The 69620-nt window shown below is 36.5% G+C and overlaps 13 protein-coding genes across 21 annotated transcripts in view; 8 read left to right on the top strand and 5 right to left on the bottom strand.

The window, feature by feature from the left end:
• mam (neurogenic protein mastermind) overlaps positions 1-12966 on the top strand; it is a 21134-nt gene extending 8168 nt beyond the window's left edge. The window contains exons 4-7 of the mRNA XM_065313610.1: positions 2360-3757; positions 9892-11080; positions 11139-11344; positions 11404-12966. Of these exons, the coding sequence (XP_065169682.1) occupies positions 2360-3757; positions 9892-11080; positions 11139-11344; positions 11404-11661 (3051 nt within the window). The 3' untranslated portion in view covers positions 11662-12966. The remainder of the gene's footprint in view (positions 1-2359; positions 3758-9891; positions 11081-11138; positions 11345-11403) is intronic.
• A 7999-nt stretch (positions 12967-20965) lies between these two features.
• Positions 20966-37576, top strand: jus (julius seizure). 2 transcript variants are annotated; one of them, XM_065313988.1, is made up of 6 exons: positions 20966-21136; positions 30408-30551; positions 31436-31576; positions 31740-31854; positions 34685-34863; positions 35128-37576. In XM_065313988.1, the coding sequence occupies exons 1-6, from the start codon at positions 21031-21033 to the stop codon at positions 35286-35288; spliced, it is 846 nt and encodes a 281-aa protein (XP_065170060.1). In that variant the 5' UTR covers positions 20966-21030; the 3' UTR covers positions 35289-37576. The 2 variants fall into 2 exon arrangements, with proteins under 2 accessions (XP_065170060.1, XP_065170059.1); XM_065313987.1 differs by having other exon boundaries at positions 35110-37576.
• A 12-nt stretch (positions 37577-37588) lies between these two features.
• On the bottom strand, positions 37589-38731 carry LOC135800868 (glutamine synthetase 1, mitochondrial-like). Its single transcript, XM_065314204.1, has one exon. The coding sequence runs from the start codon at positions 38729-38731 to the stop codon at positions 37589-37591; it is 1143 nt and encodes a 380-aa protein (XP_065170276.1).
• Positions 38732-39284: 553 nt separating this feature from the next.
• eIF3m (eukaryotic translation initiation factor 3 subunit m) lies at positions 39285-40833 on the top strand. The gene is given in 5 exon segments (XM_065314824.1): positions 39285-39443; positions 39545-39819; positions 39884-40458; positions 40461-40511; positions 40563-40833. Coding segments are annotated over 5 exon segments (1155 nt in total). The 5' UTR covers positions 39285-39398; the 3' UTR covers positions 40772-40833.
• A 241-nt stretch (positions 40834-41074) lies between these two features.
• Positions 41075-48751, top strand: Hex-A (Hexokinase A). 6 transcript variants are annotated; one of them, XM_065314822.1, is made up of 6 exons: positions 41075-41232; positions 46474-46636; positions 46699-47054; positions 47418-47517; positions 47617-48242; positions 48305-48751. In XM_065314822.1, the coding sequence occupies exons 1-6, from the start codon at positions 41215-41217 to the stop codon at positions 48383-48385; spliced, it is 1344 nt and encodes a 447-aa protein (XP_065170894.1). In that variant the 5' UTR covers positions 41075-41214; the 3' UTR covers positions 48386-48751. The 6 variants fall into 6 exon arrangements, with proteins under 6 accessions (XP_065170894.1, XP_065170891.1, XP_065170890.1 ...); XM_065314819.1 differs by lacking the exon at positions 41075-41232 and adding an exon at positions 41781-41942; XM_065314818.1 differs by lacking the exons at positions 41075-41232; positions 47418-47517 and adding exons at positions 41969-42176; positions 47147-47246.
• Positions 48721-50436, bottom strand: LOC135801363 (probable methyltransferase-like protein 25). The gene is given in 2 exon segments (XM_065314823.1): positions 48721-49667; positions 49670-50436. Coding segments are annotated over 2 exon segments (1386 nt in total). The 5' UTR covers positions 50286-50436; the 3' UTR covers positions 48721-48897.
• LOC135800867 (protein LTO1 homolog) lies at positions 50291-50757 on the bottom strand. The gene is made up of 2 exons (XM_065314203.1): positions 50742-50757; positions 50291-50682 (listed from the first exon to the last, which is right to left on the bottom strand). Exons 1-2 carry the CDS (start codon positions 50755-50757, stop codon positions 50291-50293), a joined length of 408 nt encoding a protein of 135 aa, XP_065170275.1.
• Positions 50758-51116: 359 nt separating this feature from the next.
• On the top strand, positions 51117-51854 carry LOC135800866 (GILT-like protein 1). Its single transcript, XM_065314202.1, has 3 exons — positions 51117-51188; positions 51259-51543; positions 51606-51854. Exons 1-3 carry the CDS (start codon positions 51117-51119, stop codon positions 51852-51854), a joined length of 606 nt encoding a protein of 201 aa, XP_065170274.1.
• LOC135800864 (uncharacterized) lies at positions 51277-59061 on the bottom strand. Its single transcript, XM_065314199.1, has 8 exons — positions 58887-59061; positions 57201-58656; positions 54738-57138; positions 54452-54673; positions 54222-54389; positions 53690-53869; positions 52758-53620; positions 51277-52700 (listed from the first exon to the last, which is right to left on the bottom strand). Exons 1-7 carry the CDS (start codon positions 59059-59061, stop codon positions 53600-53602), a joined length of 4623 nt encoding a protein of 1540 aa, XP_065170271.1. The 3' UTR covers positions 51277-52700; positions 52758-53599.
• A 145-nt stretch (positions 59062-59206) lies between these two features.
• Positions 59207-60947, top strand: LOC135800685 (cytoplasmic dynein 2 intermediate chain 2-like). The gene is given in 5 exon segments (XM_065313990.1): positions 59207-59367; positions 59432-59516; positions 59577-59789; positions 59853-60249; positions 60252-60947. Coding segments are annotated over 5 exon segments (1443 nt in total). The 5' UTR covers positions 59207-59290; the 3' UTR covers positions 60923-60947.
• A 6-nt stretch (positions 60948-60953) lies between these two features.
• ppan (Brix domain-containing protein peter pan) lies at positions 60954-62837 on the top strand. Its single transcript, XM_065313989.1, has 2 exons — positions 60954-61758; positions 61816-62837. Exons 1-2 carry the CDS (start codon positions 61067-61069, stop codon positions 62687-62689), a joined length of 1566 nt encoding a protein of 521 aa, XP_065170061.1. The 5' UTR covers positions 60954-61066; the 3' UTR covers positions 62690-62837.
• Positions 62838-63125: 288 nt separating this feature from the next.
• Ugalt (UDP-galactose transporter) lies at positions 63126-64785 on the top strand. Its single transcript, XM_065314893.1, is given in 5 exon segments — positions 63126-63363; positions 63504-63629; positions 63688-63902; positions 63982-64228; positions 64231-64785. Coding segments are annotated over 5 exon segments (984 nt in total). The 5' UTR covers positions 63126-63359; the 3' UTR covers positions 64623-64785.
• Xe7 (A-kinase anchor protein 17A) lies at positions 64708-68031 on the bottom strand. 3 transcript variants are annotated; one of them, XM_065314890.1, is made up of 5 exons: positions 66871-66975; positions 65829-66739; positions 65507-65777; positions 65122-65449; positions 64708-65062 (listed from the first exon to the last, which is right to left on the bottom strand). In XM_065314890.1, exons 2-5 carry the CDS (start codon positions 66605-66607, stop codon positions 64788-64790), a joined length of 1653 nt encoding a protein of 550 aa, XP_065170962.1. In that variant the 5' UTR covers positions 66608-66739; positions 66871-66975; the 3' UTR covers positions 64708-64787. The 3 variants fall into 3 exon arrangements, with proteins under 3 accessions (XP_065170962.1, XP_065170960.1, XP_065170959.1); XM_065314888.1 differs by having other exon boundaries at positions 66903-66975; XM_065314887.1 differs by having other exon boundaries at positions 65829-68031.
• Between the last annotated feature and the right edge of the window lie 1589 nt (positions 68032-69620).

The raw sequence follows: 69620 nt of genomic DNA, 5'->3' as shown, positions 1-69620 counted from the left end.
AAGGTACATACGTTTTAGTATTGTCACATGTGCCTATGATAAGTATATAGACACGAACGACAGTACCATTACTACTAGTAGTCGTACTAGTATTGTCATGTGAGCCTATGGTAATCATATGGTCATGTGCGACAATACTAATTATATGCAAACGCGATTTTTGTTCAATTTTGCGAAAACACTCAACAAAATTGGCCATAAAATACCGTTACTCTTCCAGAAACGATAAAATTGGTTAAAAATAAAATTTCAACGCTTTTCTCTTCTATTTTAACAACAATTTGCTTAAATCTTATCTAATATTTATGATTTTTATGATTTACGCTTAAATTCATTATTGTTTGCTGTCGTTTTGTTTCTAAAAGGAATATTTTATATTTTAAGTTTAGTTTAGACTGCAGAGAGGTATTGTGAAGGTTTCACTCGAATTGGAAAGTGTGCGAAGTCGTAGTCGTCGTCGGCGGCGACGCGCGATTGCTCTATTCGTTTGCGTTTTTTGCGCCGTGCGGATACTCCCATAGTTCTGATTTGGTTTCGCATTCTTATTCGCTTTGCTTTGGGTCTGTTGTAAATTGTTGCATGCGATTTGCATTTGCATTTCGCCCGCCGTGGTAAAAGCTGAAAAGTAAAGTAACGTCGCAAACGCGACTAACGATGCGAGTTTCGCCGTTATACTTTCGCACTGTTCTAGCATACTTTTCCTGGTGAGTGTTTCACGCATGCGCAATACACAAAAGTTCAAAATAGGTCATTTTGTATTACAAAATTAATTTAATTTTGCATTTTTAGAAGTATTTGTCATGAAAATTTCGAATTTTTTGCGGTTTTTGCAGTTTTTTTTTTAAATAGGTTTTATGCTCCGCCTACAAATGGAAATTTGGTAGGCGTGTCTTAAAATCACAATATGGAGGTTCTATGTGAATTATTTGGTTTATCACTGTTCATTTTTACGTTTTTTTGGCTAAATTTCATGAAATAATTTGTTTTCTTACATTTTTTGTCATTTTTTCTTCAAAAATTAGTTTTTTGCTCCGCCTACAATTGAGGACCTGATAGGCGTGGCCGAAAATACAATTTCTTTTATGTCCTCTAAATTGTTTGTTAAAAAATATTTATTTTTCAATTTTTTTTCAATTTTTCCTAAAATTTTTACGATTTATGTAATTTTTTCTTAAAATTTTTCTATTTTCACTCCGCCCACCTGTTAGGCGTGGTCTAAAAACAGATTTCTTTAAATTTCATGTATATTATTTGTTTCTTGCTGTTTTCTGCTCCTATACACCGCACTGTGGTGTTGTTACACACTTGTTGTGTGGTGCGATGCGATTTGCGCGATAGTCTGCGTCTCCTCTTCGGCCCGCAGGCCCTCGGGAGGATTCTTCTTTCCCTCAAGCACCAGCTTTTCGCTGAACACAACACCGCCTTCTGCATCTTCCTCTTGTACTTCTCTTCTTCATCTACGCGCGCGCGCTTACGGCGCTCAGTCTGCGGACTGCGCGGACAGTTCCATTCCAGTTTCCACGCGCGTTCACCCGCATTCCTACCTAACCGGTAGCCGGTAGCGCTGCGCGCCAACCTGCACGCGAACGAGCGAAGAAAAGAATCGCATCGCATAGAAATATTTTTGTATGTCTCTAGACCCTTGATGTACGAGTACCTGCGGGTGCTACACAATGCCAATCATGAAAAAATCATTTTTAGGGATTTTTGAGGCTTATTTTAGTGTTTTGTGTGTTTTAAGCTCCGCCCATTAAAGGGCGGAGCTTGTTTTAGGTTAGGTTTCTTTAATTATTTCAAGATATATTTTCTATTTTGTTTCAAAACGTCATAATTCATAGTAAAAATTTGAAATTTTAGAGTTTTTACTTTAATTTTAGCATTTTTTACATTTTAAGCTCCTCCCATTAAGAGGCGGGGCTTGTTTTCGTTTTTTCTTTTGTTTTTATGTGCGCAAGATTTATTTTCCTTAATTATATCAAGCTACAATCCGATTTTGTTTCAGCAGGTCGTAATGCTTAATGTTTTCTAATTAAAAAAGTTTAATTCAATCCCCAGTTGGGGTGAAGCTTTTCTCTGTTTTTTTTTTCTTTTACTACAGAGTATTTACGTGTGCGCGCCAAGAAAATTTGCGACTCGTAGGCGTGCCGGAGTGTGATTAATACAATTTACGATCTCATTTACTACGATTTTTTGCTTTTAGTACAATTTCATTCCCCTACAGGATTTTCCCCTGTAATTTTCCTCATCTTCAACATTTTTTGCTCCGCCTATAACGTGGGCGTGGCATAAATTACATAAAATATTTATAAATACATTGTGGGCGCGTCTATATTTTGTTTTTCGAATTTTTCTGTTGCAGCAACAAAAATTCCTCAAACGCTCCGCCGAAGAACATGACCCCGGCGGTGGCGGCGGTCCCGGGGGCGGCGTCCCGAACGGCGACGCCAGCTTCGAACCGCCCGTCAAACTGCAATGCACCACCCAACAGCACGGCACACAGGAGCAGGACGGTCTCACGAAATTCTCCGTGCAGATCGTCCAGCGTGTCGAGTTCACAACGTCGGCGGCGAACTCCCAGCCCCAGCAGATTTCCACGAATGTCACCGTCAAGGCGCACACGAACGCGTCGGTTAAAAGCGACGTCGCCTCGCCGAAACCCTCACAGCAGAATCAAAACGCACAGAATGCGAATCAATCGAAGGCCGGCAATGGGGGCGGCGGTGTTAATACATCCAACGATAGCGGGATGCCCGACTGCGTGAAACAGGAACCACTGAATGATTTCGCTGATTTAGACGAGTGCGCAGCCGCAGTGGAGAAAGACGCTGCCAATGGCGGAATGGGTTTCGGTAATATTACAGATTTGATCGGGGATGAGAATAACGATGAGTTATTCACATCGCCGGCGTTCAAGGCGATCATCAAGGACATTGCAGCGAACTTCAACGAGTTCAATTTTGACTTTGACGACAAGAGCGACGATCTCAAAGTGCAAGACTCCAAAGACTTACTGTCGAGTATTAGTAGTAGTGATTTAAAATCCACACCCATAGGTGGCGCTAGCGGTAATGCAGGTGGGGGTAACTTTCAATCGGCGAATCAAAACTGTTCGCCGCCTGTGTTTGAAAACAAACGCATGCCGCCATACATGAGCGGAGATTTCGTCAAGACGGAATTATCACCTGCTGCGCAGACGCTGAAACAAATGGCTGAACAACACCAGCATCAGAAACAAATGGGTCTGTCGTTTAACCCGCCCAGTCGAGCACCTCCGGGCGTAGCTAACGCACGATCACCTTATTCTGATTTTCCTATGAATGAGTATGGAAGTCCCAATCCCAATCAAAACCAGAATCAATCCTCGGGGGCAGGTGCTGGTGGTGGGGGTAATTTTCATAAAAACAGTCCTGGGTTCCAACAGAGCGTGCAAGGTGTAGAAATGATCAAGCAGGAGATGATCTATCAAGGGAACGAGTTTGATATGAAGCGGAAGGCGGCGGCGGCGGGGATTTACAAGCAGCAGTACAGCCCATATGGGTCTCCATCGCCGGGGAGTCATGGTAGTCCTGGGTATTTACCACGCAATAATCAGCCGGGAGGTGGGACGGGGGCGGGACCTAATGGTGGGGGTTTCGCCGGAGCCACGCCTCCAAGACCTCCGAGTGGGCCTGGCGGGAATAATGGTACCACTACGCTGCAGATCAACCAGGCGCAGTCCATGCATATTAGTCAACAGAGTCACGGACATAATATTCAGGTTAGTGGATGATTTTTTTGATATTTTTTGTTTTTAAGCTCCGCCTTTAATATAGGTTATGTGGGTTTTGTGGGCGGAGTTTATTTTATTTATGATATTGGAGAGATTTGTTTCGGGTTTGGGAGTTTAGTGATGGCCGGTCGCTGGTGTGTTGGGCGCTTGTTGATTAAATATTGATCCGCTCGTCATTCGCAGTCGAGGGGGCGGTTTGGTGGTGGAGGCGCGCACGCCGGGGCGTCTCGGGTCAACACACCGCGCGCGCCGCGACGCTCTCTCCGCGCCGATTTCACACTAGTTACACACTTAATGTGTTTTCTTGGAATTAATTTCGCCGATATTCGTAAGTAGTGCGCATGCGCGCGCATTTCGGACATATTGTTTGCCGTTGTTTTATTATTAGCGTTTGATGTGCGTCATGCACGTTTCGTCTGCCTGCTTGCTTGCTCTGCGTCAATCGAATATTACGATCGGGTAATTTAAATTGTAGATGTTGACCGGCGGTATTCTAGCGCGCGGTGCGGCAGGTCTAGGTGGGTACACGGTGTGTGTGTACGATACGATACGATGTGTACTACAAACGCAGCGAATGCAAATGTCGACGGGCAACGTTTGTTGTGACATTGAACGTCGACAACGGTGGAAATAATTAGATTTTTGCTATTTTTAGGAGGTAAATTGATTATTTTAATGATAGGAGGTATTTTTATATAGATGGCGTTGGTTTACGTCATGTTAAAGGATAATTAATGCTTTGTTTTGTTTTTATTTTAACTTTTAGTTATTTTTTCTGCAAAATTGATTAATTTAACTTTCAGAGCTATTTATACATAGATGGCGTTATTTTACGCTATCTTATTTCGTTTTAATTTCCATTTTTAGCTATTTTACGCTGCAAAATTAATTAGTTCAACTTCTAGAGCTGTTTATACATAGATGGCGCCACTTTACATCTGATATATTTGAAGTTCATGCTTTTGTTTGGTTTTTATTTCAATTTTTAGCTATTTTTAGCCGCAATATTGATTATTTTAACTTCTAGACCTTTTTATTCATAGATGGCGCTAGTTTACATCATTTCTAATGACAGTTAATGCTTTATTTCGTTTTTATTTCAATTTTAGCTATTTTTAGCCGCAATATTGATCATTTTAACTTCCAGAACTATTATTTCATAGATGGCGCTAGTTTTCACCTTAAACAATGGTGGATAATACGTTTTTAGTTTTGATTTCTATTATATAGCCTGTTTTTTGTTTGTGACACTTCCACTCGTCGCGTTTCTTCGTCAGCAGCGTTTGTTTACGTTCCGGCGCGACTTCTGACCTCTCTTGCGACTGCGCGTGCGTTATTAACATTTTAAAAGTACGCGTACGTGCAACAACAACACCGCACCAACAACATGCATGTGACTTAAGTCACTTGAGTGCGCAAGTAAGTGGAGTTGACTTTTATGAAAAGGAGAAAAGTATAAAAGTAGCAGCGAGTGTCAAAGTGTCAAAATTTAAATGTTTCTTAACGCAATCGGAAATAATGTGCGCCCGCAGCCAGCAATTTGCATAATCAGTATTCACGTCGTGTGTGCTCGGTATGTTTATCTCCAATGATATGATGATGTTTTTTTTTGTTAGTTATTGTTGATTGTGATATGGCCGCTTATCGCGCGCACAAGCGATAAACGCTGAAATGCGCAATGTCAATAAAGCAAATCTAGGTAGACGTTTGTCCGCACATCGTATATTTGTGAGCAGTGGTATTAGCGATGAAATTTCACCGCCAGATGGCGGCAGGTATAATGTAGGTTCCTAGGCTATTATTTTGTAGATGACGCTGGTTGAAGCGCATTCATTAAGCGAGCGCCGCGGCTTCATTAACTAAGTAAATCATAATTATGGTTATGCCGCATGGGCTTGGCAGGTAGGGTGGCCGCCATTACTATTAAAATCGCAATCACAATGAAAATTAAAATCATAAGAACGGTAATTGCGAAATTACCTATTAGAATTGCATGAGCCAACCACGTGCAGAAGCCGAAATTGCACATATTGCTATTCCATGTTCCAGTGGTGAGGTGGAGGTGCGAGGGTGGTCAGCGTTTGAATAATAATTTTCTAGTCTAGTAGAAAGGTAGGTTTTGTTTTTCATTGGGTTTTTTTTTCTTTCTGAGGTTTATTTTTGGTTGTTTGCGGCAAACATTGGTTTGAAGGGCGCGCAATGGCGGAGGACGTCTGAGAGTCACGTAGTCACGCAGAATGCGCGCTCACCCTTCGTGGCACAGGCACACAGACACCCTCTTCCGCTGAGAGGGCTCGCGCAGTCACCCTTCGGCGCCAAACATCTAGAAACGCGTTGCATTTATCTCAGAAAATGAAAAAAATAGATTTTTAGATGTAAATTTCATGATTTTTAATTTTTGTAAAATATTTAGGGGTAGATTTTCAAATTTTTCGTCAGGATGATTCGTAATTTTAATTTCTAGAGAAGAAAAAATATTAATATTCACTTTAGCGCCATCTAGATATGAATTTTTAGACTATAATTATGATTTTAAGCCCATATCATCATTCATCCCTTATTTCTCACCCTTAAAATTATATTTTGGGGACAAAAAGTAGCTTATATTATTTTCCTTTGTCAAAACTATCTCTATACCAAATTGTATCAAAATCGGATGAAAGGTTTTCGCGTGAAAGCGTAACAAACAATAGCATTTTCCTATTTATTATATTAATAAGCATATTACACGTGGTGATCATTGCAATAATACTAATTGCACGTATACTACGATTGTTATGAATATGATTTTCGAGTGCTGGAATGTGTAGAATAGTAGCAGTAATGGGGATGTAGGTAGATGTTTGGGGGGTGGGTGGTGTGATGTCGGCGGCGACATCGCCATCGCGGGGCACACCTCTCTCTTACCCCTCTGGTGCGATGCGATGCGGCACGGCGGCGGCGCGGTGTGAATCGATACAGGCGAGCGCGTGGCGGGCGCCGGGCGAAAGGGCGCGAAGGCCTTGCCGGACGTTCCTGCCGCCGCCACCACCACCAACCGGCACCGGCACCACCCCTCCCGTGCGCTGCCCGCCGGCCGGCGTCCTCCCGAGGGACGCGTGGATGCTGATATATATCCCCGTATCCATTTTCCACCCTCGGCAACAAGCGCAAAGCGTCACGCGAATATTTTCACGCTGGAAACATCATCATAACGGGGTTTTATTTGAAAAATATACAGGGTGCTGCGGGAATTTTATTTTTTTATGGTTTTTATTTGTTTTATACGTGTTTTTATGTTTTAAAACTTATAAAAAAGTAACATTTAGATTTATTTTCAACGATATTTTTGTTTTGAACTTGTTGATCATAGATGGCAGCACTTGTATGTGTAGAAAATTAGCTGTCAGTGAAGATTATTACTTATTCTATGATATATTTCGCGTGAAATTTAAAATTTGCTTTTGTTTCGTGGGCAGATTTGATTATTTTTGATATATTTTCATAAATAAATCATTTTTGCGGCGCGCGAGAGTCGTAAAATCGTAAAATTTACGATGATTGATGCGGCAATACACAATAGGTACTTGTTTGTACTTGCCTATCTGCCTCACCGGGCGCGCGCAGAATGAAAATGGAAGAAAAGTCGCGCGCGCGCGCAAACCACAGTCGAAGAATGAGGAAGTGCGCCGAGGTAATAAGCTAGGCAGGCGTACATGAACCGTACTATTACGTCTAGTACCACTATTCGCGAGAGAACACCCAGTTGTTTCCAGTGCAGGTTAATAAAAACTGTACTTTGGCGTTTTTTTGGTTATTTTTGAGAAAATTCAACATTTATGAGCATTTGTTCATAGATGGCGCCACATAAAATCTCTTAGTTGTTAAAAGAAAACTGTAATTTTCCGTTTTCAGCCATTTTGTGGTTATTTTCGGGAAATTTTTAAATTAATTGGGGATTTATTGATAGGTGGCGCCACCTAAAACCTCAAAATACATTTAAAAAATGTAATTTTTAGTTTTTCAGGGGTTTTTCTGATTATTTTTACGAAATTTTCAGTTTGGAGTGATTTATTCATAGAGGGCGCCACTTAAAAGTCACAAATTTTGATCGGATATAAAATTTTATCTAATGAAGATATTAAAATCGCATAAAAGCGTGTTTTTACTCTCTTCAGAGATTTAACACGTTGATTATTTGTTTATTTGATGATCAGAATACGTAATTAAGTAATTAACGCGAATGATAGCTTTCTTTTAAAGCTTCGAACACGACATCTTGAACTTTTGATCGTAAAACTTCAACTTGAGGCAAAAATTTCAACGAATTTTACTCATAATAAACTCGCCGGACATAAAACATAACTTTTGTACATAAAAGTTGTGTTGTAACTCCAGCGTGAACTTGACTCAACTTAAGTTTATCGAAATTTTCAAATTGGCGACTGTTTTAAATCAGTGTGATTTCGGATTACGTTTAATCTGCGAGTTGATTAACCTGTTCGCTGCTTTTTTGCGCGTTGAAATTTTTGAATTTAAAGTAGATAATGTTTCCATTCGCACGTTTTTCCGCGCTCGCGTGTAATTATAAAATAAAATTTGTTGTGTAGTGTTGGTTGAAGTCATTGCTTTCTCGAGTTTTTCCTCGGCTTTCCTGTCTGCGCATGCGCGCGCGTCATGTTCAGGTATCTTCTTCGTGTGTCTGCTGCTTCTTGTGTTCTCTTGTCGCGCTGCGGTCGCGTCGCAAGTTCTGGTTTAATAATGCAAGAGCAATGATCTCGCTCGCGTACGTGACCGTCGCGCTGCGCATGCGCGTCCCACGGAATCATCCCTAGCGCAAAAATTAATTTCCAAACAACATGGCTGGGCATTTCCGGTGCCCTCGGACAAATTCAACTAATATTTCACATCTTTCGATGGTGTAGTATTGAAGAATGTTTTGGAATTTCCGGTTGAGGCGTCCGCGATCGATCGTGATTTTCGTAGTATACACACGCATTATTCATCGCCGGTCATAATCATAACATACATCACGCCACATGTGTGCGCAATATTGGTGATAGCGCGATGTATGAAAAAATAAATACTTTGGAATGTTTAGCAAAATGTCGTCTCTGATTGTGTGTAAAGTTTTAAGCAGAGCACACAAGTTTATGAGTAACACACATATCTAGCCGTCGTCGTCGTGCGCCGTCGCAGTTAAAGTTGAAGCAAAACGTAATGCAGTAACAGCTCGATGACGATCGCCTTCGGGCGCGTTGCCGGCGTCTTTCTCGCTTTGGTGTTTCCTTTCTTCTCGCCGGACGAATTCCTACTTTGCATTGCTGCGCGCTGCGTTACGTTTGCTTTACTTTTCTACTCGCAGCCTCACTACTCGTGCGCGCCGCGGCCCAACTTCTAACTTGATTCTTTTCTTTCTTTCATGCGCGTGTGTGTGTGTGTGTTTGTTTCACTCCCACTAGACACACACGGACTTAAGTATTGTAGTGTGTTTATGATTAATTCCACGAGCAACACGGCGAACGACGAAGAGGTAAAGACTGTGTTGCGACTTTAACTTCACATTCACACACGTTGTGAGCGTGGAGACACAGAGAGAAACTACTGTTGAATTACATGACAATCGGATTGTTTCAACACGTTCTCATTTCATTTCTTTTTTTCGGAGGAATTTTAAGAGAAAAATATGAAATTTTTAGATTTTTGTTGTTATTTTGTTTTAATTTAAGCATAAATACATTTTAAGCGCTTAAATCTGTAAAAAATGAAGAAATAATTGTGTTGATGTAAGCGTTCGGCAAATTACGAAGAAATTAACACATTTCAGATATTAATCTGTTGTTTGTCGATGAAATTACTACTCAGCGAGCGAGCGCGCACACCGCGCGTGCGTGCGTGCCTTATTTGCGGCTGTGTGTGTGTGTGTTGGCGAGTACTTACTGTAAACTGTAAAATTCGAAATGAACTCATCGGACAGGAAGTCGTCGAACGTCGTACGTCGTCGCGCGCAGCCGGCGCGCGTGTGTTTAGCTTAGCCTTGCTTCAACTTTTAGCTTTACACGCATTCTATAGTATATATTTCTCTAATATACAATGTGTCATTATTCTAATCTAATCTTATTTTTATTTTGTTTCTTCATTAGGTTTCTGCCGGACAACATTTACACTTGTCCGGTGATCTCAAAGGCAATGTTTCAATTGCTACGCAACAAGGGGTGCACTTTCAACAACAACAGCAACAACAACAAGCCACGCCCCATCCGAACGCTCCGAATGCACAAACGCAACCCAATAACCACACCTCGCATAATTCACATCAGAATGATTCTTCAGGTGTTCCACAACAGGGACCTACTTCCGGTGGTCCTAACGCGAATAATCCTAATATGATGAACGTGAATGAGTCGATGCACGCACAGAATGGTCCCGGAAGTGGACCTAACCAAGGTCCTGGCTCGGGACCTAACCAAGGTATGCATGGCGGTAATGGTGGTATGTCAATGAATAATATGAATATGAATAATATGTCCGGGATGAATAACATGAACAATATGAATATGAACGCGATGAACCCGAATATGGGCAATATGGGTAACAATGTGATGATGAACGCCGGGCATGGTCCTGGTGGACCAGGAGGACCTGGGCAGATGAATGATTCGTACTCGATGACGCAGAGTCAGACTATTAACTTTACACAACAAACTCTGCGTCAAAGAGGGAGTGGTATCCCGCCTGGGATGGGTATGCCTACACAGATGGGTGCTGGTGGACCTGGTGGACCCATGGCACCCAATGGTATGCGGCATATGACTCCTATGGAGCAGCAGAAATTGATGCAACAACAGCAGATTATAAGAGCGCAGCAACAGGCTGCGATGCAACAACAGCAGCAGCAACAACAACATATGGTACGGCCCCCGCCACCTGAGTACAAAGCAAGCGCGGGGTTGATGCAGGGCATGGGTGGACCTAGGTATGGACCGGGACCTGGGCCTGTACCAGGTGCAGGGCCAGGTAATATGCCTCCGGGTGGAATGAGGAGAATGCCACATCAGTCTATGCCTCCTTCCGGGCCGATGATGCGTCCGCATAGTATGTATATGATGCAACAACAGCAACAACAACAAATGGCAGCTCGAGGGATGTACCCGCCGCGACAACAGGGACCTATGGGAGGGAATCCTGGTGCGGGTAATGGTGGTATGGATGGTGGGCCAGGTGGGCCGCAACATGGGAGTGCTGAATGGCGGCATATGATGATGCAGCAGGGCAATAACTTTGGCAATCAGATGCGGCCTAATTTTGCGCAACATCAAGGTGCTAATAAACGTAAGCAATGATTAATTATTATTGATATAAACAAAAATAACATTTTTATATTCCATAGCTGGTTTTAATATGAACGCAGCGAATCCCATGCAGATGCAAATGGCGCAGCCGCAGATGCGTGGTATGAACCAACCCATGATGGGCCAACAGGGTCCCGGAGGTGGGGCACCATCGCAAGGGGGTGGGCCAATGGCCCAGATGACCTCGATGAATCAACAGATGATGATGCAGCAACAGCAAAATGTTGTACAGGGCAATAATCAAGTATGTTGTATACTTTTAACTTAAATTATCTTTAAAACTATAATTTTGTGTCTTTTTAGATGTCTATGACAAATATCCACATGCAACAAACGCAGTCGTTGTCGATCAACAGTCAAAGCCACCACCAACAACAGCAACAACAGAATCAACAGCAGCAACAGCCGCAGCAGAACAACCAGCTGTCATCGACGGCAAACAATCAAAACAACGACTTTCTGGACCTTTTAGCCTTCCAACCGGATAGCACACTATCCGATCAAGAGTTGCTGAAGTTTGCCAATGAGGCTGGTTTTAATTTCAATGACATTAACATTTAATTGTTATATATGAAAGTGAGCGAGACTAAAGTGTGACAGTGAAGTAACTGAAACCAGTGCACTCCAAAATGAAAACAAAGCGTAATTCCATAATTAAAGTAATTATATCTAAGTATATTTGAGCGCGGTAAAGAGTTATATTTGTATTTTTTGTACATATCGTTTGTAATTTTTGATTTTCCATCGACAACAGATTCGAATCCGAGTTGTTTTGTTTCACTCTATACAAACACACATAATTTTATTTATACAACATATAAATATTTAAATCTATTGATAAGTACTGTACTATGATGAAGATGTTGAGGATGATGAGGAGGAATGATGGATGAAGGAAGAGTATGAAACATGGATATATTATTTTGTGTACGTAATCACTGCCAGTACGTAAATATTGCAACAACACCGCAATCGCCATTTTGTTTACCGTTTTATTATGCGGCATGGACAAAATGGCGATTGCGATTGTGATTAATTATAATATTCATTCGATTCATATCAGAAGACACATATTTGTCGCAATAATTCCGAAATTGGTTGCAGCATTTGAAAATATCGATTGTTACAATACAAAAATACACTAGGGACCTATTCATGATGTAAGTTAGGAATCGAACAAAACGGATCAGAAATCTCAATAATTTTTACATTTAGCGCAAATATACAACACCACACCCACACACATTAATCTAATCTAAGGAAGTAATCAAATTGTGAACAAACGTTAGGCAAGACCCGTAACTCCAAGCGAAAATAATTGAGAAACAAAACACATGTACATACTTAGTATAATAATCATATTATACCAATAATATTATATAGATCTGAGATAATCTAAGCAAATATTTAAAAGCGTAGCGGACGAACGTCAAACAAATAACGAAACAATTGCATCAATCAAATTATACTTTAATTTAATTGTTTCTAGTTTAATTGATATAATTGGCCAGTAATTTCACATTCCATTGAGCACACACATGTTGAACGTTCGTTATTATTTTCTTGTGTATTTTTTGTTTCGTTTTCAATCAGTATTTTGACAATTTCCACGACTTCGATTTCCATTTCCATACGAGAACAAAACAAAGTAATAATGTCTTGATGAACAAATATCTGTATTTGTATTCTTTGCGTGTACTTAGGCAATTGAAATTGTTATTATTAATATTTTAATACCGTACAAGAGTTTATATGAACACGATGATGCGCAGCGGGAGACGATAAATGAATATGATGATATAAAATATATTCCATGTTTTGTAGATTTATGCAACCAGGTGAAATATATAAAGTATAATAGTGAGATTTCTGCGTATTAATCAAATAAATTGAAATTTCAGGTATAAGTTAGGAAGTTTTAGTTTATCACTGTTTGTGTACAAACACCTCTTTTTATCGCGTTGCAGCGCGTCCGATGCGGGCGCAGCAGTGCATGTTCCATTTCTTACTTAGTAGATCGTGCGCTGCCGCGTGGTGTGCACGCGTTTCTTTGCGCGGCGGTTTTCGTGGCGACTCATCACGTTTCTTGAGATTTTAAATCGGTAGTTGAATTCGAATCGGTCAATAAGGATAGCATTTTGACTTAACAGACGAGTGCAACGTGTAGTTAATGAATTATCGCGCGTGGATCCCAAAATTGCGTGGTTTTACAATGTGCGCACATGTTTGCCGTCGGCCGACGGATATCTCACATCGGCTAAGAAGTCGCAGTGGCTTTATTTGTGCAGTGTTATTAATTTGTGAAATATTTCAACCACGAAAGTGCACGTCAGGGTGTAACATTAATATTTGACGAATTAAACAGTTAGTGACAATGTATCATGGACGAAAAGAATTCATCAGACGTTAAAGAAAAGCGGGGAAACAATGAAATGAGTAAATACTTTGAAACTACTTAAATATCAACAAATAATATTAAAATTCAACATGTACTTTTGTAATTGAATGAGTTGCAATAAATTATACTTTTATTATTATATTTACTAGCATTTTTGTCTTTGTTTCCACCTTGTTGTTTACAGAGTTAGTTTTAATGATCACATTTGATTGCACGTGTTCGAAATGCGCGTAACAAGTATATAAGTGTTGTTATTTTTAAAAAGGTGAGAAAAACAACAACATTTATACCTGAAACGAATATGATTCGATAAAGGAGCCGTGTGGCTCAGGTGGCATGTGCATATGCTAGCATGCTAGAGGTTCATGGATCGAATCTCAATTGTAGAAGGCAATTTTATTAAATAATAAGAAATATACGAAATGTGGGTTGCATACCACAAAAATTCAAGATTCAAATGTTAGAAATAACTTGAAAAGCAGGGTACGACGAAGCAACCAACAGTAAGAATAAATAGAAGATGGTGGAGGAGCAAATAGAGAGCAGCAGCAGCAGGAGAGAGAGTATAGGAGAAGTAAGAAGAGAAGAAGAAGAGAGAGTATAGGAAGAAAAGAGAATAGGGGTGACAGAATTTTTAAATTTTTTGGCACGTGTCGTTATAAGACAGTCTACGGTCGATCTCCCAGAGCGCCTCCGGCGCTCTGGTCGATCGCCCACTGCTTCAGTCCGTCCATTGCTCCCGGCCCATCCTACAGCTACGATGTCTCTGCGCTTCATCCCCGAAATTATCAGGCATATCAACAATTTTTATGGTGGGGGATCATCCCCAGAGAGAGGGAACTCCTTATAAGGACATCCTTTTGAGGACTTGTAAAAATATTTCTAATTTTTAAGTCGCCTCAAGAGAGGGGACACTTAAAAATATTCTTACGGGTTCTGACCTCTAGCTGAAATGAAAGATGGAGTACACAAATCATACAGGATACCTTAACAATTTTTATAGTGGGGATCATCCCCCGAGTGGGAGATCTTCTTATAAGGACTTGTAGAGATATTTCTAAATGTCGCCGCTCTCAGAGCCGACCACAACATTGAGAAATACTTTACAAGTTGTGACCTGTACCTGAAATGATAGAAGGATGGGGTGCTCAAGTCATAAGACACAGCCATTGCCTTTAACATTTCTTTATTAACAAACTAAATACAATATAAGTTCATAACTTGAATGTTCAATAGTTACAAGATATATGACGTCATTTTAAAACATGTTTATGACCTGCATAGCCGCGCTATGGTAACGGCTGCGAAATTACAAAAGATAACACTGGAAAATAGCAAATTGCGCCTTGTTTTCGCGTGACATCAGTGGAAAATTATATACAGGGTGTTATCAAAAGAAAATTTTAAATTAAAAAAGAAAATCACCCCAAAACAATAAAGATTTCTCATTTTTCACTGAGCATAAAGGAAAATTTACATACAGGGTGTTGCCTAAAGAAAATCTTCACTTGAAAAAAAAGCGCCCCAAAACAATATAATTATGCTCATTTTCGCCGAGCATTAAGAAAAATTTATATACAGGGTGATACAAAATCAAAATCAAAAGTAAATGTTTCATTACCTGTTTTCTACTGTTTATCTAGGGGAAGTGATAAGTACGTGAATAGAAACATAATAAATAATACAATTACTAATAGTTATAAATTTATTAAACACATTTTAAAGAAATACTAAATTAAGATCTCTTAAACACACAAATTAGCACAGACAGAATTATGAATACAAAAAGTCCCGAATGAGAGCGAATGCGCAGCCGACGGATCGCGACAATATTCCAAAACTTGTATTACAAAGGTTATTATATGCAACCATGTGACGACTATGCTATGTATTGTGTTAACTAATTTTTCTGATCGTTTTTCCTTATAAGGTTGGTAATTGTAATAGAATATAGTTTTTATGTTACATACTTTTTTACGTTTTCGCAGATGAAATATTTCATACGATGCACAAATGATGTTTATTCAAATTAATAATTAAATGGATACACGAAACAAGCCTGAGTATTTCTTAGCCGACGGAAGATATACGACGGCCGACGGAAAACACGTGGTGCGTACGTTATAAAACCACGAAATTCTTGGTTCCACGCGCGATAACTCATTAACTATAGGCCGCACTTGTCTGTTAATTTTAAATTTTATCTTTGGTGACCGATTATAATTCAAGTAACGACTTAAAATCACAAGAAACGCGATAAGTCGCCATGAAGACCGCCGCGCAAGTAAACGAGTGCACACTACGCCGCAGCGCACGATCGACTAAGTAAGAAATGGCACAAACACTGCTGAGCGCATCGGATGCGCTGCAACGCAATAAAAACAAGTTGTTTGTGCACAAACACCGATAAGAGCCAAGAGTGCGAACTATGAGTATAAACAATTCATGTTGTGGATACAGTTCAATACAATGGAAAGATTTTATATTCTGAACGTACCCTCTTATTCACATAAACAATGTATCCTACAATCCGGAATTGAATGCAGTCTATATGAAAAGGCAGTTTAAAGATAATCAACAAGGCAACAAGGCAAATCTCTTATATTAGCTCCTATAACAACTATTATTGAACTTTTACTTCACGTAATTAATATATTTCATTATTCTGTTCTATATAGAATTTTTGGAAGTTTTATAATCTTCAATCACGAGACGAGGGTGACGGTAAAAGTGACTCCCATTCGGGGCATCGTACGAGGGTAGCGGTAGAAGTGACTCGTGTTCAGGGCACCGTACGAGGCTAGCGGTAGCAGTGACTCGATAAAGGGTACCTTACGAGGCTAGCGATAAAAGTGACTAAACTACAATTCCTAGCGCAACGAGTACTAGTGCGTATACACACAACTTTCCATATAACTCGCGTTACGGAATTTTCTCGTAACATATTTAAATACAGGGAGATGCAGAATTAAATTCTGCATCTGAGAAAATTATTTCAAACTAACTGTAACACCGCGTTCGCGTGTTATAACAATAAAACTTCAATTCCTAGCGCAACGAGTACTACGGCGCAAACACAACTTTCATTATAACTAGCGTTACGGAATTTTCTCGTAATATATTTAAATACAGGAAAATGCAGAATTAAATTCTGCATCTGGGAAAATGATTTCAATCTAATTTTGACACCGCGTTCGCGTGTTATAACAATAAAACTACAATACCTAACGCAACGAGTACTAGCGCAACGAGTACTAGTGCGTATACACACAACTTTCAATATAACTCGCGTTACGGAATTTTCTAGTAATATATTTAAATACAGCGAGATGCAAAATTAAATTCTGCATCTAGGAAAATTATTTCAAACTAATTGTGACACCGCGTTCGCGTGTTATAACAATGAAACTACAATACCTAACGCATGGGTGACTCTAATTCAGTGCATCAAATTTTAAAAGAGCAAATAATACATAATTTAAATATCATTACCTTATGTTCACGGCCCATTGAAGAAATTGTTCCTTGCAGATAACAGAAACAGAAACATCTGAAATAATATAAAAATGTTTATTTCAAAAATAAATATAAACAAATAATACATATTTCAATTTTGTAGTAGCCTATTAACCTTGTTTTAAATTTTAATTACAAAAAATAGTTGTTGTGGGCTTAATTTTAGAATTAATGATCCCGTGGGTATTGTGTGGTAGCCTACAACCACTATTTTGGGGGATAATTCTCGTAAATAACGACGGATTGGGAATTCTAGACGCGTTTGAGACTGAAACGCATATTTCACTGTTAAAACCGTTAATACTGCTATTACGACCACATCAAACAAAAACAGAATAGGTTTTTACTACCCCAAAAATACGTCCACCACCAGCAGCACCACCCTTGAAACATGTTTCTATTTGTCCTCATATTCTGACCTCATATACATTTTTTTCTATATTTTTTCACTGTTTCCCACTGTGTATCTTGGAGAGGTGATAGGTGAGGTGAGTAGAAACATAATAAATAATGTAATTACAAATAATTATTAATTTATTAAACAACTTTTAAATAAAAACTAAATTAAGATCTTTTAAACCCAGAAGCTAGTCAACGCGTGAAGCCGATTACAAACAGAATTAAGATACAAAAGCAAAAAGCAGGCACGAAAAACAAGACCTAATGGGAGCAAATATGCAGCCGACTGAACGCGACAGTATGGCAATACTTGTTTTAATACGGTAATTTTACACGACCATGTGACGACTATTACTACTTATTTTTAGAGTGTTTACTAATTTGATTGATCATCTTTTCTTATCGCGATTCCACATTTGACTCTTTAATTCGTCAAATGTTAACAGAACAGAGTATTTATATACAAACTTTCTTACGCTTTCACAAGTGAAATATTCCACACGGAGCACAAATAATGTTTATTCAAATTAGTAATTAAATTAATGCACACAACAAAACCACTAGGAATTCTTAGCCGACGGAAGATATCTCACGGTCGACTGCAAACACGTGCGTACATTGTAAAATCACACAATTCTTAGTTCAACGCGCAATAATTCATCAACTATACTCTGCACTGGTCCGTTAATTCTAATTCATTTGCTGACTTAAAATCTTAAAAAACGCGATAAGTCGCGACGAAAACCGCCAAAATTAAACGCGTGAACAACACACTACCGCGCACGATAGACTAAGTAAGAAATGGCACAAACTCTACTGCAACGCTATAAAAACAAGTTGTTTGTACACAAACACCGATAAGAGTCAAAAGTGAGAACTATGAATAATGCATGTTGCGGATAGAGTCAAATGTAATGAAAATATTTGATATTACCTACTTTGTTGTTCGTTTGAACAATGTATCCTAAAATCTCGAATTGAATGCATTCTATAAGAAAAGTCAGTCCAGAGATGATCGCAATCGAAAATTCTTTTAGCTACTATTTTTGAAATTTTACTTCACGTAGTTATTATATTTTAAAATCATGTTCTATAAAGAATTTTCAGAAGTTTTATAATCATCAATTACGTTACAAGAGTGACGGGAAAAGTGACTCGTGTTCAGGACACCGTATGAAAGTAGTGGTAGAAGTGACTCGAAACAAGCTGTAAAAATGACTCCCATTCAGGGCACCGTACGAGGGCAGCAATGGATGCGACTCGCGTTCAAGGCACCGATATAAATATATTACCTCATATCTGCCCATTTTTTTCTTATGAATTAAAATTTCATCTCTCCGATCTCCGTTTTAACTATTTATCTCCTATAGTTTACGAGATATTCGCATTTGAAAAAAATGGGCAAAAATTGAAAAATGTCACATTTTAGCACTTTTACTAGCAATTTTCGACCTTTTACTGTAGGAAATAGAATTATTTTATATTTGTATCTGAAAGAGACTCTTCCAATCTATCATAATCAACAATTTGTTGGTTGCTATCGCTTTTAGTTTAAGAGATATTAATTATCAAAAATCGTCGAAAAAAAGTATCAAGCACCCCCCCTTGGCAATTTTTTCTTAAGAATGAAAATTTCATCTCTCAGATTTCCGCTTTAAGTAGCCTATCTTATAGAGAATAATCCGTAGATTAAGACGCTGCGATCAGATCTTAATTATCTCTTTTAGTTTACGAGATATTCGCATTTGAAAAAAATGGGCAAAAATTGAAAAATGTCACTTTTTAGCACTTTTACTAGCGATTTTCGACCTTTTACTGTAGGAAATATAATTATTTTATATTTGTATCTGAAAGAGAATCTTCCAATCTATCATAATCAACAATTTGTTGGTTGCTATCGCTTTTAGTTTAAGAGATATTGATTATCAAAAATCGTCGAAAAAAAGTATCAAGCAACCCCTTGGCAATTCTTTCTTAAGAATGAAAATTTCATCTCTCAGATTTCCGCTTTAAGTAGCCTATCTTATAGAGAATAATCCGTAGATTAAGACGCTGCGATCAGATCTTAATTATCTCTTTTAGTTTACGAGATATTCGCATTTGAAAAAAATGGGCAAAAATTGAAAAATGTCACTTTTTAGCACTTTTACTAGCAATTTTCGACCTTTTCTTGTAGGAAATATAATTATTTTATATTTGTATCTGAAAGAGAATCTTCCAATCTATCATAATCAACAATTTGTTGGTTGCTATCGCTTTTAGTTTAAGAGATATTAATTATCAAAAATCGTCGAAAAAAAGTATCAAGCACCCCCCCTTGGCAATTTTTTCTTAAGAATGAAAATTTCATCTCTCAGATTTCCGCTTTAAGTAGCCTATCTTATAGAGAATAATCCGTAGATTAAGACGCTGCGATCAGATCTTAATTATCTCTTTTAGTTTACGAGATATTCGCATTTGAAAAAAATGGGCAAAAATTGAAAAATGTCACTTTTTAGCACTTTTACTAGCGATTTTCGACCTTTTATTGTAGGAAATATAATTATTTTATATTTTTATCTGAAAGAGAATCTTCCAATCTATCATAATCAACAATTTGTTGGTTGCTATCGCTTTTAGTTTAAGAGATATTAATTATCAAAAATCGTCGAAAAAAAGTATCAAGCACCCACCCTTGGCAATTTTTTCTTAAGAATGAAAATTTCATCTCTCAGATTTCCGCTTTAAGTAGCCTATCTTATAGAGAATAATCCGTAGATTAAGACGCTGCGATCAGATCTTAATTATCTCTTTTAGTTTACGAGATATTCGCGCTTTTAGTCGCGTTTTTAGACCTTTTACCACATTAAATTAAATAACTAACTAACATGGTTATATTCTGACCTCATACACGTATTTTTTTCTAGTTTTTTTCATCTCCAACATTTGTTTTGTGTTATTTTTTGTTGGTAATTGTAGTGCGTGTTTTGATTTGATGATTAGAATTAGTGAATACGTCGATGGCGCGAATGACGAAAATGCCGACGAGTGTGTTTGTCATCGTATTTCACAAAAGGTTATTGGGTCAAGTTTAAACGCACACGGCGTGTGTCTGTTTCCTAATGTATCACAAGCGCGAGGGTGGTTTCTCACCCGCTCAAACTAAAGGTGCAACCAGGGACAAGAGAAAAAGGAATTATTGCGTGATCGTCGTCAGGGGAGACATTTGTCTAAAAATATGTTTTTTGAACACAAACTATAAAAACTACATTTTGCGCGTTATTAGATATGAATTCATTGTGAAAATAAGCAAAAAATGAATGCGATTCAATTGAGTAATCATACTCGTACGTGATGATTCATTTTTGCAACAATCACAACAGACGAGAACAAAGCTGAGAATATTGGCTGATTTGCGTAAGTGTAGTGGTGTGGTGGCGGCGACGTTCGGTGCCTGGCCGCCTCGCCGACGCGACTCGGGCGTAGTGCGTGCATGCGGCGAAAGCTGTCGATGGTGGGGGTGGCACGGTGCGGCGGCGGCGGCCGGCGCTGCCGCCGCGCAGTGTGCCCGCAGTGCCGGCGATGACGCGGTGCAATATGGAGATATGTGACGAGTGAGAATATCCGGTGCGACCACCATGGGAACATGGGGCTGGATGGGGTCGCTGGTTGGCTTGCTGCCGCCGCTGCTGCTGCTCCTCCTCGTCGCGCCGCAATTCGCGCACGCACAGGACAAACAATCAGGTCAGTACAATAGAAATAATTTGTTATTATTTTTAAACGCGTCATTTATTATTTATGAATGTTTATGGATTTGTGGGGCAAACAATAAGTGCGCTCAGCGGTAAGCGGGGGTGGTTTATGGATTCACTTTGTTTCGTCAAGTTGCAACTTTACTGCTTTGTTCACAAATCCACTCTAAACGTTTCGAATTTTACAGCGAATATACATTACGCTTCGCGTTTATTTTAACAACAATGATATTATTTTATTCTGTGTACAATAGACAATGTATTCTGTATTGTACACGCAAAGAAAACCTCGAAAAACACGAATTCATTGTAAATTTATACAGCGCCGACGAGAATGAACATTTGCCAAAATACTACAGTCTTGTCTTGCGAGTAAGAAAGACATAAACATATAAGAAATGCACGAGAAAGAAAAATACGAGTAGAAAAGCTAAGCTCCAAGCTGACTTTCGCCTACGAAATACAAAATACTTGCGTTTTTTTTTGTTTGCATTTTCAACATTTACAAACGACACAAGAGTTACACGAATCACAAGACGCAACGACAAGTCCTTTTTCTCAAGAGACGTGAAATGTCTTTATTGTAAAATTCATAACGGTTGGTTAAGTCACGTCAATCTTAGTTTATATAAACGTAAACTTTGATATTTATTGCACAACATATATTTTGATTAATTTGCTATGACTTTTACGATAAAAACCAGGAATAAATAAATATTTAATTTAGTTGGTAATGTTGATAATGTTCTTGATACTTTACTCAAGTATATTTTATGCAGCATTCTTCGATAGTTATTTTGGCTTTCGACGATGTTATCGCAAACGATTTCCTAGTCGATTTCAGTCCATTTGCTTTCCACGCTCGTTTTCTTTGCTCCGAAATGAATAGGTAATGCTGGCCAATATTTAAGCCGATTTATCCATTGCTACAACGCTTTACAATCGTTCTACACGCATCTCAAAAGATTTCCCAAAGATATTTCTTGTATTAACTTTTTTTTATTGAAACCTTTACTAAGAAATTGTTTCCCGTGGTTTTTCGTGGAAGTTGTTAGGAAACTCAGGAACTCACCGCACATCTAATGGTGCGGAAACATTTTTCGGTTTGCAGGTTTTCGCAAAGCTTTCCCGGAAAAACGTTAATGTTCATCGTAATAAAATGTGAGCGTAAAATGTAAAAAATTTCATTTGATATATTCCCGGATTGGCGCTGGCGGATTCCGTTTATTTCCACCACATTCACGCTTCCGGGGATTTGACGACCCTTGAGACTTTTCGACGAAATCCGCGCGAACTAAGAAAATTCTTTAAATTTTATTTTATTATCCCATCAAATCAATCATTTCGGATGATTCGATTGCAAGTTGAATGCCGTCGAGGATCAACAACAATTGTTGTTGGAAGTGAATAAAATTGTGTCAGTAAGTAAAACGTCGCTTGGAGGAATTAATCGATAGGTTAGTGGTGAGCGGGGCGCAAAGAGTGGTTGTCGGGTGCGTTTTATTGAATTTTTCATGAAGCTTTGACTAAGCTTTCGGCCGCGCGTCAGGTCGAGCGTCAGCAAACAACAAACAACAAGTTTCAAAGTAATTTAACAATATTTTTTCGGTTAATATTTACAAACCTTTTAGTTTTTAAAACTTGCGACATCAAGTGCAATATTAAAAATGTAAACATTATAATTTTTAAATATTTTTAAAAGTAAATTCTGTCGTTTTGCAGTGCGTTTCGGTATCGTCACTTTTGAAAATCGATTAATCGAACGAATTCGTCCTTCCGTCACCTTCTCTCAACAATGTATTCCAACTTCGACGCTTTACATTTTCATTTTCATTTGTTCTTTGTTCATTTATGCACGGCGTGCACAATTTTAAACTGAATTATTTACCCGTGATAAAAACCTGTAACTTTTAAGTTCTCAGAAAGTTGGCGTGAAAGTAGCACACAAAAACGGAGAAAAAGTGCTTTTACATCAAAGCTTTGAGCTTGTCTTAAATTTTCTCAACTTAACTTTTCCTTGGATATTAAAATCTGCATACTTATATTTTTTATATTATGTGAAATAAAATAATATGTGTTATGATAAAAATTGCAAAAAATGAAAGGAAAAAGAAACGCATTGATAAAATGAAAAATATATTTCGGCGAGAGTAGAGTTGAGTTACAGGCGAAGGCGGAGGCGAGACGCGATTGTCCTGCCAACAGGACTCGTTTTCTGATATTCAATGACAGCTGAACATTCCCAGACCGAAAAAAGCTCGAATTTATTCGCGCAAAAAAGAAGTAATAAAATGACAGATTGTCGCACTCAATAATAACTTTGCTTCAAATATTACTTTTTTTAAAATTTAATTCCTCAGTAATAAAAACACTCTGTATATTATTTGCGGATGTAACCCACACAAAAACTTTGTAGATTTAAGGAAAAGTTAATAAGATATTTAGATTCAAGTCGTCTTCGCATTTCTGAACGAAAACCTACAAAATTTACTTTTCTAATAGTCACCACACACGGTTAAGTATTACTTCTACGCCTGCACCTAGGCAACCCACAACACACAATGCAGGAAATTTTATAGTTGAAGTTATTAGTGCGATTGTATTTATTATTATCGCTTGCGGAATTGGAATATTAACGAATAGGAACGCGTAGTTGCGTAGCGTACGTGGGGGTTAACTTTACTAGGGGGTGGTTAGGCATGCCGCTCCACTTTCGACGGTTTTATTGCGTTTCCACGTTTTCCGCGTTTATTACGCCCGAACTCGGCTGGTGGCTGTTGCTTATTGCGTTCCGTGCGCGTTGCGATCGATTTTTAGATTTCACCGAGTGTGGACAACACAATTTATTAAATATTAACCCTTTTAAAAATAAATCTACACAATCATGCATTAAAATCCATACATAATATTAATAAGTTTATAATACCGATGAATTTGTGTATACATTTAGTTTTAATCAAAGTTTTCTGTCAGTTTTGTTGTGAATGAACTTCTATGAGACTTGCTTGAAGAGTGGCGCTCGTCATGAATGCGAAAAATCGATTTTCTGCCTTTGTGCTACCTGCCCGTGTGCCAATTGAAAGCGCACTAATATACAAGGTGTCATAAACACCCTTCATCTTCATTTTATTTCATTTTATGCGCGCGTAGATAAAAAAGCAAATGAATTTTGAAATTGCCTAATACAATTTGCGCATTGCCACACTTCATAGCTACTTGAATATAGATGACGCTACTTGAAAACGCTGATAAACAGCGTTTCATTATTTGTTTGCATAAATGTAATTTCCGCGTTGTCGTTTATGCATTGTTTCAAGTTTTATGAAGCTTGAATCGCGGAGTGTTTCACATTGTTGGCTTTAAATTTGTGAGCATTTTTGTGCGCTTTGCAGTGGCACATTCGTAATTAGTTTACGGCGTGTTTAATGAGATTTCCGTGCGAGCGGCCACAAATTCCAACCAATTCGAAACAACGACGCAGTATCTGTACCTGAGCATGACTGATTGGAAAATGCGATCGGCTTTCCGTGCACAGTTAAATCCCCAGCGTAAAACCAGCAAACGTTTATGATGAGTTAAACCTCTGTGCACAGCAATCGAATAAAATGCGCGCATAAAAAATATTTCTTGCGTTTAATAATAATCAGGTCATAAAGTCAAAGCCTGGATTTTCAGCGGCTCAGATGCGTTAATTTCCGTTTTCCTGCTTCTTGCTCCTCGACTGCTCCCTTTTTATCCTTTACCGTCGCTTTGCTAACCTGCTCCGCGGCGCCGCGCTTATAATTTCCGTCGTATTCATCGACTCGCGACACGACGTCGACTTTTTTTCTTCTTATATATGTGTGTGTTATTTGTGCGATTCGAGTTCAACGCCAGTTTGAGGTAGAGTTTAATGTGGCGCTTTTACGACGGCGCCGAGGTACAATTCTTCATTTATTTTTAATACCTCTGGGGAAATATGTGAATTTCAAAAAAGTACGGGGCAGAAGAAAAAGAAATTCGAGAAACGCGGAATAAATAAGTGTAATCTACTGATTTAAATTTTTTCAGGTTTTAATTTTGATTTATTTACATTTAAAAAACTAATTTTATTTTAGAAAGATTAAAAAGTTTTCGTCCCTTCTAATGCAAAATTCAAGTTACAACACGGGTAATATCTTTAGATAATCGCCTGTCAACTGAAACTACTCGAAACAATGTAATAATATATCTCAAACGGTTAATCGCCCATCGGATATCGTACAAATCTACCCGTACTAAACCACGTCTAGTGGTCCTGCTGCATAAACCAAGGATCACAACGCACAATATATCCAATACACGAGTGTAAATATCAACAAACAGCTCGGACAAGACCGGATATCCGGGGATTTTAGGGTCGCCATGTTCCTACTCAAATTCATCGTGTTAGGCCCTCAGAATCGTCATGAAAACGTCATATAATCGTCATTCCATCGATTGTCGATTGATGCGTCAGTAATCTCTGACGTCCGACACGAATCTAATATTATCGTCTGCGCATCGCACGAAGCGATTTAGTTTAATTATACGCTTCGACCATGTTCGAGGGCGGCAATTGTGTGAAAACCGATGGATTATTGTCGTAATATATCTTTCTGACAGCGTAACAAGCGCAATATTTGACTATAAATAACTGGGCAATACAATTAGTTACTTTCAAGTGTTTAAATGTCAAATGTTAAACAATAAACACTCCTAAAACATTTTTAGGAGTTTTGATACCCTGTCAGGAACAAACTTTCAACGAGTTGATAAATCCAACTTTTTTTAATCCCTTCGTGTGGTTTTAACACTTTTTACACAACAATTCCATTGGAAATTTATGTTTTTAAGCGAGAATCTACATGAATTTGTAACAATTTGTATTTTATTAAATACGTAATAGATATTTAGTTGAGATTGTCGCTTGTTGTCGTCTGGATTTCGAAACCGGCTGAAAGTTTACGCAAAGTTTTAATTGAATCGGACGGCTCTATGAAAGTTAATTCATGTACCACGTGAATGGCCATGCTTCGTGCCATACGCAAGGCTAACAAATGAGGAAGGTTCGCTACGAGTAAATTTGTTTATTAACCAGTTTAATGCGCGAGTGTCGACGGTCTTTTGGTAAATAAACTTTTGATTAGCGCGCCGAGAACAAATTACAAAAGCAACTTATTACAACTTATAACAATATCAAGTTTAGGAGAAAATACCAGTAACTAGACATTAAATGAATATTAATGAATAAATTTATCAAGATAACAAAAATGTTAAAAAGGTTAAAAAATAGCAATTTCCGTAAGGAAAATCGTCGTTTTGTATCGTTCATCACGTTTCAACCCTCGTCGCGTATAAGGATTCCCGTCGTGGCGTCTTAAAGGGGACTTAAAACAACGCCATTCTTTAGTTTCCTTATCTAGAGATCTTATTTATTTTTGCACCACTTGAGAGAAAGAAAAAGAAACTAAATTTATCGTATTCCAGCGTTTTATTGTGTTTCGGACGCGTTTCTTGTTAGTTTAGTCCTTAGTTACGTTTACGTTTCTAATTTTCGACTCGTTTCCATTTGCAGGACGTGTTTTTGTGCGGGCAAACAAAGGATGCAATACGTTATTTATTTAAGTGCTTCGGAATAGAACCAAAGAAAAGACGTACTAATTGGTGATGCTATCAGAAATAAACAAATGTGGACTTAGGACATAATAAAGAAATTCAGGACAAAAAAGAGATAATGAGAGAGTGGAAAAAGTAAAAAGCAAACAGGAAAAGTCGTCCAAAGGTTCAAAAGTAACATTAGAATGTCATTTATCATATTTTAAACAAAAAAGCAAAAAATATCACCAAAAAAACAAAATTTTTAGCTCCATTAATTTTTATTATCTTTTTTGAATCACTTCCTGTTTTAAATCGATCTCTCCACACTTTTTAACCGTTTTGCAGACAGGAAGCAAGCAAGGGAGGAAAACACATCATAAATAATCAGATTTAATCGCAATCGGTAAGCTTCGACTGGCGATAAGCGATGATAAATGACACGGAACGTGACTGGGATTAATTTTCGTCCTTCGCGCTATATTCTTCATATTGTCTACAAGTACCTCAACCAAAACCTTTTTCCGATAATGATTACTATTCAACGCGCATATCAAACAATTTTTTATTGTTCGACTTGGGAAACTACTAAGGATAATGAAAGAAAAACTCAAATAAAGTATAGAATTAAAAGGACATTACTAGAAATTACTAAAATAATCAATTAATTGATTATTTCCCCGCGTAAAAAAACAAAGAAAATTACAAATTGAATGATCTATAAACACACTGTATAATTTCACGAGTATTAATACTAATCCTTAATATCCGTGTCTCTAAGTGTAAGTAGGTAGGATCCTGTGGAGTCCTAATGCAGGTCGTTCATCACTTGTTTTCGGCATGCAAGGATACTTGGATAATTAATGCGTACACATCCTGGAAACCAGGATGATCCACAAGTTTACGAAAAGCGAAACCCGTTTTAATATTCATGTGTACAAAGTTATCAATAATAGAAGCAGAAAGTGGACATTTGAAAAACAGGACCTTAAGAGTCCTTCAACCCTAAAAAAACATTTAAATAATTTTTTATAACAAATTTACAAGTTTTTGTTAATCCCAAAGACCGGAAAACATGAGGGATGAGAGATTAAAGGAGTCCAAAGGAACTAAAGTAGTTTCCCAAGAATCCCAAGTGCGGTGAACGCCAGGATCTACGACTGCTGCGGTATATGCAGATCAAATTGGGTCGACGGTGTATATCTCCCCTCTGAGGCTTGCAACTTTCTCTCTACTCCACTCTCTATTCTAATAACGTTATCCTGTTATCCTTCGTGGAAAGAAAACTCACTTTAAATCACCCTACTTTATTACCTCGCACTTTTTATACAAAGTGTTTTCTGTTACACTCTGTATATCCTACCCTAGCTACCTAGCTACCTGGCATTCTTTATCAAATGTTGACTTAATTAGTTTCGTGATAATCCATAATCGCGGCGGACTTCCGAGTGTGCTTAGCGTCGACATCAACATCTATATTTCACGCCGTTAATCCCCGCATGCAAGCGAGGGATGAAAATTTGTACGCACATATATGAAAACTAACCTAAAAATATTTTTAGTGCTTAACGTGGGCATGAGCCGTAACAAACTTTATTTTTATCCTTTTGTCGTCCTTGCGCTCCGGCCGAGGACACAGCTGGGCATGAACCCCGACGACTCCGGGGGTTGGCATTCGTGTTCTGCGGTTCGATATTACTAACTTTAGGTTTGGTGCGCCAAACCGCCCCGCAAACAAAATGTGCTAAACCAAAAACCGGACCGCAAAACGAAAATATGCACACAAAATATTTTACATTTCAGCGGTATAAATATTTATATATTTATACAATGTGTTCAAAGTTAAATTAATTCAAAGACTTAAAAATTCAAACATCCGGTATATTTCTGTGTGTGTCTACACAGTGTAGAAGATTGATACGATAAAAATTGAATGCTTTCCATGTTGGAAAATGGGAAAACTTCCGGTTTTCCGGTATTTCGCTTTTCACCGTACATAAATCCCAAAATACCTTCAGTATATCAACCACCATGTACTTCCAAAAATAACTCCCACATGTGTAAAATTTAAAGTTCGGAAGTTTAACCCAACTTGAGAGCTGGTAGCAAGTGTCTCTGAATGCTTAGATGCTAATTTAGTTGCATAATCATAATAAACATAACCTCAAGCGCAACTTCGACTGTAACGAGCGTTATTCGTGCTCACTATAGACTGTGACTTGCTCGTTTTCGGCGCTTTCAACGTGTTTGCATCACTGAAGATTTCAAACAATGGTCCAAACATAATAAGCTCCTGCGTATGACTAGTACTATTATTACTAACGAGCTTACGAAAGCTTCTATTCAAGACACGAACAAGAACAAAACCCATAGTCTTAAGTTTATAAAGAAAAGAATTTTGTATTAAGTACAAATTTTTTCTTGTTAATTGAATTTTCTGGACTTTTTTCCGCTTATTTGTAAACTTTTTTTGTTGATGCAAGGCAACAGCTTGGAACACATTTAATTATATTATATCACGCCGGAATTTTCTCATTTTTTCTTTCCTTAACATCTGCCGACTTGAACTTGACTTTTCACTTATTAAATTCTCCGAAAAATATTTAATTTCACGCATTCATCAATTAAATTTAATGTGTTTGATAAAGATTTATTCGACGTTAAACATATAACCGAGATAAGAATAAGAAAAAAGAGGCAAGCGTAAAGCAAACAATTAGAAAAGTCTTCGCTTGTGAAAAGTTGAAGAGTCTAGAGAATTAACAGAAGTGCTGGATAAGACCGTTAAGGGTAGATGGGGGTGGAGAACGTGAAGAGTTTTCCGCTTGATTGAATAACAAAGTGCGTCACAGGCCGAGAATGCGAGAATCCGAGGAAAAGTCGGATTTTTACCGCAGCGCAAAGTAGTTAATCACACCGAATGATAACAAAACAAAATAAAACAAACAACAAACAATAAATCAACTTAAAACTAATCCGAAATAAATTATTTTCTTTAAATTTTTACGCTAAAACGCTAAAATGTAAAAAATTTAATATGTAACCCTTTTTTTGCTACGTGTATTATTAAAAGCCCACAAAACAAACAAAAAAGGGACTAATTAATTAACTCCCCTTCGGGTAAGTCCTACCAATGTTTGTTCAGTTACGCAGCACTTTGCCTAGACAAATAAGTATCACATTACATGCCTAATGTAACAAATAAAACAAGTTTTAATACTGTGATTAACCTACGCTTGTAATAAATTCATCAAGTTTTAATTATTTATCAGAGGCGATATAAATGTTAATTAATTCACTAGTTGCGGTCGGAATAAAGCATAAAATACTTAATATGCGTCTGGTTTGTCTCAACTTTGCTCAACTTCAACATTTTAATAATTTACGACTTGAGTAACGTTTTTTCTGTCCTTATTCTTGGCGCGCACCGCTTTTATTGGCAACGTCTTTATTTATCCCGGCCATTTTCAACGAGAAACGGGGTTAAAGTCGCAGTTTTACTTCTTTGCGCATCTAGCGGCAACTCCCTAGAAAATTGATCGTTGGCAAACTGCCAAAACTGCACAATCTTCTTCTTGTAGATTTATTTAACACCTTCTTTTTTGCGTTTACAATTTTATAGCCATTTTCCACATTTTTAATGTTTTAATGTTTAATTTTTGTTACAGTGCAGAGCAAGCGCACACTTTTCGGCGACAAATGCAACGAGACGAAAGAATGCGACTTTCCGAACGCCGTCTGCCAAAAGATCAAAGGATGTCAGTGCGTCGACGAGTTCCCCGTGACGAATCATTTAGACAAGTGTGGAAAAGGTAAAATATTCATATTATGCTTATTATCAGTGTTATTATGAAAGAATTTGAAGTGTTTTTGGTGCATGGCGGCTCAAGTCACGAGTATTTATCGCCGCCGCACGAAAATATGAAAATTGCGCCCGCCGAGCAATTTCAATTTGCGTGCAGCCACGTGGCGCCACGTGAAGCAGTCGCCATGTTCCATGGGACATGAAAGCGCGCCCTAAACACGCACGCCAAATATGCACAATGCGGACACAATATTTCTACGTTTCGCCGGCAAATGTCAATAATTTGCTTTTTAAATTAATACTCACAAAGCAATTCGAACAAGTTATAAAAATAAAAATACATAAATACCCTTATCTGGGCGATTAATGTTTAAAATTTATGTAGAACTGATGTTTTTTGAGTGTTTTACGTACGAAAAATTGCTGCAGTATTAAAATTATAATATTTTTTTAAATACGGTCCAAAAACATAAAAAAATATGTTTTTCTCATAATTTTTTTTAATAACTCTGACAAAAATTATATTAGAACACAAACTTTTTAAGAAATTAATTCAGAATTAAATTTTACAACTCCACATGTAACAACTTTTAAAAACAAGTAGTAATCTACAGAGTAATCGCAAAAATAAAAAAGACAAATAAAAAGATTTAAAATTTATACTAATTTGTTTATAACTATTAAAATGCATGTAAATTTTATGCACAACAACCAACATAAACTAAACAATTTAGTATAGAATAGATGTATGAAAAGATGATAACTCTTACTCAAGGCGTTCCGGAGTTATCGATAAAAATACCAAACAAAACAAGTTTCTCTCAATGTTAGACCGGCATTCTACACATATACACATTAAATTACAAAATATGTTTCATTTGTCTATTGCAGTAGTGAAAGTGAACGAGTCATGCATATTTTCGGAGCAATGCGAAGCCGAAACCGAAAAGACCGAATGCCGGGACCACGTCTGCGTGTGCATGTTCGAAATGCAGGCGAGCACAAAACCGGATGGCACTCACGAGTGCGTCGGTAAGTTACATAACCCCTAATCTGCTCTACTTACGCCGTGAATGCTCCTTACAAATAGTTGTACAAGATTAATGATGTTCTCAACTTCATTTGTAACTCCACACTAATTATATGTTACATTACATGTGTGGCGAATAAAATCGATACTTTCGTTTGCCCACAGCGGTGAAAAACGAAACCCATCCGGAGAAATACATCGATCCGGCGATGATCGGCATACTGGTCGCCATGTTTCTCATGTTCATCACCATCTGTGTTGTATTGCGACTCTTCAGCAAGTAAGTATAGAAATAAAACACTCATCTAACGCCACCTATATGTAATTTTTACAACCACTTAACCTAATCAATTGCCCTCAACAACATAACCTTACTATATTCATCATTTATTACATTATTCACGCAATAAATCGCATTTTATAAGCCTGCGTCGTATCATAAATAAATCACGATGGATTTTATACGTTTTCCTTTTTTATGCCGTCTTTTATCGTCAATCAAATTGACGTAAAAGTATAAGAACAACATAATAATACAATCAAATAGTGATGGACACTTTTATTACATTTCGCTAGAGATGGCGTAAGTATTCATAGTCTTGAAACAAAAGTTTCACTTCAAGAACTAAATTTGCATTCACAAGACCAAAAAAAAGTTAATCTAGTTTCATAAGGGTTGTACGGGTTGTAATGACTTGTTGGGGGCCTAAGACCGCTCGGCGGGTCACCGAAGGGTAGCTAATGAGTTAACCATTAACCTGTCTGCGACTCCTGGCGAATTCACGCACGCAAAACAAAAAATATCGCACAATGAGAGCGAACAAAGCGCGCCACATTTTAATTTTACTCTCTATTGTGCAAAGAAGTGTTTAATTTTTTCCTCGGGTATTACTATTGTGTTGTAGCGTTGTACGTAATTCGTTTTTAGATATTTTTGACAAGTTTTCACAAATTTTAATATTATTACTTTAATTTTATATGAATTTCAGTACTCAAACGTCGTTCGCGAGTTTATTATAGGAATCAGAGTCACGCAAATGTTTTATTACGTTATTACATTTATAACGTGAAGAGTATCGACGTAAAAACTGCCGGAAAACTCGCGGATTATTTTTATTTTTATAATTTAAAAATAAAAATATAATATTTTCAATATTAATATTTATATGTTGTGTCCATATGCAAAAAGTATTAAAATTAAAAAGTTTTGTGTGAAAAATGGAAAATTATGTTGAAAAACTCGGGGAAATGAGTTTTATATGTTAAAAATATGTAAAAATATTCAAATATTCTCCCAGTTTAATATTTTTAATGATTTTAACAATTTTAACGATTTTCTAAGCTTTAAAAATATTTCTACAACATAAATATTATTATTGTTAATATTAACGCAGGTACCTACATCATACTGACATTTTAATTATTATTATTAATTAGCACTTAATATTCACGCCACCGCGCTACAACCATGGACCGAAAAACTAATTTGCATTTTCATTACGGCAATGGCTTCCACCACTTCCGTTTCCTTTTCCTGTTCTTCGTTGTCGTTTCTCTGTGCTATTCACCACCACGTGCCGACCCATTTCGATTGTCGAGGCGAAATTAACACTTTAGAATTCGTGATTGTCCTGATCGTTCCGATCGTGTACCTGATCGCGATGTTGAATCGTCGAACAGAACTGTTATTGAGCGCATTCTTTGAATTTTATGCCTACGTGACACCCGATGCGCGCTATCATCAGGATGTGCGAGCATTACTTCCGGTTTTCCCAGGGCGTGGGCATTTTCCCCGCCTGCATGCTGGTTCCACATTCGCATTAAGCCTTTATCTAAATGACTCCCAAGCATACAGAGTGTTTAAATATTTATAGTTTTAGTTCATTTCTGCAGCAAAATGAGAAATTTTTAATTTGTTTATTAAAATACAACGTGAATTTGGTGTTTTGGGTGTAATTTTAATAATTTATGTATGAACACCCTGTATATTTAAATATAGCACTAAACAGAAACCCAGCAACCAGCAAGATTGTGTGCTTTCGAGCTTTCCAATCGATTCAAGCTTTGAGCTAATTAATTGCCCATATATAAACTATATATGTAGAACAACGGTCTAAAACATACAAAATTATGTTTTTGTTATATTTTTATTTAATATCTCTAAGAAAAATTAACCTAGAAAATAAATTCGAAAGCAAATTTATTCCCCATTAAATTCTGCAACTCTTTATATAAAAACTTTCTAAAACAAATAAAAATCTACAGAGTAATCACGAAAATAGAAAAGACAAATTAAAAAAATTAAAATACAAAGTAATTTGTTTATAACTAATAAACTACGCATAAATTTTATATCCAAATATCAAAGTAAACTAAAGAATTTAATTCAGAATAGATGTATAAAAAGATGATATCTCTATCTCAACGCTTTCCGGAGTTGCTGATAAAAATACCAAACAAAACAAGTTTTATTCGATTTTAGACCGGTATTTTGCACATATGACTTTACGCTATACCCAACACAATTTTTAAATAATGTACTCTCATATTTCTGAATGCATTTACATTGTATTACGTGCAAGAGCAAAATTAATTAAATAATTAATTAATTAATTAATCAATGAATTAATCATCGGGGACGCTCCGCGCATCCACCAAACACACTCATACGATAATATCGCTTTCGCTTCTCTTACGTTAATTAATTTCCTCGTTGCTACCAACGCTAATCCAATTTCCTCTCGTTTCTTTCGTTTATTTACCCGCCGACGCAATGAAAGGATAAGGCAATAAGTGATAATAGGCGCCATCTTGTTATTTGCCCAATAAAAGCGTACTTCATCATTTGATCACGTTGATTAAACGCGCACAACACAAAATGCGCATTAAATCAAATCAAATTTGATTAAAACGCGTTTAATTACATTCCCGCACATTACATTACATTTCCGCCATATTGCATACTCCAGTAAATGCAAATCGAATGCTGAAAACCTGACAAATTATTGCATATTCATGAATATCCGGTGGTAATCACCCATTAATTGCCATTTAATCGTTACATTTCAACATCTAACTCAATTTTAATCGCGAATATTTGTGTTTTTTAGGGCAAGATGGCGTGAGAATCGTACTATATTCAACACGCCGAACCCGCGCCTGATGAACGTGTCACTGCTGCGCGACAGCAAGCTGCTACACGAGCGCCGCGGTTCGAGGGGTAGCGTCCGAGGTCCGAGCCGTCAGCCAAGCATGGCGTCACTACGTCCGCATTCGCCCAATTCACCAGGTATGTATTTACCAAAATAACCATTAAAATTATTCACATTAACCCTGCAAATGCACAATATCCGCTATAAATGCTATAAATAATTGCACGTTGAATAAAAGAAACAAATCACGCACGCGCGCACGAATCGCACACATAAACCATCATCCGCAAAACCCGCAAAACTATGCCACGCCTCTCGCTCCGCCTGACTTAACCCCAAAACCGCTCTTCCATGCCGTGTGTGTGCGTATGCTGTGTCTGCAGCCGGGCGTCTGTTTCTAGGCTCACGACGCGGCTCGCACGGCAGCAGCAACGCCTCGGGCACCACGTCCAACAAGAGCCCGCCCCCCGGCCGCCATCATGCCCACGCCGACGCCCACGGACGTGACTCGTCCGTGACCACGCCCATGCTCGAGAGCGTCACCGTCGAGATTCAAAAGTAAATACCAACAGACATATATAGATAAAAACTAGCGCCATCTATCTTTCAATGGCTTAGAATATTTACTAAACTACTACCGAGCGCCACTTATTAAGTAAAGGAAAAACTTTGAAAAGTATCGTGTAAGTCATGAATTCTAACCTGTAAGTAGGTAATATCTAAAAATATGTAATCTAATCTAAATAATGGCCGACTATTTGCAAGTTGCTATCGTCAAATAAATTATAGATACAAAAAACTAACGGCGGATTAACTTTGGCATGCAGATGAAAAAATTTAGGGAAACGTTTAAAACACAAGTTAATCCGACTTAATCTTAGTGATGACAGGGACCAGGATTTACCATTTGTCCACCATCACGGTACTTAACTGTAATAATCGATGCCTAACGACTTAAAATTTAAATTTTTTCAAAAAATCAATTTTTTCCACATTTTTTCGATTTTTTGTTTCAAAATTACTGAAAAAAGTGATATGAAAAAAACAAACGATTCAAAACACGAATACAATCACTTTGCCTCTCTATGTAATTTAAAAATTTAGTTTAGTAATTCATAATTTATTGTTAAAATTAGTTGAAAAGCGTTTTTTTCCGTAGAATTTCAAGAGATAATCAACTTAAACGAATCTTAACGAAACATAGCTTTCCGTAGCGAGTAAAAAGTTAAGTATATTTAAAGAAAACCTAGTCAAACAAAGAATAGCGTTCGAAGTTAGTTAAACAATTAAACATTTAATTCCTAGATGATTTAAATTTAAAAACAAGAAAAAACGTTTAAAATATTCCGAGTTTAATCAGTCACCAACCACACAAACATCACCATACTTATAAAACACACACAGTAAGTATAATTTTGTGTATTTTGGGTTGTCTACATCTACACTAACGCCACCTATACACGATTGACACGATTAAAACACAGAAAAACGCAAAAAAATCTACAAACACCGATAAAACGACAAAAAAATATAAATAATACTACAGCCAGCACAAATCTAACCTCTAATCTAACTCTGATTTCACTTTTCTGCATAGTTATTAATTAAATTTTAAAAAATATTGATTTCTGATTGATTGTCGGTTTGGTGGTTCAAAAAATACTGGGAATATTTTGTGATACTACCAAATATGTATTTGAAAGTATTTAAAAGCGCATAAATATAAATTAAATATAAAATTATAAACAACACACACAAGATGATGACGTAATGTGAAATGTAAAAATAAGATAATTAATTAATTAATTACTCAAAAAATAACAAAGCAACACTATATTAATTTTCGGTTCATGTCATATTGTGTCTACTGTCTCCCATCGAAATTTAGAAAGTAGTGGGAAAACTTTCTAACTTCCGGGGTGCCAGACGGACGAATCACGCTTGAGGGGCGGTCCTTTAAATGGGGCGTGGTTTAAATCTACTACGCCTTGTTATATCAACACTATCAAACTCTTTACACAACAAAAAAACGCATTTTATGCATTTAAAACACGTCAACGTGCCACGCCCAACGCATAATTACTCTATTATACACGCTAACTAATCAAGTATATTAAGTATATTTAAAATGTTTGTTAGATGTAGTTAAATTGATAATTGATAACGTCACCTCGTCACACCTGTTTGATGCGTGGCGCGTCGACGAGTAATTACACACACATCCACAAATAAACCACAAAAAACATTAAAACATACATTTACTGATATAATATAGGCGTGGTTTAAATTAGACACGCCCCCTTCGAAGGGGCGTAACCATTCAGGCGTGGTTCTATGTAATAAACTCTTGTGAAACATTTTTGCTCAGAAAATTCAAAGAATTGTGTTTTTTTGCTTTTATCTTCACTCTTAACCTAAAAATATCACGTGACTGGCGTGTGTGTCACTTATATAGATAAAATAAAATATGGAAGAGAATCAAAAAAGAAAACACACACACACACAACTTGTAAGCGTAATTATAAACCAAAAAAACTTATGCTTTGACTCTGCTTATGAGATGGCGGCACTTTACTTAACCTCAAATGTAAACCCACAAAAACGAATATTATTGTATCATTGACAGATGGGTGAAAAAGAAATTTGAAAACTGAAAATTTACATTGTGTTGTGTTGATAATATATTACGCGAAAATATAATATCTAATATTAAAGTGAAAAGAAAAAAAAGTAAAAAAAGTTTAGCTTAAAAACTCTTTATACTCTTGTACTGTACTGTATTTTCACATCTAAATTGTACTTGCCAATAATATACTTTTAATAAAATGCTATTAAACTTAATCCAAAAAATATTGTTAATGTTTATTGGGAGCAGAGTGTGGTTTTCATAATGGCGGTACAAACAGCATATGGGTCACTATTGGCTGCTGGACGTCTATCTTCCAGATACCCACACCCAGCGCTTTGTACATCAAAAGGAATGCGTACACTATAACCACGATCGCCCATGCCCCATGTGAATTTCTTAAACTTTCCTCTGTGTTTCGTTTTCCGCGAGTTATAAATACTCATGTGCGCTTTGTGTTTCTTCGCCAAGGCTTCCGCAGCGGCGAGAATTTGCTCTATGCCATTCTGCTCCGCCATGAATGAAGTGCTAAACTTGACGTGTAAGTCACTCCCACCCTTTTTCACGCCTTTAGGGTTAAATGAAGCGTCTACACCAAACTCCGCAGCGATTCTTTGGAGTAGATATCGCCCGACGATAATATCATCAGGAGCTTTGATTCCTTTGGTTGGTTTGGTTTCAAATTTCCATTTTGAAGCGATTTGTTCTGAGTTAAAACCAGATAAACCTACGCCAGCGTATAAACACGCACGCGCATGCGCCTCGACAATTTCCCGCCCTATGGAATTACGCGCACCGACTCCGCAGTAATACGCACCGGTAGATGGCAGTTGCGCTCCACCTCCTGGCCATCCCAGGGGTTTACCATCAATTTGCATGAGCATATATTGCTGACAAAAACCAAACAATGGTTGATGATTCATAGTTTTCGTATACATATCACAACACTTCGATCGTGTATTACTCTTAGTAGGTTTGTAATCCATGGTGTATGATTCACAAAGTACTAATTTAGCTCCGCCCCGACGCATGGGGTCGTTGTACATCGCTACCGGAAGAAGGCGTACATCTTGTTGTTCCGCATCGCAATCGCTTTCGTTTGTTTTACTGCCATCTACATGCCATGCGGGTAAATCTTCCACGCATTTTGGTTGCTTGTCTAAGGTTCTTGTACGTGACCGGAAGTGAGTACCTGTGCCATCTACCCAGAAATAATCTGCTAATGTCGTACACTCCGGTACGGGTAAGTTTAAGTACTTTTGAAGTACAGTTTTGTCCAACTTTGAGCTTGCGCCTAGTTTCACGGACATCCAACGTCGGGTGTTGTTTGCGACGTTAAACAACAGTTTTCGTAGCAGGATAGATCCAGTGCTACTCATTTCAAGGCAAGTCTTATTTCAAGTTTAGATATTCATAAAATGATTACCAAAATACGTTTCAATTTGTTCAATTTAAGTTATATGATTAATTTTGAGGAGGAGAGTAAATTATTGTGATTACTGGAATTTTGCTAAAAATTAAATGACGTGTTTTTAATTTAAATATTTTGTCATGGCTGTCTTTTTTGAATTTATATCCATTTCACAGATATGACATAGGCAACCACATTCGCAGCAGTTCCACCAACTTCTACAAATACTACACTAACAAAATCCCTAAAAGTTACTAAGCTCATCTTTGCAGGTCAAAGTGGGCTGTAAAACTTAATAAAACATCGCGAAAGTATTCTATATGTAGAAACCGCCAATCTTCATTAACAACACGCATGGAAACAAAGAATTAGTAAACTGTTTACTGTAACTTTTAAATTTAAGCTTAAAACGCGCAAAACAAAATTTATTTAATTTTGAATACAAATTTTTTTTCATATCTAACCTAGGCAACCACATTCGCATCAGTTCTACCAACTGCTACAGATACTACACTAAAAACTCCCTAAAAGTTACTAAACTGTCACCGCAGATTGCTGCGTTTTCTCTTCGCACACATTTCGTGCTAGAAACGCGCTGTAAAACTCAATAAAACAACGCGAAACAAGTGTACGAGATGCAGGGACCGCCGATTTTCATTGACAACACGCCGGAAGACCAGGTATTATAATATTACATTCATTCTAACTTTTAAACTTGCCCCGAAACGCACAAAAACAAAGTTTGTTACTCGCCGCTATAATTTAAGGTTATAACTTGCAGGCACAGGAACTACGAGTTTATCTAAAAGGCCTAGGTGCCGAGATTTCTACGGAGAAGTCACCGAGAGGTATCGAAGATGACTTGCATAAAATCATCGGCGTATGCGACGCGTGTTTCCGCGAGGGTCAGGAGCCCGAAGTCGAGGCTGTCCTCAATGATATTGTCTCCATAATGGTTTTCATTCCACTCGAGAAGTCAGAAAACATCATTATGGCTTTCTGTGAGAAGCTCACCAAGGCCCAAGGGCCAAAACTGGCACTTGTATGCCTTAAAGTGTAAGAATCACTCAAAACCTCTCAAATTAAAAAAAAAAAACTAAACAAATATTATTAATAATAGATTATGGCTCCTGTTCCAATCTTTGGATGAACGCTCGCCGATTAGATACCACGTGTATTTCAACCTGGTAGTGTTGGCAAAACAAAGCGGACAAGTACAACTTGTCTTCAAGAGTACCGAATTCCTCAAAGCACAATTCGCACTCTGCCCACCATCTAGCGACCAACTACAGAAGTTATACCGTTTGTTGCATGATGTGCTCATCACCAACAATCAGAGCGAACACGCCGCAAAGATTATGATCGAGTTGTTAGGAACTTATACCGCCGAAAACGCCGCGCAAGCTCGTGACGACGCAATCCGCTGCATTGCTACAGCTCTAGGCGACCCAAACACCTTCCTGCTTGATCCGCTACTATCTCTCAAACCAGTGCGCTTCCTAGAGGGTGAATTAATCCACGACCTACTCTCGATCTTCGTCAGTGAGAATCTGAACGCCTATTTGACTTTTTACAAGAGTCACAAGGAATTCGTCACCTCCCAAGGGTTAAACCACGAGCAAAACATGCAAAAGATGCGTTTATTGTCATTCATGCAGCTTGCTGAGAGTAATAACGAGATACCCTTTGAGACTATCCAAAAGAATTGCAGATTGAGGCCGATCAAGTCGAAAATTTCATTATTGAAGGTAATTTTCTCTCAAAATCCAAAAATAAATGTAAAATTTAATTATTTTTAGTATTAAAAACTAAACTGGTGCGTGCACGCATGGATCAATCCGCCCGGAAAGTATTCGTGACCAGCACGATGCACAGGACGTTCGGAAACGCGCAATGGCAGCAACTACGCGACTTGCTCTCATCATGGAAGAGCAACCTGAGCACAGTCCAGGAAGGCATGAAGAGCATCACTGCGGCGCACTTGGAAATGATGAGTAATCAGCAGTAAATAAATTTCCTCTATGACTTGCGATCACACTTGTGGACTTTAATATAAATATTTTTTAATAACTGCAAACAATCATGCCTCCTCGGAAACATTCCTGTGTTTGTTTATGTTTGTGTTTGCACCATTGTATCATGTCTAACGTGTAACGTCCAAATCGCATTCGATGATTAAGTACTTATCGATGATAAACCGGTTTCAATTGCGACAGGCGCGACCATTTTGTAACCTAATCTCGCGACGCGTAATATTGTCTTATCAGCGATGTGGGTTTTATCGTTATTTTGTTCTAGCGAGTGTTTGTGACTTGAGATCGCGGCTTTTCAGTCGTCCGCTTATCGCAGACGTCGCGAGGTGACTCCACAACGTTCGACCTTTCACAATTTTCACTGTATAATTCAACAAAATTTACAAGTTTTACTTCTACAAAAAAAACCCAGTGAAAAATGTCCGTCGATAAGCAGGTATGTCGTAAAGAATTCGCATTGTTAAACATTCGTATGTATTGTTATCGATAGTCAATTAATAATCGTTCATTCATCTGATATTTATTAAAGTTAGTGCGCAGATCGCGATTTATTGAGCAATGGCGTCATCGATAGCGCAAAATTATCACGCGCCGTTCTAAATTAAAAATCTGCGTCAAACGGCGCCTAATAATTTATAATTGTGTGGATAAAAGCGCGTAAAACTTGAAAAGTTCCCGTATTTATTGTGCAAAAACAAAGTGAATGGAACTTTTCAGCACTTGACGATTATCTAATAGTAAAATTATCAGCGCTTCGGTAATTTCAAGCACAAATACGTTCAAGTTGCGCGCGATTAGCCTAAATTGTGCACTAAAAATTCCTTTCTAGGCTAACACACACACACTTCGGCGTCGATTTTGAGCAAATAGCAATACATAAACACGTTGTACTTGAGTACATTCGTAAATATTAAAAGTTATTGGTGGGAGAGTCAAGAGTCATTAACGACAAGGCGAGTAGTCATATAATAACGATCGAAATCAATGCTACAAGTTCAGTTTTGGCGACGAAACCATTCACGCGCGTGTTTTACTTTACTTTGCATTTTGTGTTGTAATTTAAACGGAAAAAAAAATTGAAAAACGATGAAAATCAAACAAGAAATCTACGAAAACGAAGAAAACTGCAATTATGTCAATAGCGAGGTATGTGACTTGTCAAATTATTTATATGTCAGAGTAGAATTCAAAATTTCAAGTGAAACGAGTAAAATGTACGTGCATAATGATGTGCCGGAAGAAAAACAGGAAGAGAAGAAATTAGAAGTGGTTGTTAATGAGGCGAAGAGTAGTGCTGTACCAATAACTGTCGGTCATTGCCGGAAAGAATGCAAGGCGACATGCGCGAAATCCGTGTGGACTGTGGGGTTCTCCGAAAGCGTAAATATTTCAAATAATTTAATTTATAGACATTTTATAAATTTTAAAAGGAAAAATTGAGAAAATTGATTTTTTTCCCGTAAAAAAATCAAAATAAAATGTTTATTTGATTATTGTCATTAAATATGACAATACAATGTGACTTTTTATTCCGTGATGATCAAAATCTGCTTAAATGCTGTATAAATTGCCGCAAATCGCGCGTAATTTAACGCTATTTAGGAATACTTTGCGTGTATCACGAGTAACATGCCAGGCGAATTTTGCAAAGAAGAGCGAGACCATCAAATTGATGCCGAGTCATCAAGCAAGTACATAACTAGTTTCGTTAATTAAGTATTTACTACGCCGTAGATTTTTGTTTGTTTATGTTTTTTTTTTCCTCGTGGTAGAGAAGATGAGTAATTGTATGTAATTTGATGTTACGTGCACGTGCGTCGGCCATTTTGTTATTTAGCCTCAAATTATTTCGCGAAATAATCAATTTGAACTTGAAATTTTTTTGTGTGATTGTAAATATTGCAAAATACCACGTGAATTGAGCTATAATTTAAATAAACACGCATTGCCATTGAGAAAAGATGCAAGGTTAGAAATAAAATCGTAAAATTAAAACGGAAATGTAATAATTATAAATCACAGCTATATAAACGTGAAATATAAAAGGAAGTGATTTGTTATTGCTTATTTCTAGTGTAGACCACACGGAAATAAAATGAAATGCAACAATTACACTTCCTCGGGTATTTGACACATATTCAAGGATAAATTTTAGTTTAATATACGCAATTTGTAATATTTATCAACTAACTTATATAACGTAAGTTTAGTGACATTGGAATGCGCGCTATTTTAATCAATTCGCAAATTTCATCAGAAACTAGTTTAACATGTTTTTAGCAACATTTTTGTGGTTTTATTCGGCTTGCGAGTTTAATTTGTTATTACAACGCGTAATACGAGTATTGTTTATGTATGACGCTCACATGCGAATCACGCTTAATTGTTTGCGTCATCCAAACATCACACTACACCAATTTATCCCTAATTACTTTCAATTATTATTCATTCTCATTCTTTTCCGACAAAAACCAGTTTGTCTAGTTTAGTAGGATCTTCACCGTCTAATATCTATTTTTTTCTCACTGCACACAGTATTTATTACTACAGCAAATAAATTTCAAACATTTTTTGAGAAGAAAATGAAAAAAAAACATTATTTTGGTGTTTAACTTGAGTTAAAAAGTAGAGAAAAACACTAAAAAGTTAAAAGAAATTAATCTGAAACTTTAAAAATTACATTGTCTGTCCTATGTTCGGTTTGTATCCCACAAGTCCAACATTGGACTGCAAAATTTAATACAGTATAGCCTTGTTTTAACGACGAAATGTGTACAAGTTATACAGCAGCTTAAAAAAGATTAGACTAATGTCAGTACGTGTAAAATCCTAAAATTAAATTATTGTTTTGATCCTCGATGAAATAACGTGATAAAATTATCTAATTCCATGAATTTCGTAATAAAGAGCTACGCTGAATTATTATTAGTATGTGAAAATGATTAAAAGTTTATGCAGTAGGTGTGGCTGCGCATTGCAATGAAAATGTGATCAAGGTGCCCTTCAGGATCGTCGGTCACGTCCGACGAGTCCGTCGACATCGCGAAACTCAAAACTCGCAAACGCGTATCGCAACGCAATTGCACCAACGATTACTAAACTATCCACATTAAACAAACAAGTTTTACTTAACTAAAATAATATAAAATCTCATCCGATTATTTTTGCACTTCAACTAAAACTTTATTTTATTTATTTTTTATTATACTTAAGTAACCAACATTCTTTGCGAAACGTTAAAAGTTTTATTCGTGCACCCTCGCGAGTAAAGTTACGTTAGTGCACATTATATTTTTACAATTACAATAATTTTGCATTAGGTTACGGTTACGCTGTTCCTTGTAACTAGTTACCTGTTAGTGACCTTGCTTTCCAAGCACATAATAAAAACTAAGCCGCGTTTATATTTTCGAATAAAACCGTGTAATATAAAGTTTTCTACGAAATGGTGAATGAATTGCGCAGTGACAAAATGGCGGATATTGAGAAAGTCAACGTAAGTCCCAGCAAATCATCAATATCAACTGATTAACCGCTTGTTTATTTATTTTCTATTAAAAACAGGAAGTTGATTAATCCCTAAGATAATAATATTTGTGGAAATCTTAGAATTGATGCAGTTATCAGCGGTAAAATCATAAAATCATATAAACTTGATATCATGCACTTAACCTTGAAAACCAGATGAAACTCAATTTTTACAAGCATGACAATCATAAATTTAATCTTTAAATTAATACTACATTCATAACAGTAATCACAAATTCTAGAAATACAATATTTCATTACTTAATCTACTCATGCATTAACTGATACGCTTGATAATCATATTGATTATACAATTATTACAATTATTACAATGCACAAGGGACCAGACTAAAGTAAATCAATAATTTCACAGACAAAAAATAATAAAAACAAGTACAAACGCTGTGAAATGTTAGTAACATTAACAAGAAACCAGTTTTTATCAAGTTTTGTCCGTGGTTATGTGAAGCATTTAATTTGGGACGTAAAAACCGACTGGTTTTCAACTATTTGCACAAACGTACAACATGACAATCCAATTGGAATTATGCAAATACTAAATATCGACAATCCGGCGCCAGTTCACGCATGAAACCACACAAAACACGCAAAAATTATACCGTTTCATTAATATTATATAACACGTTTGACATTTGGCATTTCAAAAACAAAAAGTAAACTCAAAAACTAAAAAGTGAAAGTTTAATGCATAAAAACATAGATTTTAACTGTAACCTGTTTAAAACATACTGTATGCATGTGCAGCTTTCTGTTTACACCCACATTTACACACCTTCTTCGAACCCAATGGGAACGTGAAACGAGGAGGCTCGTCACTCACAACCACAACCACATCCAAGGTTTTCTTCACTTCTCCTTCTCAACTCTCCTACTCACACTTAATAATTTTATGCTTAGTTTTATCCTTTTCCTGCTTGTGTTTAGTGTTTTTGCTTCTACCTGTACAGTAGTCGCGCAGACGCGTTTTTCCTGCGCATGCGCAGCTGTTGCAGACGTGCCTCCAACGCTCTGGTTTCGTGAAACGCGAAACGCGGTATTTCTACTCAACCTCAACAAACTCCATGCATTCATTCGGTTTTTAGTCTGTGTTTTAGTTTGTGTCGTGCTGTGCTGTGGTGCGAACAGTAAACTTTTTGTTTGTTCATGTAACAAGGAATACGATAAGCGCATACGCATCGCACACAGCGTTAAAATTATAAAACAATCCACATTGCAAACGTGTTCAACGCATTTATATTTACGTATTTACTGACATTTGAATTTCGTATCGATTTTATTCGATTGTATTTGGTGATTTTCACACATTCCACATTAGAAAATGGGTCTGAAACGCGCAGCGAGTAATCCACATCATACGGTATGTTAATATTTACATTTTTTCCCGAAATAAAATCGAATATTTCGCGTTTTCTATCGCATAACTTGTACTTCCGTTTATTTTTATCCAAAAATAGAACGTATAGAACATGTGGCAGTGTGTTTACGATTACGATACGCAATATTCGTCGTCTTGCTCTCTTCATCGGCGTGTTTCGTGTTGTGCGTTGCGGATTGGTGGAAATTTGGGGTGTGCGATATTGACCCACTGCTTGAAAAGCGCACAACGTGCCAGAAATCACGTGCGCACAACAAAAATCTCATTCGAAACATTTGAAATGTCAAGGATTCAATTTTAACGCCTAAATTGATTGATATTCATGCATTCTAGTATTGACTATAAATATTAATCATTCTGACGTCAAGTAGACGTATATAGTTGACCTATCTATTTTAAAATTAAAAATTCTCACGTAGCTTAAGTTAAGTCAGAGAAAAAAAATCAATAAATTTTATCTTTGACGGAAGGGACAACGCACAGGAATTTTTCTACCTGAAAATATTTTATTTGTCCGAGTTTAAAGTTTAAACACCAAGTTTAAAGCTGTGTTACTTTGTTATTTATGATGCGAGTGCTAAGTGATGCAATATTTAACTGTTTTTAGTCCCGTTGCAACATGTTAAACAATTTTCACGTCGCTAAAAATATAAATTATATAAATACTCTTGAAATTTATAATATAATCCAGTTTAAAATTCCAATAAGACGAAAAACATAAATATTATAAATAAAAATTTAATTTTTTAATAGATTCGTGAAAAATGCAAAGAATTAATCTTGGATCGCGAAGCAGTCCAAGAGGTAATGCAGCGCCTCCTCGACCACATCGAAAGAGGCCTCAAAAAGGACACGCAAGAATCCTCCACTGTCAAAAGTTACGTTACTTTTGTGCAAGACTTCCCTAATGGCTCCGGTAAGATTCAAATTAATTTAAAACTCTTAAAATTATTTTCTTTGTATTTTTAAATATTTTAGAACAAGGAAAATTCCTTGCTCTTGATTTGGGCGGCACAAATTTCCGTGTGTTGCTTATCGAACTGGGCGTGAACCACTTCGAAATGAAGAGTAAAATCTTCGCAGTGCCACAACACATTATGCTGGGCTCCGGCGAACAACTGTTCGACCACATCGCCGATTGCATGGCACAGTTTATGAAAGAAGAAAAGCTCATTAAGGAGCATCTTCCCTTGGGCTTCACCTTCAGTTTTCCGTTGAAACAACTTGGTTTAACTAAAGGCATTCTAATCAACTGGACGAAAGGGTTTAATTGTTCGGGTGTCATCGGGAACGATGTGGTGCAGTTGCTCAAGGATGCTATTGCAAGACGAGGGGTAAGAAAATATACCAAAACTAAAACCGATTTTTTTAAATTAAATTGTTCAGAGAGAAAAATAAAAGAGAAAAAAATTGAAATAAATTTTAGGAATTAGAATTATCAGTTATGGGGATTTTGAATGATACCGCCGGGACGTTAATGTCCTGCGCGTGGAAAAAACAAAACTGCAAAATTGGCCTCATCATCGGTAAGATAATCAAAAAGTTAGGAAGTGTATGCAAAATTGGGGGGTTCAGAGGTGATAGAATAGGCTATTGCGCATGCGCATTTATAGGTTACGCGAATAATGAATGTCAAACGTCAAATGTAAAAATCAAATATTAGAAGAAGCATGATGCATGTCTATCTTTACTTTCAGGACATAGAAATCGACGTATGCGCTATTTTGAATGACACCACCGGAACGCTCATGTCTTGCGCATGGAAAAAGCATAACTGCAAGATTGGCCTCATCATTGGTAAACATAACCAAACATTAACTCTTCACATAACCTCACATATGCACTAACAAAACAAATTTGACCCAAATTCTTTTACTAATAAATTTCTTCTAATAGGAACCGGATGTAACGCTTGCTACGTCGAAGAACAAAAGAACGCCGAGTTCTTCAACGAGCCTAACCATGGCTCCGACCACGTGGTGATCAACACCGAATGGGGCGCGTTCGGTAACGACGGTTGCCTGGACTTCATCCGCACCGCATACGATCGCGACGTAGACGAGAACTCAATCAACCCGGGCGGTCAGATTCAAGAAAAGATGGTTTCCGGAATGTACATGGGTGAATTAGTTCGTCTGGCGCTTGAACAATACACCAAAGAGGGTTTACTCTTCGGAGGAAAAGGCTCCGAGTTATTGAGTACTCGTGGACGGTTCTACACGAAATACGTGTCGGAAATTGAAGCGGAACCTTTGGGCGTCCATACCGGATGTATGGAGGTGTTGAAGGAGCTGGGATTAAAACACGCGAGCGAACAGGATTGCGTTAATGTGCGCTATGTCTGCGAATGTGTGTCAACACGCGCGGCGACGCTGGTTTCGTGCGCTTTGGCGACGATACTCAACAAAATGAACAACATGGACGTTACCATTGGTGTTGATGGATCTGTGTATCGTTTCCATCCGCATTTCCACAACCGGATGATGGAGCTTATAAGGCAATACACCAAACCGCATATTAATGTAAGTTTACTTTAAAATTTTTCGTTTAAAAATTGAAATTTATTGAATATTTTTGATTTTAGTTTGAATTGATGTTGTCTGAAGACGGAAGTGGACGCGGCGCGGCGCTGGTAGCTGCAGTGGCATCACGAGTAAAGAGTTAACCTATATTCCTAACCTAAATTTATTGCTAATGGCGTATCATACCACTACTTAATGCTTAAAGCACCACAAGCGATTATTTTTAATTCCAACTGTAAATAACGTGCAATATAAACATCCGAGGCGCCATATTTATAAAGAAACTAAACATGTATGAACATTTTTTGTACTTTTCATAGGTTTTCAAAAGCTTTTTGTCGAGATTTAGAGACGAGAGGAAGACTTATAGCGGGAATTTCAACATTTTTCAAAGCAAACACTACTTAAAAATAAAAATTGTTATTTTTTATAATGTCAGGAACAGTTTGGTAGTGTATTTATTGTTAAAACATGAAGAAAATATTAAAATAAATTCTATTTTTAGTAAATTCTGGTTTTATCTTAAAACAACAAGTTTGTAATCAACTTTTCTGTCGTTTAAACTAATTTGTAGCTTTTCTGAAGAATTTTCAGGCAAATACTTCTAAAAAAACAATATTTATTGTTAAAATATAAAAAAAACTAAATTTTATGTTTATCTCAAAGCAACAAGTCCATAACACCTTGGTGAAATAACAGCATCAAACAAATGCACCAAAAACACATCTTCATGCCCCTGCTCCAATAAAAACAAAAACCTATCCAATAAAATCAGCGCTTCTATCGCAGGAGCCAACATACTCCTAATCAAATAAAACACTTCCAATTCCCTCCTTTTATCCTTATACTCATCAGACAAAGCCTGTAAATCACCATCACTTTCCTCCAAAGTAATCCCTAACTTTTCCGAAGCCACACGTGCATATTTAACAAAATCATCCGGCTGTTTCCTAAACTTCCCAACATGTTTACCCTTAAATTTAATTCTCTCCAACAAAATCTCCAACAACGCCCGATAGAAAATAATCTTACTCGGCAACTCTTGATTGTGCAATATTCTATCCAACGAATGTGCTGATAACATCCTCGTGGCTCTCAATAATAAAAACTCATCATGTTTAGTTGTCATGTATGCACTCATTGGGAAACCTTGTTTGTCTTCTGTTATGCAACCCATTGCAGAATTAGCTAGGTAATTCTCATTCAACAAGTGATAACAACATGAGACATTAACAATTGATTTAATATTGTTATTTTCATTGAATATTCTTAGACTCGTAGGGCCAAGATTACCACACGTATGTAAACCGACTAAACCTATCCCTGTAGGTTCTTCAAGAAAAACATTTTGAATTAATTCATTGAAATCTGTTTTCTCCGTGACTAACTGTGTGATTTGTTTGTATAAAAATATACGATTCTTATATTCTGTGTTGGTTTCATAGTTTTTGTTTTTGTCACATGTTCCCAGTGTTTTTCTAATTTATTAGCTCTCTTTATAGAACTTTCTGTGTTTATTAATGAACCATCAACACCTAGAATTGGTAATTTATGATGAAATGCAATCATTGAGCTGAGGTAACCTTTACCATCGCCTATATCAACTAAATGTGATGTTTTTGCTTTGCCAGCGATGTTTTTTGCTAATAAACTTAGTGTGGCCACCTCATGACTCTTCTTTTCTTTCATAAACACATCTAATTTTAACCCTTCGACATCTTCAAAGTTATACAAGTCATAAAACTCTGATTTTGACAGGCAGATGTCTTTTAAATTATATAATGAATAACTTTTTTCTTGATTCATAAAGTTTAAAAGATTTTCAGTGTTTTTATGCTTAGTTTCATTTGATAGTATTAATTTTACAGCTTCATCATAACCCAAATCAGATATTTCTCTTCGTAACTCCAGAGGAATACAATTTTGATATAAATTGTGTATAAAATAGTCTACCATATGCCCTTGTGAGAGTTTTGCATGATCTGAGAGAAATTTCACTAATTTATCAATATGCAACTTGGCAATTTCAAGTTTATTGTTCATTGTTTCTAAAAACTTAACTTATCACCTTCTGGCCAGCTTGAACTAACATTTAGTAGTGCACATAACTTTTTATAACTAAACCTGATACTATCTAAATCTTTTAGAATATCTATCTCAATATTTTCTGAAGGAAAATTAGATATTTGGCTGTTTAAGCTTTGAAATAATTTTGTCACCTTTTCAGTACAGTTTTTATGGTGTAGTGATTCTAATTGTTGTATTTTAGAATAGTAATAACCTAATTCAGCTCCGATTTCTGCCCCACGATGATATCCCAGGTGATAACCTTCTGGATTTCCTTGTGTTTCACCTTCTTTGAAGCCTTCCTTAAAAGATTCTTCAATGATATGCTCTTCAGTGAATAAGATATCATCAAAAGCGTCATTTATGTCTTTATCTAGTGTAAATATTAATATTATTTATGGTTTCAATTATTTTTTAGTTATTTACACTCACCATCATCTTGTAACATTATAAATTTTGGTTTTAACGTAAAAATTATGAAATTTTATCATTTACCATGTGAAATTTCTAGGTTAGAATGTATTCTCCCCGTTATGTATATTCCGTATGTGTTGAATATAAATTGTATGACATAGTGGAAAGCTCGGAAAGTTACTTTTATTTACATTTTCACCTCGTGTTAAGAAACCCATTTTCGCAACAAAATAAAATCGATATAATTGACATTAATAACGCGCCGATAACAGCTGTGAGCGTGTATTCCGCGATAAGAATTAACACTATAAATACAACCCGCGAAATTTATTTTTATACAGAAACAGTTGTGTGTACAAGCGAGAAAATTATTGTATTTTAAAAATAACAAAAATGAAGTCAATAAACGCGATAAATATTTCTTTCCTAATATTAGTATTTCACGCGTTGAAATCATCAGCACAGGTAAAATATTTGTTTAATTTTATTCAAATTTGTTTCAATTCGTTTAATTTAATTTATTATTTTTAAATAGAAATTAGACTCGGTAAAAATATCCGTGTATTACGACGCTGCTGGCAACGCAAGTTCTGATTTTATCACGCAACAATTATTCAAATCGTATCCAGCAATTGCCAGTAGAATAATTCTGGAGTTGGTGCCATGGTGTTTGGGCGATATGCTTCCGGGAAGTGATAGTTACCGCGCAAATGTTATTCATACCTGCGCATTCGATCAAACTACAGATGAACAAATCCACGTTGATTTTGCAACGTGTATGATGAACAGCAGAGTTATTACGGAAGAAAATATTAAAAAAGTAGGGTTATTATATAGCAAAGCAGTTATAACCTATTATAACCTATAAATTATTATTTTTAGTGCGCTGATAGTAATGGTTTACCGTATGATGCTATAATAAAGTGCGCAAAAGGCGCCGAGGGTCGTAATAAGTTAGCAAACAACGGATACAAAACTAAAGCCATCTATCCGCCGATTTATCAACTTCCAGCTATAGGCAACAATGGTTGGGTGCGCGCTGGGTTGCAGACAAAAGCAAAAGAAAACTTTTTGGGTTATGTTTGTGCATTTCTTAATAATCCACCGAAAGAATGTACCAAAAAACAATAAAGATTAAATTAATTTTGTTGTTTGTGCACTTTTAATGATTTTAGGATATATTTGTATGTTTTTCAGCCACCCACACAAAGAATGTAAAGATTACACAGTAAACAATGAACAATGAAGTAATATTTATGATGCTGGTGCATTTTTGATACGGTTATTAATAATTAATATTGATCTACATAAAATTGCGCAAAAAGTTAACAAACAACGAATAAAAACGGCATCTGTCTGTTTAAAGTTATGAATTTTCAAGTATAGGCAACAATTGTTACGTTCTGTGCATACTGGATTGCAAACAAAAGTAAAACAAAGCAGTTTACGTTGCATATCTCAACAACTCACAAAAAAATTTAAACAAAACACAATGAATTAATATTAATATTTATATTGCTTGTGCATTTCGAATTCGATTATAAATAATCTCCTTACTCCTCGGAAATGCCTTAATAAATGCTCCCAATGATCCAATCTCAACGCCAAAATCTCCGCATCACTCAAAGCTTTAAACATAAATTGATGCGGGACATTATGCCGAAACAATCCCTGCACCAGGCCAAACATTTCCCCAGCCCGCAAAACATCATGGCGTGTTTCACTATGATCCACATTCAAGGAAACTATCTCCACTGTGCCTTTACGTATAAAATACATACACTTATTTATTTCTCCATGATGAATTATCACATCCCCTTGGAAATAAACAGATCGTCGTAATTGCACAGCGACATTCCGTAAAAAGTTCGTTTGTGTGCCGAAGAACACATAAGATTTCTCCAATAATGACCGGTACAGAATAAATTTCAATTCGTTAATCAACGGAGAAGGGAATAGAGTTAACAAAACCGGAAACTAAAATTATTTTATGGTTAATTAATATTTTTATAGAAATTTTAATGTAAAACTTACATTTTTACCCATTTCACGTTTTTCCATCTCAATTAAATACGTAGTAAGTATTTTCACTTGATAAAAATTAATATTACTTGTTTGCAGATACGCTATCAGTTGATGCAGTTTATAATTAAACGCCAAAGTAGATTTTAACTTGATATATAAACAAGCAATCATTTTGGCGATGAGAAAACATCGGAATAAAATGAATGCGAAAATATACACCGCCATTAATGCTTGCTCCCATTGATTGTGGAATATTTTTCGAATGGTTACACTTCCGGTTAACAAATTCACCATTAATAATAATGCCTCTGCATATTTAACCATAATATTTCTATTTTCACTTATTTTGCTTGCTTTTTCATCATTTTTATTTATATTTTCATATTCTTCTATTATAACCCAACCGGAAGCTGTCCAATGAAGCACAATTACCAAGCAAATAATAATATAACTTAATTTCGGTAGGAATAAATCATTTTCTATGTCTTCAAATGTTTGTTTACTGATGTAGTGACATCTATACAATGCCACAATTCGTAAATAAGCAAAATTGTTTCTATCAGTGCTTAATTTCAATGGAATCAAAGGATAATAGTACATAAAGTACGACAAAATGATGATAATTATGCAGAGAAGTTCAAAAAGTCGTAAATATTTGCAATATCCACTGAGATTTCGCTTTCTTCTTTCTTTAAGTGACGTTACCAATTGTCCATCGTCATTGTAATAAGGTTTAATGAATTCTAAACCGAAGGCGAGTGTAAATACAACATCAATTAGTATTATTATGCATAGAATTATCTGGTGATGCAGTAAAATATTCAACGGTATTATCAACGCGTTCAAGAATGCTAACATTGACAATATCTTATCTATAATCGTAAAATTTTATATTTTAGTTTGAAAATGTGTTGAATTAGTTTTTAATTATAAGGGTTTACCGAATGTTTTGTAAAACCAACACGTTGGAATATCAGCCCAGATTTTTGTTTAACTGGTGTCTCGGTTTTCCAATTTTCAGTAAAATAAATTTCTTCACCATCTTCTACTTGGCGATTTGGCATGAAATCTTTATATTCACTCAGGACGCTTTTTAATTCAATATCAAACTTCGCATAATTCTAAAAGTATTAATATTTGGTTTATTGTTTAAAAATCGTGTCGCACGTATATCAAATATAGTTTTACTGCAATCTAAGCGTGAGATATCTATCACAAGGACGACACGATGTGCACTCACGGAGTAAACAAATAAATATTTAATGTAAAGAAGTGCACCGTTGCGCCATCTCATGTCAAAATTCATAATTATAATTACTTTTGATTCAATACCGGAATTTCGTCGGTGAGATCGCATTTTATGGTATTTTTTAAATCAAAATAACAAATATCGTTTTGAAAAATACCAGTTTTGTATTGCTACATTGTTACTATATTGTTTTACGTACTATTTTTAAATTAAAAAAGTGTTACCTTTAGAATATTAAAGAAATCAATCGATTTAAATGATAACAAATGAACATAATTCACGGTAGTAGCAACAATAGACATCACAGGAGTGCTGTCCTTTGAAAAATGCCCAAAAATACTTCCTCTTGATATATCTACTTGATAAGAAGATCGTGCCAACTCAATATGCACCTTAAATATTTAAATATTATTGACTGAACTGTTTTTAATATTTTTCAAGTTATTTCTATTACCATTCCATCAAAAACAATATAAAAATGTTCACAAATATCCTCTTGATTGATAATAACTTGTTGAGGCATAAAATGTACAGGTTTAGCAATCAAAACCAAAATTCTCAAAAAAGCCCTTTCAATATTCCTAAACAACGGCACTTGTTCCAGGACATCTTCGTATAAATAACACAAAGTGTCTTGCAACAACGTCGTATGTAATCTTGCTAATAAACCAGTAGTCTATATACAATTAAACGTCATAAAAATATAAACTAAATTTAATATAAAAAATATTTAAACTCACATCAACTCCACGATTAATCCGCCAAAAATAAATCGCATTATCTTTAAACTTCTTCTTAATATTCGCATCAATCTGTTCTTCACTCTCCAAAAACCTCTCAAGATGTCGCATCATCTGCTGATACTCAATCATCCTCAGAATATTATTTATCTCATTCAAAGTCACCACAAAATGTGAAATAATCGACTTTAAATTATACCCACGCAGAAACAAACCAACCACAAGTATACAAATAATAACAATCAAATTGTATCCACCTTGGGGTTGCAAATGCCCAAAATCCACACCAAACATTAGACAAGTCGTCCAGAAAAACGACAACAAATAAACTTTTTTCAAAGGAAGAAGCAAACCATGAAAATATTCACTTTGAAAAATCCCACTTCTCATAATCCAACTATCTTCATCACAAGATAAAAACGCTCTGTTTTTCTCACGTACAGGAACACATTCCAAACTAATCAACAAACAAGCCCCTGTATTAACCAAGAAAATCATCCAAGAAATACATTTAACAACTTCAATAATCCTAGTCAAACGTCTCATCTCCAATCGTTTCGGTTTCAATAAAATCACAAAATACTTATAAACCTGCACAATTTTCAACAGTCTAATCAAAGCAAAACCCCTTGCATCATCAAAAGACATCCAATAAAACCATTCCACAGGAACCATAAGAATACAATCAATCAACATCCCACGTCCACCGTAATTCAGAAATGTTTTATACGGATGCACGACTAAAATCCCATTCTTTTTCTCATGTGCCAAATAACACAACAAAAAACAATCTAAGATAATCACAACATCACAAAATACATTCAAATACAACATAAAATGTCCCTCAAAGTGACTTGTATAATATATCAACATTAACGGGGTAGTTATTCCGATAATAAACGAAACAGCAGCTCTTAACACAACCCAAGTGTAAAAGAAAACACCTCGAGGATCAACACTGATGGGAATCATACAGAATCGCATAGAAGCCAATTCTTCACTTCTCAATGGATCACCATAAGCTTCTTTTCTTACCATGCAGTAATTCAAAACATTAATAAATGATCTTCGAGTGATAAACTTCTTTAACTTGATGAATAAATTATTTTCTTCGGTTTTATCTTTAGAGGAAGGAGATAATTCAAGAGAAAAACGAGATGCTTCCATAAAAGCGGATGATTTCAACACGTGTGATAAGATATTGTTTAATCTAGGATAATATCTCAATGCTTGCTGGAGAGCAGAGCCATCAACCGAGATGAACACACAGGGTGTTATTGTAAACACTGTGTGACCTTCAGGAAGGTTAAATAACAGGGACGCCATTCCAACCACACCGGAATTTTCTTTTTGTGTTTGTGTATTTTCTTTTTCTTCTAAATTTTCACTTTGTCGTAGATTTTGAGATAAAGTAAGATTCGGATGTAAAGGGTGGATAATATCGCCTTGATCATCACGACAATATCCTTGAGATAAGATTAACATTTCTTTATTCATGTTGCCGAGGTAAGTAACGACATCTCCCGGTGGCATCAAGTAAATCTTTGATTTCAACGCTAAGAATCTGCAGAATTTCTTCCCCAAAGTATTCAAAAGTGGGATTTTCATTAGGGTTTCCAGTCTATCGGTTAATAATATCTCATTTTTTAATGAAACAGTTATATAATTACTATAGTTATACTGATAGAAGTATCCAGGATCATGTTTGTATTGTAACCGGTAATAATCCAACAATCTCCCTTCTAAATTATTGAAAATATTATGTTTCCTGCAGAAGATTTTCATGTCATTCAAGTCTCGTTTGTAAAAAACCAACTGTTGGAGTTGTAGAAATCGTAAACTTGCTAAATCCACACAGATGAAACCAAAATATGCGAAACCCAATAAAACCATAATCATGGTTATGGTTAATTCCAAAGACGTCTGCATTTGTAGGTTAAGTGTCAACAAATGCACATGTAGTAATGAATAATGAAGAGAACATAAAAATGGATTATCTGTTCGTGGTTGTTGTAAACCAAGACGAAATTCGTGGTTTCTAAGTCTTCGAAACCATCCGTAGGGAGAGCAAGTTACTTGGAAGCATGTCACCAGATATAAAACAACTGCTCCGTAGTAAATAACAAAGAATAAACTTAGAGTGTGGATGATGAGACGTTTGTAGAAGTCATTTGAGAAGTTAATCGACCATACAAAGTAGAAAAGCTTGTAAACTTTGATGACGCGGTTCAATTTCAATAAATAAAATAAAAAAGTTATTTGTTCATCTTCTACGTATCCATGTAAAGTATAAGTAAAAGGTTCCAGGAATATCGCTGAGATAAAATCGAGATAAAAAGACCAATCGTTTAGTTTCTTCCAGATATGAGTTAAACATGCACGGCCATTCCATGAAAACACTCTATAAATGAGGTTATGTTAAGTTATTGAAGGTTAATTTAAAAGTAGGTTATGTTTACTTGCCGTTGTTTAGTTTTGGGCATATCATAAGTTATCAACGTTAGAATTAAATCAATGACAATTAATATATCCAAACCCAAAGCGAAATATTTAAAATCATTCGGGAATTTTCTCTGGAACGCCACATAATACGGATAGAAAATGGCGACAATGACACTGACGATAACCATCATACAATTCCAGATAGAATTCAAGGTTAGGTCGTGATCTACCTTACCGACTTTCGACTTGACTTTTGCGCTTTTTCTTGATACTAAATTACTGCTTATCTTGCACACTTTGTATAATTGTTTATTCGCTCTCTCTGCGATGTTTATATCATACTGTGGTGGTTTCATCATTCTTGTATTATTCCGTATTCGACTGTCTTGAAGTTGGGTTATGACTGTTTTTAATATCTGCCGATAGACATCCGGGAATGAATTTAACGTCGCTGATAAAAACGCGTTTTTTGTTAGAGTTACAACTCTGACATGCGTGCGGCATCTAATAGTACTTTTACATTTCATATAAAGTAATAAAGAGATTTGTCCTAGACAAGTACCAGGTTCAAGTGACACCATAGATGTTTTATTATCCTCCGCGAGGATGTCAAGATGCCCTTCAATTAAGACAACCATTTTGTCGATTGGGTTGCCTACGATGTAGATAGTCTCGCCGGCGTTGTAGACTTCCCTACGCATTTTTATAGACAAATGACGCAGATAACAATCGGCATGAGGGTGTTTAACCCCTAGGATCACGCCGGTTTTCAACGCTGGTAAATTAATATCGAATAAAACGTCTTGTATTAATCCCCAGTTGACTTGTTGTAGGATACTTGTGCATTCATCCAATGCGACTGATTTTTTGTTTATTTCAACGTTTTCGTGATTTTCAGATACTTTACGAATCAAAGATGATAATCCGCGATGTCTGAGGTGGATTTTTAATGTGTGAGTAAAGTGTTGGAGTTTAATAAGTCGTTTATTTCGTAGTTCACGATCAAGAAATATAAAAGCCATAGCGTATAATAAAAATATTAAGAATACTAATGAAATAACAATGATGAAAATGTTAGGGAGTAATTCCCGAGGACCTGAATGAGAGTTTTCGGTCATAATTGAGGTTATGAAGTGTAAAGCCAGTGGATAACCTTCAGAAAAAGAAGATACAGTAGAAATGTTAGTGTTTAGATATTGAAAAGTAGGTTTGTAGGTTATAATCATCAATCCCCAGATGACGCTGCTACCGTGCAACAAAAGAAACATAATTAAACTTAACCTCAAAATAAATAACAGACGAGATAATTCTCCGAGTTTTAATATTTTTAAAGGATGTATTGTCCAGTATAACCGAAACGGACATGTTAGACATCTACAAATGAAGAAACCAACATCAAAACCATTCACACCACCAATCATAAATTTAGCGCCTAATCTATATGTTATCTCTTCGTAGAGAAACCATATTGGTAGCACTAGAATGAGGTTATATATCCATTCAACACACCGTTTTCTTTTTCGACAGATAACCGACACATAAACAAAAAATATTAAATCATTCAAAATAGCAAAGTAATATGCTAGAAAATAAGTCCATCTAAGAGTATACCAAAAGATTAATAAATAAGGTATCAAGAGGTAATGAAGAATATTTGATGGGTGGAAGATAAGTGATAGACATTTTTGACTGACCAGAGTTTTGCACTTTTCTTTGAGGATAGTACCATGGTTTTTCGTGGGTTTTCATAGCGGACACATTGTTCCATCGGATTCAAAGGTCGGCGGGATTTTTGAAGTTCACCAAAAGGAATGTTTTCTTGATTGTCTTCATTTTCGAGCGGATTGTCCACGAGGACAGATGTCCATGAATTATTATCCATTGAGGTTTTGATTGCGATTGGTAAAGAGCGGATCGTTGATTGATTTCGGTAATAATCACGATGTGGATACATTTTTAAAATGTCGAATTTTGAAGTTTAAAGTTAGTGGATGAAATGTGAAGTAAAAAACGTTGCTAGGCAACTGAATAAACACAAACACTACACATAACCGTGGCAACGATAACAAACTAATAAGAACTGTTTCTACACACAATATTTTTCGTAAATCATGGCAGAGAAAGTAATGTTCAACGTGAATGAACCTAAAGATGCCGTGGGTTTTGATTCGCAATGGAAAGTAAAGAAGTAAGTCAAAAATTAAATATTTCTAGAGTCTAGAGTGATTAATATAATAAATAATTATTTTTAGGGTGACTATGCAAGGTTCATCACAAACTGCTAACATTACAAGTGAAACTGCGTCCATTTCAACAAATTCTAGGACAAATACAGAGGTAAATCTATTTTTACAAAGAAGTATAATGTAATATGAGTAAAATGTTATAAAATGTCAGATCCAAACTGATGCATTGGAATTAAAACCACCTGAGTATGATGAGCAGAGACTGGCTGATTTTCTCAAGAGATTATACCCGAAAGTAAGCAAGGAATTAAATGAAGCTGCCACTTCCCAAGTATTCAAGAATCATCGAGCTGATGGTCCTTCAACTAAAGTCCAGCCTAAATTACTCACTGCATTTAAACTAACAGTAGAAAATGGAGATTTTGTAAGAAAACTCATTAAATAGTAATTTTAGCACAAAAATAATTAATATTTTACTTCTAAAAAGGCTAAATCTGTCAGTGGTCTCTCCTGGAATGCAACTGGAAAGAAACTAGCAATAAGTGTGGTCCAACCACATGAATCATGGTGTCACCATGTTGGAATGATCTTCATACACACATTCACTGGTTCCCAAGACACAGAGGACAAAATGATAAGGATTAAGACACCTAGTTGCATCACAGCAATCAGTTATCACCCTACAATGCCTCCAATATTAGCAGTTGGGTCTTACACAGGTGAAATACTCATTTTGAACACGCAAAACGACGAAAACGAGCAATTATTGGTCAAGACAAGTGGACATGATGGTGTTATAACAAAGGTAGCTTGGGTAGAAGACTTAGAATCGGAGAAAAACCACCTCCTAGCATCTGGAAGCCTCGATGGGTGTTTAAACATGTGGGGTTTAATATGGGCAGCAATGAATTGAAATTACAAGATAAATTCAAGATAAAAACACCGCTATTCGGTAAATTGCAGCGTAAAGGTGAAACACCGGCTGCTATCAGTAAAAAAGTCGACAGAGGGATTGTCTCCTTTGATTTCTCGAGGCATAACCCGGAGAAGTTTATAGTCGCGGCTGAAGGTGGCTTAATCGCACAATGTTCACGTTTTGGTACCAAAGAATTACCAGGAGGTACCAAAGAAGTACGTGTATCTGATCCTGTATTTCAATATTACCGTGCGCATGAAGGTGAGATTACTTCTATTATGTTATCACCCGACAGACCAGAGTTATTCGCGTCGTGCGCAAGTGATGGTGAAATTAGAGTGTATGACATGGGTGAAGAAGAACCCGGGAATGTTATCGCAACTAAAGATGATACGCTTGTGCTGAAATGGGTACCGTATAGTCAGAATTTAATCGCCACGTGCGGAGGTAGTGGTAGAGTTGATTTTTACAACGCAAAAAATGGGAAGTTGATGAATGTTAAAGATGAAAAAGAAACTGATGGAGATGATGATGTTTACTTGACTTGTTTGGCATTCCATAGTGGGAGGATTTCGGTGGTTGCTGTGGGTACCAAGGAGGGTGGGGTGCAGATATGGGACATTCCATGGAATAATTATTAAGAAAATAAATAAATTTGAATTTGAACATGTTTTGTTAGTATGTTAGGCAACTTTACATGCATCAAATAGACATAACCCCAATAAAAACACATTTTCTTACTATTACAAGACTTCACCAGAACACAAGTTATACAAAAAGTGAAAATGGGCCGTAAACGTAAAGGAAAATCAGTCCGAAACAATCTCAACGTGTTAAAAGAACCAGATGACTTTGTAAACGCTCCACATTCGTTTGTGATCCACAAAGGACTCACTGGAGGCTTTGTAGAAGAACTTACAAAAGATTTTCGCAAAGTTATGGAGCCTTTCACAGCCTCTGCACTCAAAGAAAGAAAAAACAACACAATCAAAGATTTTGTACATGTTGCAGGCGCATTACACGTGACACACTTGAGTATATTCTCAAGAACAGAAAATGGAATGTATATGAAACTTGGGAAAATCCCCAGAGGTCCAACTTTAACATTTAAAGTCCATGCATTTTCCCTAGCCAAAGATGTAATTTCCAGCCTTAAAAGACAACTGGTTGTTGATGAAGCCTTCAAACATTCACCTCTGATAGTCCTGAATAATTTCTCAGGTGAAGGAATGCAGTTTAAGTTGATGGCATCCATGTTTCAAAACATGTTTCCCACACTTAATCTACAGAAAGTAGATTTGAATACAGTCAGAAGAGTGGTGATGTTAAACTATGTCACTGATACAAAAATGATTGACTTTCGGCATTATACCATCAAAGTAATGCCTGTGGGGATTTCCAAAGGTGTTAAAAAAGTTGTGGGAGGAAAAGTACCTAATCTTTCCAAGTGTACAGATATTTCAGAGTTTTTGACAAAGTAAGTGATGAAATTTAGTTAGTTTTATTGATTTTAATTTAAAATTAAATGTTTCAGAAGTGGATTACTCTCAGAAAGTGAAGCTGAAGATGACCCGAATGCGCATGTAACTCTCTCGCAGAAAATGGCGACGCGTGGAAACATAGAACAAGGAAAATCCGCGATCAGATTATCCGAACTCGGCCCACGTCTGACTCTACAGTTAATCAAGATAGAAGATGGTTTAATGGATGGTGAAGTACTCTTCCATGATCTTATTGAGAAGACTGAAGAAGAAAAGGAGGCTATTCGTAAATCGCGTGAAGCAAAGAAGAAATTGAAAGAAAAGCGTAAAAAGATTCAGGATGATAATACAAAACGTAAAGAACACGCGAAAGAAGTTCTCAAAGAGAAATCCCTACAGGGTATGAAGAATAAAACAGGTGATGATGAAGATAATGATGAAGAAACAAATAAAAATAAAAATTCAGAAGTTAAACGACCGAAGAAACGTAGACACGAGGGTGAAGACGATTGGCAAGTGGAAGATGACGATGACGATGCGCAATATTACCGAGAAGAAGTCGGAGAAGAACCAGACAGAGATTTGTTCAGTTCGAAAACCACTGGGTTTCAACGACCCAAGACTTTCCACGCGTTTAAAAAGAAACCACGTATGGATGGTAACAGCCAAGGTGGCCACGGTAAATTTAACAAGGGTGGTAATAAATTTAATAAAGATGGCGATAGATTTAATAAAAATAAGAATAGACAAGGTGGTGGCGGTGGTGGTGGTAAATTTGGTAATAAAGATGGCAGAAATAATAAATTCGGTAACAACAAAGGTAAGAATACCAGACAGGAGAAAACTAATGCGTCGAATCGCGATTTCCGGCCCATAGGTGTCAAAACAGGGAAAAACGTTCGGAAATTTTCCGGAAAGAAACGCTGATTATGTTAATATTAATTAATATTCCTCTCCTACAGTTTTGTTGAATAATTTGATGTAAACAAATGTTTATTGATGCATTGTGAGTAATTTACTCTCATGTTTAACCAAGAACTGTAATTATTTTTTAATAAACTACTGTTACGAGGTATTGTTATGCGCAGTGTGCATGAGTTGACATTCATTTCTTTACGATTCTAAATATAAATTTAGAAAGTGCATTGAGAAAACTGCGGCTAAGTTCGATTCCTCAACCTCTACCACATTAAAACGATTGATTAATTTAATAATTTCAATGAGTAACACGTTTATAACTTAATCTTTCGCTCTCCTTATTACATTTTCTCAATGTAACAACCTGAATTATGTCTATTATACGCGTAATATCTATGATCTACCTCATGATATACATGATCATTTCAAATCCCAACTCTGACACGTCCACTATCCATACACAATCCAGTGTATATTACATTTACACCTAGCCTAAGCTAAACAAATTGCCACAACACCACACGTAGTGCTGTTGTATATACGTTCGCGTTCGATTTTTGCGACAAATCAACGTAAACAAAATCCACCGCAAAAACTACGCGCCGAACTATCGCAATTACTATGTAAATACCACCCAAACACGCAGAATCACCACGAAAACACAAATTCCGAACGAAAAATGGGTGAGTTTTACGAATATCTTAAAAACTTTCATATATTTCCACCAATAAACTAAAATTATGAAGACTTGATCATCGGATGAAGTCATCTTCAAGTAGTTCACGGTCGCATTGACTCTATTCTATCTTATTTTTATTTTAAGGAGCTGAAAGTGCCAATAATCTTAAATACATCAGCCTTGTAACACTCACAGTGCAGAATGCACTCCTGGGACTGAGCATGAGATATGCAAGAACAAGAGATGGTGATATGTTTCTATCCTCAACAGGTAATAATAAACTATAACCTAAACTATTCCTATTAATTTTAAATTAAATATTTTCCAGCTGTATTAATGTCCGAACTAGTAAAACTCGTCACATGTCTAGCTATAGTCTATGTGCAAGCTGATGGTGTTGATGGCTTATTAAAAGCAATAAAAACCAACATAATTCAACAACCAAAAGACACTCTAAAGGTCTGTGTGCCATCATTTGTCTATGTCATACAAAACAACCTCCTGTATCTTTCTGCAAGTCATTTAGATGCTGCAACCTACCAGGTAAATAAATTTTTAAGCGTTTTAAGGTTATATCACCAAAATATAGGTTATAATCATACTTGTTTTATTATATTCTCAGGTATCATACCAACTGAAAATCCTCACAACAGCAATGTTTGCCGTGTTTATTCTACGCAAACAACTCTTAAAAACCCAATGGATGTCTTTACTAACACTTGTCTTGGGAATTGTCTTAGTACAACTTGCACACACAGATGGCGGGCATTCTGCAAGTGTTAATGGACAAGAACAAAACCGTTTTCTTGGTTTCTCAGCAGCATTAGCCGCATGCGTCTTATCTGGTTTCGCAGGGATTTATTTCGAAAAATGTTAAAAGGAAGCGATGTTACAGTCTGGATGCGTAACATCCAGCTCTCATTATGTTCAATCCCATTCGGATTATTAACTTGCTTCGTCTCCGATGGCCACATCATCAATCAACGTGGTTTTTTCTTCGGATACGATCGTTTCGTGCAATATTTAATCATTTTACAAGCTTGTGGAGGTTTAATCGTCGCGTTGGTTGTAAAATACGCTGATAATATCCTCAAAGGATTCGCCACTTCACTCGCGATTGTAATATCCTGTGTGGCATCAATGTATTTGTTTGATTTTGTGCTAACATTTCAATTCGCGTTGGGCGCCGGTTTCGTAATATTTTCGATATTTCTCTACGGATATGTCCCGAAAACGCATGGTATTAGCGGCATGAAAGTCTAACTCAAGTATTACGGATTAAGACATTAAAATTGGTGCTATCTAGACGTGTTTGCAGGAGAAGGAGAGGATCCAAATCGAAAATATCTCATTTTAATGTTGGACTTTTATACCAGAGTCTTATCAGTATGTATATCATAGGATTAAATTAATTTTCTACTTAAAAGCTTAAGATCTAGAACGTGTACTTCTCGATGTGTGGCGTTTTGTGCGTGAATATGATCTGGAACGAGACCTGCTCCTGCTTTTACTGCGACTCCTTGAATACGAACGGCGTTTCCTTGATCTTGATTTTGATCGTGATTTACTGCGACTATCTCGATATAAATATCTTGATTTTGACCTTGATCGTGATCTTGACCTTGAATATCGTTCAGTGTGGAATTTATTCCTGTAAGGACGATTGTAGCCTCTTCCACGTCCACCACGGAATTGTCTATTACCTAAAGATGTTTTATTCTTATTTTTCTATCTTTACTTGAGTATAACTCTAATAAAATACCTCCTGAAGGTCCTGGATGACCTCTACCCCTATGAGGAAAGTAATATGGCGGTGCGACAGCGCTGTAAGCCGCGGCAGCCATTAAAGGATTCTGCCAATATGGATACCACCCATTTACATTCAGAGGATGCGTTGGGTATATTTTCTCGGCATCCCGCTCGGGATTACCGATAGAATCATCAGCGCTTGATGATTCTTCATCGCTACAAACTTCTTTTGCAGTGGAAGATACAATAGACCTCAAGATAACTCTTCCTTCAACTGCTTTCGTTAGTTTTTCACGTTGGGAAGAGAACTCTTGTTCATAATCCAATTTCATACGTTTTAACTATAAAAATATTAACATTCGATGTGTTTTCTGTGTAATTTATGTTTTTATCATTACCTGATTATCTTTTATTGCCAAATCTTCTTTTTTTGGTTTGTTTACGTTTAAATCTAATTTACTCTCGACTCTTTTGAATAAATCCTCTACTAAACGTATAGCTTCAAGTCTGCGTTGTACAATAAGCAATTTTTTCTCTTCTTTTGCTATTTTTTGATTAAAATCATTCTTTTCTTGGTCTTTTAACTGTGCAAGTATCTTAGCTTTACGTTTTTCTTCACGTTGTCGACGTCTTTGCTCTTTACCATTCTTTATATCATCAATTTTTTGTCTACAAACATTTTATTTATAATTATATTCAAATTCATATTGAATATTATACTTTTCCGCCGATTCTTTCCTCTGTATAGCTTCCAACTTCTCCCTTTCAACCTCCTCTCGACTTTTTTGTCTCAAAATCAATCTTTCTCTAAGAATATCCCTCCGTCTGATAGCAGCCTCACTCAGATGTTTACTCTTATCAAACGCAACGAAAATTTTAATCATTTGCGAGTCACCTAGACGATCTTTATGCAATAACTTCTTCCCTCGCAGAGCATTCATACAATCAACAAAACCCATGTACTCTTTGAATTGTATATATCCCTCAAAAAATTGCAAATCATCAAACGAAGAATTCTGTATTCCCGAGATATGCGCCTTCATTTTATGCCTATAAGGATCACAAATTGGAATATCCACGTGGCGTATATCACCGAATTTCTCAAACGCGTAGTAAAACAACTTCTCAGACGGAAGGACATCCTTATCCTTAGAGTTAAACTTCTCATTAACAAACCATCGCGTTGGTAAATTAGAAATATGAATAGTATCCGGTCTTTCCCCGAATTTCATCTCGTTCATATCTTTAGCATCGCGAAAATACGCATCCCATTCATGTCTTGTAGGGAAATCAGTCTTTGCTTCACAGGCTTTCACCTTGAGCAATTGTGTGACATCTTGCAGCTTGATATATTTATTATCCAGCTTACAAAGCACACGTTGTACATATGCTTCCAGTTCGAGTTCAGCTTCAAACCGGACAACATCTACAGCCGTTCGCGTTACTTTTATACTTGCAAATTCATCCGGGGTGATTAAATCTTTCAGTTTTTGAATCATTTCTCCATGGATGATTGTCTGACCAGTGGTTTTGTAAGATAACTGTACAGAGATCCATATCGTTGCGCTGGGTTTAAGATAAAGTCGTTGAGGGAGGTACAGAGGTACGGCATCCGTAGTGTTTCTACACACCTGAAAAGCGTTCATGATTAGGTGCTTATTCTTAGCCTCTGAGAATTTGCAATTTTTGGCTTCTGAATAAGTCTAATCACGAATGCTTTCGAAGGTGTAGTGATACATTGATTGTGCGATGGGAAAATGACCTAAAAGCGATTGAAACGAGTTGGTTTTATACTTTTAACGCGATTTGTGAAAGGAACTAAGAGAAATGTAAACTTATGATCTGTCAAACTAGAGTTAATGTGTAAGTATGGTTGCCTATGTTAAATTAAATTTTTCTCATTACTTCAAATATAGTATAATTAAATTATAATCGCGGGCACAATATTATTTCATCTTATGCTATCTTAAACACCATTTTATTCATTCTTGTTTCATATCATTTCTTCCTTTCCTTGTTTGTACATTCATGGCAAAGCCAACTGTTATCAGATTCTTTTTATCATTAGGTATGTCATAAACATAGATTTGTGGAATGACAAAACGGCGAAATCTTTCTCTAAGAGATTCAGCAGTTCTGCCATTGTTAAAATATTTAGCCATGTCTTTCCACATGCTCATCATTCTTAATTTGTCATAAAGACTGTGATATACTATATATTTTAGCATTAAGTCTTCTTCTTTCCTTGAGAATGTTTGCCGTGGGACGATTTGTGTTAGGCCGCTTGTTGGAGGCAGTTGTAGTTGTTCGGTTGCGTTTCCTCTCCTTGTTTGTACATTCATGGCCAAGCCAACTGTTATCAGATTCTTTTTATCATTAGGTATGTTGTAAGTATAGATTTGTGGAATGACAAAACGGCGAAATCTTTCTCTAAGAGATTCAGCAGTTCTGCCATTGTTAAAATATTTAGCCATGTCTTTCCACATGCTCATCATTCTTAAATTGTCATAAAGACTGTGACACACTATATATTTGAGCATTAACTCTTCTTCTTTTCTTGAGAATGTTTGGCGTGGGACGATTTGTGTTAGGCCGCTTGTTGGAGGCAGTTGTAGTTGTTCGGTTGCGTTATCAGCAGTGGAATCATGACTGTCTGACATTTTCGCTGATAATTTGTGTACAATTATAACCTATATCTTGTTATTTCGTTTCTTGATTGTAATTACGCTGTTTTTGTGGTTTTAATTGTTTGTTTGATGGTTTAAAGTATAATATCGACTGATTCTTGATTAATTAACGCTTGTTTAACCTGAACTTGTACTCTTTGTGATACTAGTTGATCTAACGGCGAAAACTTATGAAATAACCGTTTGGTTAAGCGTATATTTGTAAGCCTACGTTAACTATGAACTTTTGAAGTGAAAGGCCGCAGGTTATAAGTTCTCTATTGGAACTAGATGGCAGTACTATGGTTTTAAAGTTGAATTTTCAAAACTTTGAATTGTTTTGCACGGAATCCCCTAAGATACTGAATGTAAGTTTTTATCTTACTTGTCACCGATCTTTCTTAAAGCTGGGTGGAATAGCGCATAACCAAGGACATGATGACGACCGTAATAAGGGTTTTACAATGGTTTAGACCTTAGGAAATGCTCATCAAGATCGCCAGCACCCTCCGATCATGAGCATCACCACACCTACCTTTATCCGGCCTTGGTATTTTCTGTCCACCGCTGGTAGGATGCTAGAAGTCGCGTCTAATTGGATTGACCGGCTCTACCCTCGAATCAGCTACTCGTCTATTGGTTGGTCGGCACCACCATCCCTCGGGAATCTTCTAACTGCCACCATTCACTAGTGTTTCTTATTATACTTTGTCGCGACTATTCAACGTAACGGACTTTCCCTAACAAGTGACTGGGGATAGGCCTCAGGGCACGACCCCTTTTCAAAAGCTAATTCGCGAGCAACGTTAAAGAAAAGTTTGCACGAAGGAATTACACGCCTATAAATGATCATGCAAAACAAATTAGGACCGATGAACATAAAATAGAAATTCCGGCGATAACTTACACTAAGGAACACGATGAACAGGCCCACCGGCTTCTACTCGAAAGTCCCTCGCCTCTCCTTAATACTAGTCTACTCGAATTCGCGATAATCATTCAGTCTCTTTCTCTCATCTCTCCTTAACACTAAACAAAGCAACATACAAGGGTAAGCAACATGTACAAAGGTTCATCATCTCCAATAACATCGGTTTTTTTTGTTTTATATTTTTTTATTATTTTTTTCATGATGATGATATGATAATCTGTAAAGAATATGATAATACTAAAGTTTGTTACCTAACTCCACTACGAAAACTGCAACTTTTGTTAATTACTACTGAATATGTTTTTGTTTATAATACTACGGCCATTTTGATTGACCATGTCAAATTTTAGTTCATGTAGAAGAATGAAACTGCATAGAGGGCGCTGTTCTTGAAGCAAAGTGATGTGGACTCGAGCAGAAAAAAACGACGACTGAGCGGCGATCGGCGCGCGGTCCTATATATAGCCTTACCCTCCCCACCCGACTTCGGCTCGACTCATGCCGACTCGACCAACCGAACGTCAATTTAATTTGAAATTTGAAATAACAATTAATTAAAAATCACTCTAAACCTCTTAATTTTAATGAAATATGATGGATAATATTTTTTATAGGTATATACAAAGTTTCAGATTCCAAACTTACGTATTTATGCTGAAAATAAATTATTTTGTTTATTAATTGCCGTTATGCAAAACATTGTTAATAACAATAAAAACCGTTGTTAACTATTTGAAATAACACTGTACACGTATATTTGTCATTTTTAAATGGTATTTAGCCTGCAAAATGTTGTAATTATCGAAATAAATGCAAAAGACTGAATTGCGAAAAGAGGTTATGCCGACAATTAAGAAAATGCAAATAACTAATTAACTACTGATGATAGCGTAATTTTAACTGCAGAAACTGATT

This window comes from Atheta coriaria, unplaced genomic scaffold (assembly GCF_025399875.1).
Source record: "Atheta coriaria isolate IRGN ID8LTWV9N9 unplaced genomic scaffold, Caltech_Dcor_3.1 hic_scaffold_10_pilon, whole genome shotgun sequence".
Taxonomy (NCBI): domain Eukaryota; kingdom Metazoa; phylum Arthropoda; class Insecta; order Coleoptera; family Staphylinidae; genus Dalotia; species Dalotia coriaria.
This window is presented reverse-complemented; position numbering and strand designations above follow the sequence as displayed.

What these genes read in the sequence shown, in the direction of transcription:
- jus (XM_065313987.1), top strand. Translation starts at nt 21,031, where the DNA reads ATGGGAACATGGGGCTGGATGGGGTCGCTGGTTGGCTTGCTGCCGCCG. An exon ending in TGGCACTCACGAGTGCGTCG is followed by an intron (nt 31,577 to 31,739) that starts GTAAGTTACATA and finishes GTTTGCCCACAG; the next exon opens with CGGTGAAAAACGAAACCCAT. An exon ending in GTATTGCGACTCTTCAGCAA is followed by an intron (nt 31,855 to 34,684) that starts GTAAGTATAGAA and finishes TGTGTTTTTTAG; the next exon opens with GGCAAGATGGCGTGAGAATC.
- LOC135800868 (XM_065314204.1), bottom strand. Translation starts at nt 38,731, where the DNA reads ATGAGTAGCACTGGATCTATCCTGCTACGAAAACTGTTGTTTAACGTC.
- Hex-A (XM_065314818.1), top strand. Translation starts at nt 42,009, where the DNA reads ATGTACGTGCATAATGATGTGCCGGAAGAAAAACAGGAAGAGAAGAAA. An exon ending in AGACTTCCCTAATGGCTCCG is followed by an intron (nt 46,637 to 46,698) that starts GTAAGATTCAAA and finishes TAAATATTTTAG; the next exon opens with AACAAGGAAAATTCCTTGCT. An exon ending in ACACCAAACCGCATATTAAT is followed by an intron (nt 48,243 to 48,304) that starts GTAAGTTTACTT and finishes TTTTGATTTTAG; the next exon opens with TTTGAATTGATGTTGTCTGA.
- LOC135800866 (XM_065314202.1), top strand. Translation starts at nt 51,117, where the DNA reads ATGAAGTCAATAAACGCGATAAATATTTCTTTCCTAATATTAGTATTT. An exon ending in CGTTGAAATCATCAGCACAG is followed by an intron (nt 51,189 to 51,258) that starts GTAAAATATTTG and finishes ATTTTTAAATAG; the next exon opens with AAATTAGACTCGGTAAAAAT. An exon ending in CGGAAGAAAATATTAAAAAA is followed by an intron (nt 51,544 to 51,605) that starts GTAGGGTTATTA and finishes TATTATTTTTAG; the next exon opens with TGCGCTGATAGTAATGGTTT.
- LOC135800864 (XM_065314199.1), bottom strand. Translation starts at nt 59,061, where the DNA reads ATGGATAATAATTCATGGACATCTGTCCTCGTGGACAATCCGCTCGAA. An exon ending in ATATTGTTTTTGATGGAATG is followed by an intron (nt 54,390 to 54,451) that starts GTAATAGAAATA and finishes TAAATATTTAAG; the next exon opens with GTGCATATTGAGTTGGCACG. An exon ending in ATTTCTTTAATATTCTAAAG is followed by an intron (nt 53,870 to 54,221) that starts GTAACACTTTTT and finishes TAATACTTTTAG; the next exon opens with AATTATGCGAAGTTTGATAT.
- ppan (XM_065313989.1), top strand. Translation starts at nt 61,067, where the DNA reads ATGGGCCGTAAACGTAAAGGAAAATCAGTCCGAAACAATCTCAACGTG. An exon ending in ATTTCAGAGTTTTTGACAAA is followed by an intron (nt 61,759 to 61,815) that starts GTAAGTGATGAA and finishes TAAATGTTTCAG; the next exon opens with AAGTGGATTACTCTCAGAAA.
- Xe7 (XM_065314887.1), bottom strand. Translation starts at nt 66,754, where the DNA reads ATGAACGCTTTTCAGGTGTGTAGAAACACTACGGATGCCGTACCTCTG. An exon ending in AGGAAAGAATCGGCGGAAAA is followed by an intron (nt 65,778 to 65,828) that starts GTATAATATTCA and finishes AAATGTTTGTAG; the next exon opens with ACAAAAAATTGATGATATAA. An exon ending in TGGCAATAAAAGATAATCAG is followed by an intron (nt 65,450 to 65,506) that starts GTAATGATAAAA and finishes ATATTTTTATAG; the next exon opens with TTAAAACGTATGAAATTGGA.